At 33.6% G+C, this 60,948-nt stretch overlaps 3 protein-coding genes across 4 annotated transcripts; 1 reads left to right on the top strand and 2 right to left on the bottom strand.

Annotated features, from left to right (window-relative positions):
• The first annotated feature begins 5,686 nt into the window (after nt 1-5,686).
• LOC115723339 (ISWI chromatin-remodeling complex ATPase CHR11) lies at nt 5,687-12,993 on the top strand. Its single transcript, XM_030652782.2, has 25 exons — nt 5,687-6,029; nt 6,493-6,624; nt 6,714-6,820; nt 7,394-7,506; nt 7,643-7,740; nt 7,865-8,044; nt 8,136-8,357; nt 8,450-8,584; nt 8,715-8,997; nt 9,072-9,145; nt 9,281-9,501; nt 9,575-9,662; nt 9,748-9,841; nt 9,929-10,117; nt 10,247-10,278; nt 10,402-10,478; nt 10,589-10,678; nt 10,993-11,062; nt 11,171-11,225; nt 11,309-11,367; nt 11,470-11,635; nt 11,770-11,948; nt 12,042-12,257; nt 12,359-12,463; nt 12,549-12,993. Exons 1-25 carry the CDS (start codon nt 5,793-5,795, stop codon nt 12,564-12,566), a joined length of 3,240 nt encoding a protein of 1,079 aa, XP_030508642.2. The 5' UTR covers nt 5,687-5,792; the 3' UTR covers nt 12,567-12,993.
• A 1,963-nt stretch (nt 12,994-14,956) lies between these two features.
• On the bottom strand, nt 14,957-20,094 carry LOC115724104 (serine/threonine-protein kinase PBL27). 2 transcript variants are annotated; one of them, XM_030653564.2, is made up of 6 exons: nt 19,463-19,602; nt 19,201-19,257; nt 18,300-18,499; nt 17,924-18,113; nt 16,324-16,715; nt 14,957-16,207 (listed from the first exon to the last, which is right to left on the bottom strand). In XM_030653564.2, exons 4-6 carry the CDS (start codon nt 18,042-18,044, stop codon nt 15,584-15,586), a joined length of 1,137 nt encoding a protein of 378 aa, XP_030509424.1. In that variant the 5' UTR covers nt 18,045-18,113; nt 18,300-18,499; nt 19,201-19,257; nt 19,463-19,602; the 3' UTR covers nt 14,957-15,583. The 2 variants fall into 2 exon arrangements, with proteins under 2 accessions (XP_030509424.1, XP_030509423.2); XM_030653563.2 differs by lacking the exon at nt 19,201-19,257 and having other exon boundaries at nt 19,463-20,094.
• Nucleotides 20,095-49,475: 29,381 nt separating this feature from the next.
• LOC115723046 (monothiol glutaredoxin-S10) lies at nt 49,476-50,181 on the bottom strand. Its single transcript, XM_030652449.2, has one exon. It carries the CDS (start codon nt 50,001-50,003, stop codon nt 49,692-49,694), a length of 312 nt encoding a protein of 103 aa, XP_030508309.1. The 5' UTR covers nt 50,004-50,181; the 3' UTR covers nt 49,476-49,691.
• Nucleotides 50,182-60,948: the final 10,767 nt, after the last annotated feature.

The following is a 60,948-nucleotide window of genomic DNA, read 5'->3' as shown; positions in this document are numbered from 1 at the left end:
GACGGATGCCTCTAGTAGGAATTATTGGACCCATCTTCTGCCCACTATTAATCACATGATATCGAACCGAATTGACACAGCCAAGGATGAGGCCAATCCATCGTTCGCAAAATCCCATCACACGAAGAATGGCTTCCAAAAAACCCCACTCAACACGATCATAGGCTTTGCTCATATCCAATTTGAGAGCCATGTATCCTTTTCTTCCATTTGTTTTCCTCTTTAAATAGTGCATAACTTCAAAAGCCACCATAACATTGTCTGAAATCAATCTTCCTGAAACAAAAGCACTCTGAGTGTCCGAGATAGCATAGTCCAAGATTCCTTTCATTCGATTAGCCACAACCTTAGAGGCAATTTTATATAAAACATTGCAAAGCAATATCGGCCTCATGTCGCTCACTTGAGACGGGTTTTTCTTCTTGGGAATTAAGACAATGTGAGTATCATTAATATCAGTCGGGAAGCTACCATTATTGAAGAAATCCCGAACAAAGTTGACCACATCCGAACCAACTATGCTCCAATGCTTTTGGAAGAATGCCGGGGTCATGCCGTCAGGTCCCGGAGATTTTTCCGGATGCATTTGGAATAATGCATTTCGGACTTCATCCTCTGCAATAGGCATCAAAAGCTGTGCATTTTGTTCACTGGAGACAGTCGGCCGAACACCATTTAGGATAGTACCCAAGTCAATGTTTGATGAATGAAACAGATCACTAAAATAGCTTGTAATGACTGCCTCTAACCCCGATCCCCAATTCACCCATCAGCCACTTTCATCTTTAAGTTGCCCAATCCCACTATTCCTCTTCCTAGTACTTGCAACAGAATGAAAATATTTTGTATTTTTATCACCAGAGTTTAGCTAAAATTGCTTCGATCTTTGTTTCCAAAAGACTTCTCGCTGAGCCAAAACCTCAGAAAGATTGGCTTTCGCTTCCTGGTGTTGATGAATTGAGCTCTGGTCTCTTCCCCATTTAGTGTTTCTAATATGCTTCTTGCATTTATCAATGCGATTTCTGAAGTCCCCAGTGATATCCCTTCCCCACTTCCCCAACACCTCCCCACATCTTTTTATTTTCTCTTGGATGTTGCTAGAACCCGAACCCTCCCAACACCCTTGTACTAACTGCTTGCATAATGGCTCTCTAATCCAGGCATTTTCAAAGCGAAAAGAATTAAAAGAACCAGGAGGAGACACACCTTTAAACACCAAGAGAATGGTGCAGTGGTCCGATGTTGAAACTTCCAGGTTGTAAAGGGTCGGCTGTGGAAATAAGGACAGCCATGTGTGCGTCACTAACGCCTTGTCGAGTCTTTCTTCAACCCAGTTATCACCATTCCTTCCTTTCTCCCAAGTAAAAGGGTAACCCACCAGAGGCAATTCGGTTAAGTTGCACTCGTCCAAAGCTTCTATAAATCCATCAATGAGTCGGTCCGGGTATGGCCTGCCTCCTCTTTTTTCATCATGAGAACTTAAGTTGTTCATGTCTCCCATGAGACACCAAGGGAGAGTGCTTGCATCTTTAATAGAACGAAAGAGATTCCAAGTGTTAGACCGAAGCTCTCTTCTAGGCTCCCCATAAACCCCTGTAAATCTCCATTGAACACAGTGTTGCAATTGGACAGTAGCATCAATATGATTAAAGGAATACCCTTGAATTGCCACATCACTAGACTCATTCCATAACAAAGCCAAACCACCACTATGTCCACGGGCCTCAACTACAAAACAACTATCAAAGCCCAAATGGACTCTAATAAACTCCATACTTGTCTTATTACACAAAGTCTCACAAAGAAATAACAAATTAAGCTTCTTTTGGAACACAAGGTCCGCTAAGAATTGTTTGGCCCGCGGGTTCCCAAGCCCACGGCAATTCCAGCTTAAGCAACTCATGGCTCTGGGCGGGCCTGGAAACCAGAGCCAGCCAAAGATCCATTTTTTGGAAATTCTCCAATGTCATGGTCCATAACATCCATAGCATTATTAACTTGCTTTTCCAGGGAGCCCACGTGTCCCATAATGCTATCAGGTCTTCTTCTTTTAGAATCAATTACGTTGGTGATGGAGGAATCAAAAAAGTTTCCTTTATTAGTAACATTCAAGGTTGAATCTTCTCCATTTACTTCCATATTCTCCTTGATATTACCATATCCCTCATTTTGTGGCTGATTATGAGTAATTGTAGAGCCTTGAAATTTGCCAACTAATTCCCCCATTACCTTCGAATTTCTAGGAATTAGAATCGTTGGAGGATCAACTTTGCTAGGTTGGCCTTCACGTCGTGCTTCATCTCGTATCGCTGCTTCCGACCGGAGCCACTGCGCCCCAAAGGTCGAATGTCTTTGTTGTGTTGATGCCTTTAATTCCAAGCTGTAAGGCTTTTCATGAAGGTGTAGCGACTTCAAGAACAACCGCGGGCAAAACTTTTCCGAATGTCCTATAATGCCGCATATGAAGCAGAAAGTAGGCAGCCTCTCTTACTTAAAATTCACCTAGTACCACGAAGAGTCCTCATTGATAATCTTCATACGACGCTTGATTGGTTTGATAACATCTATCCGAACCCGGACACGTAAATAGTCCCTCTAAACACCCACAAAGTTATTTGGATCCGATTCGACAAACGATCCAATATAGTTTCTGTTGGGTTTTATGCCCTAAATAAAACTCTATTTCAATGTAATCCAGATTATTCAATATCAATAAAGTAACAGAAGTATTTTTCATTCATTTGTGTATGTTTTGGTTCACTTAATCAATTGTTTGTCTATTTGATTTATAAATTCATCCAAACCCCTTTCACATACTTGATCATGTTTATTGTGTTGTCAACACAATGGAAAGTAAACATGACTATGTGAATAAAGGATTCCTAGATTTATCAGAACACTGGGTTTTACTGATATGACAATCTACAACAGAGTTTACTTGCATTTGGAGAAATGCTATGTTCTTTCCAGAACATTGGTTAAAGTAAAGCTCAGGTTGGATGCATGGAGTATGCATTGGAGTGGACCGATATTGAAGTTTGAAATAGATTTATAAAACTTACCGTAAATATCTATTCAATTCAATATCACTAAGTTGATCCTAGATCACATGATCGAAATCCTGATATGGTTAGGCTCAATCTCAAGAGTGTTATTCGTGTTCTTTGATTTGTTAGTTAAGCCTACTTTTGGGTCAGGGTGATACGTACATTTTGGGAACACGGTAGTGCGATTGAGTGGGAGCGCTAACATAAATATGGAATCTATAGCTTCTATCTGGCGAATAGTAAGCAAAGGGTGATTTCCTTCGAGCTTAACCAAACGAGATAAATGATGGAGTACTCATTTCACTTAGTTGAAATATCATTTATACATGGTTAAGTGTTTTAAGGATAAAATACATTGTAGGGTGTTACGGTAATTAAGTCCCTTTACAGTGTAAATCATTCATATAGAGGATCATTGATCACATTAGGATTATAACAATGGATAACTAATGATGTGTCTATATGGTGGAACATATAGAGCATTCTATATACTGAGAGTGCAATTCTAAGTTCTATATGTGGATTCAACGAAGAATTAATAAGTCAGTGAATTTAAGTAGTAAATTCTAGATTTGCTTATTGGAAGCTCGGATATATAGACCCATGGTCCCCCCACTAGTTGAGATAATATTACTTGTAAGACTCATTTAATTGATTTTAATTAATCAATTATAATTCTCAAGATAGACCGTGTCTATTTGAGAATTTATCACTTATTAAGGGCAAAACAGTAAATAGATATTTTGAAGGGCATATTTATTAATTAGGAAACTTTAATTAGTTTTATTATTAATAAAATAAATGACAATAAATTATTTGATAATTAATTTTAATTATTAAATAATTAGATTTGACATTTATGTGGTTGAACAATGGAATTGGCAGTTTTTGACAAAACAGGAAACTATCAATGTAGGAAAAGGAAAGTGGGAAAAGTGGTAAACCTTGTTTCCACAATGCCTAGGCCGGCCACTTAAGCTTCCCTTTTCTCATTGATTTTTCAATTTTAAATGTCAATTAATTCAACCATAGCCCTGGGTGGTCTTCTATAAATAGAAGACAAAGGCTTCAGTTTTGAATACACATTATTCTGACAGAATTTTCTCACTCAAAACTCTCTCTGAGCCGCCACCCTCTCTCTCTCTATTCCTTCACTGTTTCGAAATCTATAAGTGTTAGAGTAGTGCCCACACACATCAAGTAATACCTCAATCATAGTGAGGAAGGCTATGTAGAATTTAGAAACAACAAAGAAGGACTATCGGGCTCAGATCTTGATTATACTCTGCGACAGAAAGGAATCAAGGGTTAGAGATCTGAGTGGGAGGAGACATATATTCCGCTGCACTCAATGTAAGATTTCTGATACTTTTATGTGTTTAATTTTCCATCGTTTTATAAGTTTATATTTAGGTTGTTAAATCAACATACTTGTGAGTAGATCTAAGTTCTTGGTAAAATAACTTCCAACAATTTCCTAGGGGCGTAACAACACTGAGTGTCATATTTCCAGATTGTAAATTATGAAGTTGAACCCACATATCAACATGGTTGATTTCCACAAGCCTAGGGTTCTCTCCCTCCTTTAATCTTGTAAAGATAAATGGTTTCCTATCATAAGTCCACGGGCTTCAATCGATGACTCTTTGTATATCAACTTCATGATAGAATTGAAAAAGAAATAGATTAGGATTAAGTTCCTTGACATACATTCCCATTCCCAGTTGCCATAGAAAAGCCATCATGTTCTGAAAAACATTAAAATCCGAAACACGACCAGTTAGTAGTTTGCCCACCAAACACCATCTTGTGTCTATCGCTACCTCTTCAGCCCTGCCTACTGGCACACGTAAAACTTCATTATCTTCTTCCTCCAGAATAACAACATCTCCCATTACCCTTCCTTCATTACTGCTAGACGCCATGACAGCCACCACACGAACAAAAACTCACACCACAACACTCAACCCAGAGCGACAACCAAACGTATCAGAGGATACGACTTTAATTCCTCTAATGCCTGTTAATGCTTCAAAATTTCTGCATTTTCTAAGAGAAAGTTGTTATCACTAATATTTGACTTAAGCATGAAATTCATATTGAAATTTTCATGCCACAAGATATGAGGCAAGTTGCAATTCTGCAAGGTGTAATCTGCTCCCCACCACCATTTCTTGTATGCCTCAAGTGTTAAGAAGAAAAGAACAAAAGCAATTACATTTTCAGTTATTAATATTTTAGGAATTACATAGTAATTTTAAATATTTTCTAATTAAAAGCAAAATTAAAAAGCCCCTTAAAAAAATATTTTAGGGATTACATAGTAATTTTAAATATTTTTAAAACTTCTGATTTACTAATTTGAGAACCTTTTACTTAGGTCTAACATGCTTTAGCCAATAGCCAACCCTACTCACACCTGGTTCGGCACAAGTGGCACCATTGGTTCGAGCCAAGGCGTTAGTCTCGAGCCATGGCTAACCCAATCTAACAGAGGCGGGAAACCACATTTCAGTATTTCACTATTATTGGCGGGAAATCCTAAATATTTTTGGACTAAAACCGCTCAATCAACCGTGCATATTACTTTTCCAAATCACACGGCTATAAATACTTCAACCCTTCTCTTATAACAACCTTTTATCATTTTATTTACAACACTGCCCGACTGCCAAGTGCCCTTTTACAAATCGTTTTCTTTATTTCTCCCTCTCTACCAACGAAACCCTCGATCTGAGAGATTCCATGGCGAAGCTCTCCAAACCGCAGGTCTCTTCTGACGAAGCGTTCTCTAACTCTTCTAATTCGTCGGAGGAGGAGCAGATTAACCAGCAGAGCAACGGCGAGGAGGAAGATGAGGAGGAACTTGAGGCTGTAACGCGCTCTGCTGCCTCCGATGACGATGAGCCTGCCTTGGCTATCTCTCCTGGTTCCGACGATGACGACGCCGCCGCTGAGAACGGCGACGAAGACGAGGAAGAGGTAGAGCTGTATTTTCTACGTTTATGAGGTCTTTTATGTGGTTTGCGATATCTTATTGTGGTGGATCTAGGGCGTCGGTAGTTTTACATGCTAGGGTTTTCTTTGCTTCTTATTTGTATTTGAAAATATTGTGAAATTAAGAAAGAGTTGGGTAATGGGCATTTTGGCTTACTGGTTTTGTTGATTTAAAATAAAATTGTTAGCTAAGGAAGTGTTTTTTAGTTCAGTCTTGGTGACAGTCTTTCAGCATTGGCTATAATTAATGGTAGTTGCATACTGCCATGTTTCATGTAGCGAAAGTAGAGAATTGGAAGTGCTTATAAGCATGTAATGTTGGTGGTCTGTTTTTCAGTGGCTTTTAAAGTAGTGCTGCAATAATTTGTTATTGATTATACAACAATTTTGATTCAAGGTTATTTGATCTTAATGTTTGTTTGCACTTAATTTAATTTGAATTATGCAGGATGGAGATGATGGTACTAATGCTGAAGTTAGCAAGCGTGAGAAAGCTAGACTCAAAGAAATGCAGAAAGTAAAGAAACAAAAAGTTCAGGAGATATTGGATGCTCAGAATGCTGCCATTGAAGCTGACATGGTGTGTCTCTAGTTTTGGAGGAGTCATTACTTGTAACTGCTCAGTCATTAATGTCAGTTAAATTTACCAGTTTGTTTATCTGTTTTCAGAACAATAGGGGTAAAGGACGCTTGAATTATCTTCTCCAACAAACAGAGTTATTTGCTCATTTTGCTAAAGGTGACCAATCTTCTTCTGTAAAGAAGACCAAGGGAAGGTACGTGTTAGGCTATGTCTTTTATGTGTTGTTGTTCTCCTTGTAACTCTGTATAGTGATTTATGGCTACCTCTAGTTTTATGCATTTAGAGGTGACACAATTTTTTTGGTTTCTGTCTTAATTTTTTTGCTAAAAGGTTTCTGTCTCAATTATGAAGTGCTTTTTCATTGTCTCAAATTTTTAGTTGATTATTGGGATGACATAATTTATGGGTTTTATCCTAACAAGGCTGTACTTTTGTGCAGAAAAATTGTTACTTTGCTGTATCATCTCTTATTAACATTATTTTATCTTATTCATTGTATACAATTTTAAATACAAAATTTTATTCCTTTTCCCACTTTTAAATGTGACAGCAGAAGGTGTTTCAGTTACATTTGATTTTTGTTTAGTTTGTAGGTATTTGAACTATTAGTGGTACTACATTAATGTATTTATTGAGTGGTTTGCCTTTAGTTTTAAGTTTTTGAATGCATGAACACTGCCAGTGTGCTTTGAATTATTATTATTATTTTTTATAAAGTTTTTACTTAGTTTTTGCTGAAATTCTTTTAAATGAATACATGACTTAGGGGTCGTCATGCATCAAAAATAACTGAAGAGGAAGAGGATGAAGAATGTCTCAAGGAAGAAGAAGATGGTTTAGTTGGTGCAGGAACTACAAGGCTTTTGACACAACCTTCTTGTAGGCGCTTTATCATTACCAAGTTGACTGTACTTTTTGTTTGTATTTACTTTAGTTGCTGTTCCAGATATGTTTCTCCCATCAGTTAATTTGTAGTTTAAATTTTAAAAGACTGGTTGTCTTTTTTGGTTTGCAGGTATACAGGGAAAAATGAGAGACTATCAACTTGCTGGATTAAACTGGCTTATACGACTCTATGAGAATGGTATAAATGGAATCCTTGCAGATGAAATGGTTAGTGCCCATACTTTGATGTTTTCTTTGTGTTATGCTTTTCCAAAGAAAGAATTTACTATCTATTAATTATTTTAAGTTTCAACTAAGATTTGAATTCATTGTTCTTTTTCTTTTATGTCAGGGTCTTGGTAAAACACTTCAGACCATTTCTCTGATGGGCTATCTGCATGAGTTTAGGGGAATTACTGGTCCTCATATGGTAGTTGCTCCAAAATCTACTCTTGGAAACTGGATGAATGAAATTCGGCGTTTCTGCCCAACTCTGCGGGCTGTGAAGTTTCTTGGAAATCCTGATGAAAGGGTAACTCTTTTTCTGGCCTGACTCCAATATTGAGATGTTTTATTAGTAAAAGAAAAGATTCTTACTGTAACATTTACCATAATCTGTGCAGAAACATATCCGAGAGGACTTGCTTGTTGCTGGGAAGTTTGATGTATGTGTAACAAGTTTTGAGATGGCTATTAAGGAGAAGACTACCTTACGTCGGTTCAGCTGGCGCTATATAATAATTGATGAAGCTCATCGAATCAAGAATGAAAATTCTCTTCTTTCGAAAACTATGAGGCTTTATAATACAAATTACCGACTTTTAATTACAGGAACACCACTTCAGGTATAACTTATGATCTTAATTATTTGCTTGATAAAAATGAATGTGTGCTTGTTGTGACTGATGATTAACTGGCTTTGTTTTTTTGCTTGCAGAACAACCTTCATGAATTATGGTCTCTCTTGAACTTTCTTCTGCCTGAGATTTTTAGTTCAGCTGAAACATTTGACGAGTGGTTCCAGATTTCTGGTGAAAATGACCAACAAGAGGTTGTTCAACAGCTTCACAAGGTAATCCTTAAAACATTTACTATTCAATTTTAAGCTTTAATGCACTCATTGCATGTTGCTACTGAGATCCTTACAAAATATTTATATGCTTTCTTTAGTTTGATACTGACTGTCTTTTTCTTTTAAACAGGTTCTCCGACCATTTCTTCTTCGAAGACTGAAGTCGGATGTAGAGAAAGGTTTGCCCCCCAAAAAGGAGACTATTCTTAAAGTTGGCATGTCACAGATGCAGAAACAGTACTACAAGGCTTTACTGCAGAAAGATCTTGAAGTTGTTAATGCTGGTGGAGAACGCAAGCGCCTTCTGAATATAGCAATGCAGCTGCGTAAATGCTGTAATCATCCGTATCTTTTTCAAGGTGCTGAACCTGGCCCTCCATACACAACAGGAGATCATCTCATTACAAATGCTGGTAAGCTTAAGTTTTCATATGATATTAACTAATAAGTTTTGCTAGTAAACACTAATCTTGATATTTAACTCCAGGTAAAATGGTTCTCTTGGATAAGTTGCTCCCAAAGCTAAAAGAGCGTGATTCAAGGGTCTTAATATTTTCACAGGTCAGTGACAGTTGTAGGTTACTTTGATTGGTTGAAATGTCCATATGGTTTTCTCAACTGTTAATTTGCATGATCAGGTGTGTATTCTTTTTTAGTGTCTAATCTAACTGGGATTGAATCTGATTTTAAACTTAGATGACAAGGCTCCTGGACATTCTGGAAGATTACTTGATGTTTCGTGGATACCTGTATTGTCGTATTGATGGGAATACAGGTGGGGAGGACCGTGATGCTTCCATCGATGCTTTCAACAAGCCAGGAAGTGAGAAATTTGTCTTTTTGCTATCAACGCGAGCTGGAGGTCTTGGTATTAATCTCGCCACAGCAGATGTTGTCATTCTTTATGACAGTGATTGGTGCGAGTCCTTTATCTCTTTCTTTCCTGGCTGTCATTACATTTCATATGCTAATGCTTGAAATTCATTGCAGGAATCCACAAGTAGATTTGCAAGCTCAGGATCGTGCTCACAGGATTGGTCAAAAGAAAGAAGTTCAAGTGTTTCGATTCTGCACAGAGGTTTCTTTATTTATATGGATATTTTAGTGAAATTGTGTTGGTTTGCTTCAAGGTACTCATTTTGATTCATTTTGATTCATTTTAGTATACTATTGAGGAGAAAGTTATTGAGAGGGCTTACAAGAAGCTTGCACTGGATGCTTTGGTTATCCAACAGGGACGGCTAGCAGAGCAAAAAAGTTAGTATTCTGATTTCTCCTGGTGAGCTGTTCAATAATATTTTTTAAAGCTTAAGATTAATAATAGGATTCCTCCATATGATGCAGCTGTGAACAAGGATGAGCTGCTTCAAATGGTGAGGTTCGGTGCTGAAATGGTTTTCAGTTCCAAGGATAGCACAATTACAGATGAAGACATAGACAGGATTATTGCAAAAGGAGAAGAGGCAACAGCTGAGCTTGATGCAAAGATGAAGAAATTTACTGAGGATGCAATCAAGTTTAAAATGGACGATAGTATGTTAATTCGTGACTCACTGGTCTTACTAATTTTATCATTTATAATTGTATTTTTTTACAGCTTTATCTTTAACAATTAATGTTAAATATAATTCAAAATTTATGATGTTAAGTTATTATTTGCAGCTGCTGAATTGTACGATTTTGATGATGAGAAGGTAGGATCTTGCTCTTATGTATACATAGCTTGATGAATCCCTTTGTGTCTAGGTTTTATATGGCTCTGTTTAGAATTTTCATTTCTTACTAATGTGTTTTTTTTCGCTTTCTATTTTATCTAGGATGAGAACAAGTTAGACTTCAAAAAAATTGTTAGTGACAATTGGATTGAGCCACCAAAAAGAGAGCGGAAGCGCAAGTAACTATCTTTCTTTTTTTTTTTTTTGCAATTTTGATTGTTTTATCTTTCATTATCATACTATTAGTTAGTTTGATTTTGAGATTTTGATTTTTTGTGCCTTTTGCTAGCTACTCGGAGTCCGAGTATTTCAAGCAAACAATGCGTCAAGGTGGTCCTACCAAACCAAAAGAGCCTAGGATTCCCCGAATGCCTCAATTGTAAGCACCTTTCAAATTAATCTGTTTTTATATTTGTGTTTTTTTCCTGTTCCTTTTAATTGATGTTTTTAATTGAAAGATTGGGTGCACAAATCGAGAAATGGTCCAAAATTTTTAAAATTGAAAGATTGGGTATACATCCAAATTATACGCTTTTTATTCACAATGATGTGTAATTAATCTCAACTATCCAATTAAAAGGGATATGGTCTCTACTTAAAAATATAAATTGCTAATATTTAATGCACATCATTGTGTGCAATTTGAGTGTGTATTTAGCATTACTCTTATTAATTTTCTTTCCCTTTATCTAGGCATGATTTTCAGTTTTTTAACACTCAAAGATTGAGCGAGCTATATGAAAAAGAAGTACGATTCCTTATGGTGAGTTTTAATGTGACAATGCCTCTTATTTGCTTTATTCCTCTTGGTGTAGTGAGGATTTGGGGATAGTGATAACTTTTGTAATTACTTTTTTTTTACCACTTTCAGCAAACACATCAAAAGAATCAGATAAAAGATACAATTGATGTTGAAGAACCCGAAGGTAATTTGCTATTTTTGTTTAAATCTGCTGTTCTTTCTAACTTATTTGTTGTCCCCAATGACTGACTGGACATTGAATTTCAGAGGTGGGAGATCCATTGACTGCTGAAGAGCTTGAGGAAAAGGAAAGACTTCTAGAAGATGTAAGTGGATTATGTAACTCTGATGAGGTTTCCATGTAGCCTTTTGCATTCAAACTTTTTTATTTTTTGCTGAAATTGCATTTAAACTTAATTTGTGTGTAGGGCTTTTCTTCTTGGAGTAGGAGAGATTTCAATACTTTCATTAGGGCTTGTGAGAAGTATGGTCGAAATGACATAAAAAGTATTGCTTTGGAAATGGAGGGAAAAACAGAAGTAGAGGTTGAACGATATGCAAAAGTTTTCAAGGACAGATACAAGGAGTTGAATGGTAAGTGATTTGACAGTTTATTGTTGGTTTTGATTATATCAGAGCTTAGCATTATCCCTGTAGTAGACTATCATCTAGCCATTCCTTTTTATGGGGGTTTGAAATTAGAATTAATGTCTTATAATGACTTGTAGATTATGATCGTATCATAAAGAATATTGAAAGAGGTGAAGCTAGGATATCTCGTAAAGACGAGATTATGAAAGCTATTGGGAAGAAGCTGGATCGCTACAAAAATCCATGGTTGGAACTGAAAATACAATATGGTCAGAACAAGGGGAAGTTGTACAATGAAGAATGTGACCGATTCATGGTATGAACTGAAAATGCATTTTGTTTGTGTATCATATTTTTATAATTTTCCTCTTTCAAAGAAATGCTTAATTGAGTTTATACTTGAATTCAGATCTGTATGATTCACAAACTTGGGTATGGGAACTGGGATGAGTTGAAGGCAGCGTTTCGCACTTCACCTTTGTTTCGTTTTGATTGGTTTGTCAAGTCTCGCACAACACAGGAGCTTGCAAGGAGGTGTGATACATTGATTCGATTAGTTGAGAAAGAAAACCAAGAATATGATGAGAGGGAGCGGCAAGCACGCAAAGAGAAGAAGCATGCTAAGGTTCACTCTACCCAACTTGTGCATGGATTCTATACTCATGATTTTTGTTGGTTTTCTGTATTTTGGGGATGCTAATTGTGCTATTGTATTCCAATTTTCAGAACTTGACCCCATCTAAGCGAGGCCTGTCTAGGCAGGCCACTGAGAGCAGCCCTAGCTCATTGAAGAAGAGGAAGCAGTTATCCATGGATGATTATGTTAGCTCGGTACGTATTTCTTAATTCGACAGAAGTGGAGGATTTTCAATGTTGATAACAGCAATGTGTTTATTTATTTATTTCTACTTTGCAGGGAAAGAGAAGGAAATGATATAACAGTAAAAGTAAAAGTTAGGATTATTTTAGGGGTTTTGTAGCCTCGAATATATTTAAGTTATCAGTAGACATGACATGCCTGTGGTAAGGAGATCCTGAGTTTGCATTGCAGGATAGTAAATGTCAGCTGGTATTCGAATCATCGACTTAATTAGGAATTCACAATTTGGTATTATAATCTCATTCATGGAGAATATCGTACAATGTATGTTTTGGAAAGCTGTATAAATGAATCTTCTACTATCTAGATACTTCTGAACTACCCCATTTTGTTCTTTTAGATCGATAACAATATATTAGTGAAATTAACTACTTGAGTCTTGTGAGACAAGTCCTAGTTCGTTGCCAGAGCTCCAAGAAGTTTTTATTTGATCAAATGCCTCCACACACATATTTATTAATGTCATGAGAAGTTTCTAATATATACACGTCCGTGGCTTTATATTTAATCATTTTTTTTTAATAAATTATGTTTAATCGTTGCTAATCAATTAAATTGCATGCAAGAATTTTTTTTGGGGTTTGTTGGGTATATTATGACACTGTAATATATGGTATTATATATAATGTAGTTATATATTGGAGATTAGATTTTGTAATTTGATTTTACATGTATTGGATGTTGGATTAATTCAATTTTATTTTATTTATATGTATTTTATGTATATTTATTAGTTTTATTTAGATTTATTTAATATTTTAAATTTAGTATTTTTTGGATTGAATTGGATTAGATCTATCTAATTTAAAAAATGAAAAATTTTAATGTATAATTAAATATATTATGTATAATAATATAAAATTTAATTATAAATTTAAAATAAATGAAAATAATAATTAGATCGATATGTTGAATGTATTAAATTTGTAGATATTATCTAATATTTAATTCGATTTAATTGAATATTTAAAAATAATATCAAACTTGATCTAATTATAATTAGATATTTAATGTTAACGGTAGTTATTATTAGATTAGATACATTTTTGAAACTAAAGGAAGTTCCATACAATGCGATTTAATATGGTGAAAGCAAATTTTATTCTAATGCATTTTGTGAAGTGACAAAGACTAACTGCCACTAGGGATGGCAATTATACCCGCGGGTTCGGGTACCCGTAGGCAGGTACGGGGGTAGACTTTCGGGGGCGGGTATGGGTTTAAAGATTCATGCCCGAGTTGGAAACGGGGTAGGGGTGGGGGAATAGATACCCGTCCCGATATGATATATGTATATATTTAAATTTTAAAATCATAACTACTACAATTAAAATAACTTCATATTTTAGGCTTTTTATTGATTATATATATATATTTTTTTTACTATACACACTATTTCACTTAAGTTTATTGTTTTAGTAAATTTTTTTGATTATTTTTTTTAATTCTCTTTAAGACATCATTTTTTTTTTCAAAAATATATATGTAATGGGTACCCGATGAGGATCCTTCCCCTTGTCGGGTAATACCCGCCCCTCCCCCCGCTTTAATTTAAACGGGTATTGGGACGGGTATGAGGTGAATTTAAGAAGCGGGTACGGGAGTGGGGGAGCGATCCCCGCACCTGCCCCGCCCCGTTTACATCCCTAACTGCCAGTCTGCGATGATAGTGAAAGTGGTATATTTCCGCTGGGTTTTAACCTAAGAATTTAATACTACATTAGTAACAAATCAAGAGCTTTAGTTATGAGATGTAAAAATCAATCAATTCAATATCGTCATCCATATGTGAAATGAATGCCAGTGCGTCTGCTTTGTAAGTAATAGGTGGTTTGGATTTTTTCTGCAACATACACGAGTGTAGTTGTTTTCGTGTAATGAATGAGCTGTTGGCATATTGGTTAGTCGATATTCATAGGCCAGTGTTCGATAATTTGCATGGTAGTTGGTAGTCCGTACAAAGTGATAGGGATCCTTTGGTCCCCATTTTAGACTTTATTTAGCTTAGCTGCATTGCATCCTTGATGGCCTAGAATTTGATGTTGATCTTAGACGAAAGTGGTCCTACACTCCTGCTAATACTATGTCACAAGAAGAGGGCATTCAAGATTAGATCCTTCCAAGTTTAGAAAGATAGCTTTACTAGAATAATACAACAATTGAAAAGTTATTAGTTCGCCTGTATTGTGTTTTTGATGAATAATACAATTAAGCTACTTTGCTTAATTCAACTACAAAATAAAAAAACAAAAGGGGGCTTCTTTAATCTTTATTGGTTGAAATTTTAGTGAGCCAGGTCAATTATAATCCAGGCAAGAGAAAAGTAATTTCGATGGTCTTTATCAGTTGATTGAATTGTAATGTTATGCTGGCTTTCTATCATCATAATATTTGATTGTAAAGTAGAATAATGAACAGTATGAAATCTATAAAGAAAGTTAAAATGATTGAACTGGTGGATTAGAAAGAGAGAGGGCCTCAATTCATTTGATCAAACATTTTTTTTTTTGTATAAGCCGAAAACATTGACCCAAGAAATCCATACACAATAACTATAAGAGAAAAACAAGATGTAACATCCAAATCAAACCTCATCAAGTTCCTCCCATGTAGAAACACTAATATATATGTGCGCAAAAATTACTTATCGTCCTGAAACTCCCCTGTAACATGAGCTTTCAGAAAGCCCTAAATACATAAATGAACATGTTGCAGGAAGCCATTCCGCTGGTGGGGCTTACCGGTAAATGCCCTCGAATCATAATGCTACCCCTTCCCTCAAAACCCCTTTCTCTAAGTCTGTTTTTCCCTTTTACCATAAATACTGAAGCATTCAGTTCCATACTCAACTACAAGAATGAAATAGGATAAGCAACAATAGTCAATGTTGGAGAATACAGACCACTTATTCCCTAGCTGGACAGGCAACCAAGGCAGTAAAGGATGGTGGACGTTATGCAGATTTCTCTTTCTTCAATGATGTTGACCCTCCAAATGCATGACATTGTTTCTTTTCCCCCCAAGAAAATAGTAGCAAAATGACTTGGCAAGTTTGACATTCGGTGCCCAGTTTACTCGTTTGTACTATCAAAGCTACCACCCACTGCATTTGCTCGCTTTTTTTCTCGCCAGTTTTCACCCCATACTTTTGCTGCTGCCACTTCACGTTCTCTATCAAGATCACGATTTCTTGGGGTTTCCCGTGCTCTTCCAGCACTTGCAGGACTGTCCCTCTGGGATTCTGGTCGTTCTAAATCATCCAACCCCCACTTTCTACCAGACCCACCACCAGTTTCAATCCTGCCCAATTCTGAACCAGCACTTACGTCCCTTGCAAGGTCTCTCTTTCTGAAATCAGGTGAATTTCTATGGGTGGAAGGAGACCCATTTCGCCCTCCACGTCTGTGTTCATCTGGGCTATCCAGCCCTTCTCCCATGCTTCTGCGATCATCCCTATTCCTGGGAGTAGATGAACCAACTCTATTACTCACTGCATTAGGGTCATAAGTTTGGGAGGCCAAGTATGTGAGAGCAGTCACCACATCTCCTATCAGAGGCCTTGTAGCAGCTTGTTCCTGCAAACACATGGCTGCAACTGCAAGAGCTTGGTAGAGTCCACGCATTGGGTAATGACCTTGAAGTAGCGGGTCAGCCATTTTGGGGAACTTTCTTCGATCTTTGAAAAGTGGTCGCGCCTGCATTTACATCCCAGAAAAGAAGACAATAATAATAGTTTCTTTATAATCTAAAGGATAAGTGCATAAATCTTCAACAGGTAAAATATAATATATAGTAAATGAGGAAACTTTACCCATGCAACGAGATTATGTTCTCCTTGAGCTCGAGTGTTATCAATGGCCTTTCGTCCAGTAATAAGCTCAAGAAAGACGACTCCAAAACTATAGACATCAGATTTTAGAGTGAGTTGGCCTGTCATAGCATACTCTGGCGCACAATATCCATAAGTTCCCATCACACGAGTGGAGACATGTGTCTTATCGCCAACAGGACCCAATTTTGCAAGCCCAAAATCAGATAATTTAGGGTGAAAGCCCTCATCAAGAAGGATATTAGATGACTTCAAGTCTCGGTATATAACAGGAGGATTTGCTTTGTCATGCAAATACTCCAATCCTTTTGCAGCACCTGCCGCAATCTTCATTCTTGTATTCCAGTCCAAAGGCTCCTTGTCTGGTGGAAGATCTGAAATTTACAAGCGGAAAGGGGGTTGGTCAGTTGTGGAAGGTCTTCATTGTTAAAGAAATGACCACTAAAGATGGGATTGAGGGACAACTAAGGTGCTGAAGGAAAGCAGATGCTATTTGGCAAGTCAACCAAGAATATCATCCTAACACCGATATGTATGTGACAGTTCATGTCTATTCTGTAAACCTTGACCTATGTTGAGCTAATTTCATGTTGCATGACTCAGACGTCAGTAAGTTAGTTCCAGAAAAAAATTGAACAACTACATTGACATTCTAGTATCACCAAAACAGAAGAAAATGATACAATTTGCAATCCTTATTCCATAATAAGTGCATATTGTATCCAAACCCACCCAAAGATAAATGGGTGTGGCATCAGTAAATGAAGCATTTGTCTTAGGTCCATGACTTCATATTTTCTTGTTAACCAAAGTTTTAGTGATCAAATATGAAAAATAAAATGGTTTGTGGTTCTAAGTACTACGGTAGTACTAACCAAAGGTAATCGAATGAATAGTATGTAAGTAACCATAAGTATTGAGACCTTAGACCATGGATTAGTACTTCTAACAACTTCTTTTGTTGACCATGATGTTAATCACTAAGTTAACATGTGAAGAAAAACAATATAACACCAAAACATGCATAAAGCAAGTCAGTTACTTGTACTTACTCCACCACAGTTCATTAAATTACTACCAGAAAACAAAAGACATCATTAATGTCAAGTACCCAAAGCAAAAACCTGGTTTTTGAAACATGATTTGCTCTAATTGTCTACTTCTCAGAATTTGGACAAAATATTAGAATCTCATTCACAGCTTAGTATCAGATTATTATTCCATTTCCATCCTTTTATTTACTCCGTTTGCTCAATCCACATTTTCTCAAGTTTCTTGAAATTTCATATTCTCTTATACATATGATAGCACTATGTTGGTTTCTTACAAATTAAGTCTGAATTACTTATTATTGGATATCAATTAAACCTAGTTTGCCTAATTAACTGCAAGTTAAACAGTGTTTTCTGAATTTTTTACTAGGGTACAATCCAGCAGTGTAGCAATGACTTTGACCTACTGTGTTCAACAAGCATTATAAAGAAAAAATATAACCATGATAATTGATTATCATCCAATTTCTACAGGCCCCAATAAATGGCAAAAGCATAGAAGATTTATCACTACTTAAGTTAAAACGTACCATGTAAATGATCCTCCAAGGAACCTAAGGGCATAAACTCATAAACAAGAAGGCGCTGGTCCCCGTCAGCACAATAACCAATAAGGTTGACAAGGTTTGGGTGATGTAAGAGGCTAAGCATTAGAACCTCTACTAAAAACTCTCGGTTCCCTTGCAAGCCATTCCTGTCAAGTTGTTTTACAGCAACTACCTAGAAACAAAAAAGTATGTCCAACATAAAATCATTAAATAGATTAGGACATGGATAGTGATAATAAAATTTGATTCTACAAGTGGTTTCTAAATATTATAGATTGCGAAAAGGAAAGGCCACTGCAAATTAGATCATGCTCCATTATGATATTGGTATCTATCAACTTTAATTAAGCATTATTACCTGGTTTGTGCTCTCCAAGCGACCTTTGTAAACACGCCCAAAACCCCCTTCACCCAGTAAACTCTCCGGTCTAAAATTCTTTGTGGCAGCAGCCAGTTCCCGAAATGTGAATGTTTGTGCAGCAATGTTTGTTGTTGGTCCATCTTTCGGAATTACTGATTCTTTCTTAGGATCAGAACCACTTCGCGATTTTGATTTGTCTGCAAAATTATTAAATGAGATGTATTGTGGGTGCAATCTATAAAACACAAAACGAATACTGTTAAGATTCTTAATGAAAAAGTTGTCCAAGTTTTCTTATGTTTGTGTAAAGGATGCAGCTAACAATGTGTTCTTTCCCTTGGGATTGTTACAGAACAACACAACTATAGGAGGGAAAACTCCTACCAAGAAAAACAAAACTAAATAAAACAAAAGGACAATAGACAATTAGAGAGATTCATTATGAATTTCCTATTTTCAAGATCCTTTTTGGGGATGAATCGAGTCAACCATTGTACTTCTTTCTAAGCCAGTTAAGTGACGCGAGCTAATAATGTTTCTTTAAGAAATGGCCACTACAGGTTCCAGTGACCTTGCGAATATCAAGCTTGACCTCTCTCATTTGATAGTACATTCTACATTGCATTAACAGGTGAAGAACATGCCTTCAAAAACAGTACTTTAATCGTGTGTCCATACCATAAAAAAAGCTATTGCAACCAACTCCTTAGCATCAATATCTACCTCACATTTGACAACTTGAACAAAGCCTCAAATTTCATCAGCACAAAGCAAAATAAAGAAAATTCCAATATAAATCACCGATCTCCAAGAATGTTTCAAATGCAACTCCATCAAATTAACTCCAAACTACCCCCTTCTCAAAAAAAAGTAGAAAAAAGAAAAGCAATTGACATACCTGCCAAAGCATAAAAAACCCCCAATTCAGTAGACCAACCAAGTCACCCAAACAACCCTACACGTATCAGATCAAAAGTAACAAAACAATCCTAGCGAAAGCCCGAACTTGGGTTGACAAATGACCACAAAAAACACATAATTCAACAAACCCAGCAACCAAAATAGCTAAAAACATAAACCCAATTGAATCTCCCCCTACAAAATAACAACATATATTCAGATAAACTAAAGATTAATTTTTTTTTCTTTCATTTTTAAACCTGAGCTAACTCTGGTGACATGGTGGTGAGACTGAGTAGTTGAGCCCTCTTTAACTGAATCCTTCTTCACTTCTTTCACAACCTTCCCCTCTTTATTTGACGATCCAAAGCAGGGAAAACACCCACCCATATCAAAATCCAAGCAAATCAACACCACCCCACCAAGCCCAATTCAGAGAAACTCATATAACTCAACCCCAAAAAGCTCTTCCAATCACTCTCTTATCATATTCTCTCAAACTCCCCCCAATCGAAATTATCTCTCTTTCTCTCTCTACCTCACTCTTTCTCTCTCTGCTTAAGATCCTCAGTGCCCATTAAAGAGAAAGATCGAGACCAACATGTCCCCAAAGCAGATCAACAAATCGAAGAAACTGATGTGGTTTGAAGAGAAGGTAAAGAAAAAAAAAACAAAGAAAAAAAAGGTTAAGACAGAAATAACCAATTAATATACATTTTTTAATTAAATATTATTTTGTGGTTTACTTATTAAAAATAATAACTTTTTTTCTTTCTCTTTTTTCTTACAAAAACTTTATTCTATTATATTTAATTAATTTCCTTAATTAATCAAAATTTAAATAAGCTAATTTTTCATTTACACGTAATCTCCCTCAATTTTGAAACTATATATATAGGAAATTAGGAATAATACCAATATATTCCATAAATACTTTTTTTTTCACTTTTTACCCCTCGATTTGAGAAATAATTACAGGTAAGGGACAGTAATAATGATCATCACGGTCGGATAATTATAGTAAAATATAAATAAAATGGGTCCCACTACAAAGGGATGTGCTTCCACACTAGTGATGGACATTCTAAAACACATGTTTTTATACTATTTTTATTTATTTTATTTATTTATATAAATAAATATTAGTGGGATGGGAATAATAATAAGGACATGGGGATTGTAATCTCCTACGGGAGAGACTATTTTAATTTCCTACGATTGAGGGGTTGAGAGCCGTTGGATTTGTTTGAGTGTTTGTGACCTAAAAAGGTTTGACGTCACGTTGTTTGATCCAACCTTACGGGAAACTCACTAAAATCCAATAATTAAAACAAAAATCTTAATACATAATTTATTATACTTGACCAATATTATTTTTCTTTTTCATTTTTTTCTGAACAAATGTGATAGATTTATTCTTACTTAACCTTTTATTGTCAGAAAATAAATTATTATAATTATATTTCCAAGGTGGTGTAGTGTTGTTACTTGTTGTAATTAAAAGAATTGCATATATTTAATTATTTATTATTTGGGTGCGTAAACGGGTAAGTACTAAGTACTATACATAAACTTTGATTTCTGACATAGCACACTACCATTTATGTGATAAATACAATAAATAGGTTAAAATATGAGGAAAAAAATAATAATTACTCAAGGTGGTAAAACGGGTTTTGATAGCGGCACTACACAAATATAATACAAATTTTACGAATTAGGTCAGATTAATTAGGTGTGTGTCGAATCGACTCATATAAACGGGTATGTTGAAAGATACTTCTTTTATTAATCAATTAATTAAATTTACCTGTAATTTTTATTTAATTGAAACATACCTCTTTTTATATGTAATACTCTAATATAATGGAGTCACATAGAGAATATCATGAAGTAACAGGGACAAAATTAGTACAATGTGTAAAAAAAGAGATAAAAAAGATAGACTTTAAAAAAGAGAGTAAAAATAAAAAAGATCAATATAAAAAGGGTATAAAGTCTAATTTCCTCTTCATATGAATGTAAGGTCGGCCCTTACTATTAACGGGCCCACAAATTTTATGAGTAAAAATTAGAGAAAATTAGGTGTGGGTCGAAAGTAGATCGACACGACTCATATTTCCATAAAACTGGTAGCTGAGTGAGAGAGACCTGCAGTTCATTCAAAAGGAAAGTAATCCAACAAAGTTCAACAGCTGCATTTTCTAGAGCCTAAAATTCTCTTTCAATGCTTGAACAAGCAACAACTTGTTGCTTTTTGGCAGAACAAGAGACAAGATTGTTGCCTAAAAACATCACATATCCCCCTATAGATCTTTTATCATTATACAACTGGCCCAGTCATCATCACTGTAGCCTTGTAAATTCATAATATCTGATGCTCAAAGCTTCAAACCATCAGATAAGGTACCCTTGAGATATCTAAGCAATCTCTTGCAAGCCTCCCAATGTGTTGTGGTTGGAGAATGAATGAAGTGACTTAGTTTATTGATAATGAAAATAACATTAGGTCTTGTGAGACTCAAATACTATAATGCTTCGAGTGTGCTTTCGTAAAGAGCAACATCTTCAAAAGGTTCTCCATCTTGCTGACTTAATTTGGATGTTGAGCTAGTAGGATTAGGATAACTCTTAGCTCCTTCCACATATGCAGCTTAGTGAGAAGGTCAGTAATGTATTTACTTTGACTTAAATACATTCATGTGGCATCTCTGTATACTTCCATTTCCAAAAAATTAATGGATAGGACCTAAGTTTTCCAAGGAGAATATTGTGTTCAGGTTATGTGTAAACTGAGCAATAAGTGTAGAACTAGGTCCTGTTAAAAGTATTTCATCAACATACACCAAGAGATACACCAATGAGTCCCCTTTACCATGAATGAACAAAAAAGTGTCAAACTCGGAAGCTTAGAAACCCCACTGAAATAATGTAGCTTTGAGCTTTTCATTCCAAGTTGCGGGTCCCTACTTTAATCCATATAAAGCTTTCTGAAGCAGACAGACATGATCTAGTTTGTGGGGATCAATAAAACCTTCAGGTTGCTTCATGTATACAGTTTCTTGTAAAGTTTCATTAAGAAATGCATTGCTCACATCAAGTTGTGTAACTGGCCAGTTTTTTAAAACTGCCATGTTGAGAATAATTCTCACTGTAACTGGTTTAACAACAGGGCTAAAAGTGTCCTTCCTTAACGAGATTTTTGAAAATCAAGTATTTAGAACTTAAGAAAGAAATAATAGAATAAATAGAAAATGTGACGTGGTTCAGGCGTTAGCTATTCTTAGTCCATGAATCCATTTTATTAGGCTCTTCGGCCGGTAAATATGAGTGCGAATACATATACAATGGACTGGAACTCTTTCTTCCTCTCGTTCCTCTTGAAAAAGAAGAAGCTTCATAGGAATTTTCGTGTGGAGTGATATATTATAGTATTATTTCTCTTACATTTTCTCTTTTTTGAAAAGTACCCTTATCCCATGGAGCGAAGGGGTATTTATAGGTCAGTTTCCCTCCATGTGCCAGCTTGAATTGATCATCCTTGGGCAAGATCTGACCGTTGGCTTGGTAGGTGGCTATTTTCCCATATGGCATTTAAGGGTGTCAGATTATACAGACTGGGCATCATACACGTGCCGCCCCAAGGCCTTCCCTTTTGAATTTCTCTTATTAATGGTTGTTGGGTCATTCGGGTTGGTACAATTAGATGCGCATGCTCTGTATTATGGCATATTGTGGGAGACAAACTCTGACACCGTACCTGAAAAAGCCTGGGACTTGAATACGTAGTTTGACATGTACGGGCAGGGCCTTCGCGAGGGGGGAGTATAGCTCAGCTAAACGCATTTCAAGACATCTTCGGGCTTTCAGCGAAAAGTCCATACCCTTTGCGGGAGCACTTGACTTCAACTATGTGGGAGTAAGTGGCTTTAGCTTTTGGGACTAGGAGTGGCTCCTAATCTCGGATATCTCCTGCATCGTTTCCTCGCAGGGGAGTTCTTATCACATAGACCCTTTTCGCAAACCAGGGCCCCTATTTTCCTGGAGTGGTGGTCCATGGAGCTGACCGGCTAATTATCCCTTAACCCCTCCTGATTAGGATTCATGTGTCAAGCACGCAAAAATCCAGATAACAATCCTAGTCAATGCCAGGTATTTTTAGATACACTTTGGCTACTAATTTAGATTCAAACTTGTCCAAGGAACCATCAACCTTCAATTTGATGATACGGACCCACTCATTGTCAATTACATGCATATATCTTTATTATAAAGTACAAGTGTCCAAGTACCTTGCTTGATCAGGGCTAGAAATTCTTGAATCATAGAGGCAAGCCAATGAGGACTCTTAGGGGTAGCCTAAGTAGACTTGGGCTCACTAGGCAGTAATGCTTCGGGAAGAGGGTGCTTTGTGGCCACGTAGGATTTACGCTTGAGAATATCATTCTGGGATCTTTGTCCTCATGGAATGTGATCTGCTGGATGGGAGAATGGATGAATCTGCTATAGCTGATATGGAGCTAAAATTTGATGTAACATGGTGGACAGATGAAGCTGAAACTTGTTGAAGAATATGCTCAAAAATGGGTATTGGGGTTGGGGAGGGAATTATCTATGGTTCAGTAGGCTGATGTTCTAGTACTGGTGTGGGAAGGAAAATTGTGTGAGGATTAGGAGGATGGGGAGGAGATATTTATGGTTCAATAGGCTGAGTTTATGGTACTAGTATGGGAATTGGGGTTGGAATTATAGGTGATGGAGGAATAGGAGTAGCAACTTCAGTGTTAGTGGTAATAGGGGTAACATTTGCGCATGCATTAGCATGATGAAAACTAGGTATGGTTGAAAAAGTAGTAACTAAAAAGGGGTAAGGGATAGAATGAGATACATGCAGTGAAGAAGAGGCGTATGAGAGGGAACTAGTTTGGAAGGATAACATTCTTCATTAAATACCACATTCCTTGCAATGTAAATTCTCCCTTCTGGACTCTCATAAATATATCCTTTATGGTGAGAGGAGTAGACAAGAATCAGACACTGATGTGTCCTGAAATCTATTTTGTGCATGTTGTATGGTCTTTAGTGTGGGAAGCATGCATAACCAAAACTTTTAAGGATGTTGTAGTCTGGTTTGGTAAGAAATAGAACCTCATAGGGTGATGTGAAATCTAACACCCATGTTAGTAGTCTGTTGATAGTGAAGACAATACAACTGAATGCATGCCACTAGTAATTGAGATCAAGGCTAGCTTGAGCTAATAAAGTGAGTCAAATTTCATTGATATGTCTGTATTTTTCGTATTGCTCTTCTATTTTGGTCATGATTATGAGGACAAAGACTTTGGAAATGTATGCCTTAATCTAGTAAAAATCTTTTTGAATGACCTATATTCCCCACCCCAATTTGCTGGGACAACTTTGAGTGGCAAGTTAAACTATTTTTCCACAAAACTTTTCCATTTAATGAAGATTTCAAAGACTTGAGGTTTTACAGTTTGGGGGACTATCCAAGTATACCTACTGTAATCATTAAGAAAATGGACATAATATTTGTATCCTTCTGTGGAGTGCTCTTGAGAAGGTCCCCACAAGTCAGTGTGAATAAGTGCCAAAGGTTGAGAGGCTCGACTAGTGGAGATAGGGAATGGCTTTTTCCTTGTTGACAAGCAGTACAAAATTTAAGGTCTTTCATTGAGCTAGTGTGGGGAATGTGAGGTAACAACTTTTGTAAAGTGTTTGAGGCCCAATGGTCAAGCGTGTAGTGCCAATTATTGAAGTTATTGCTAGTAAATGAATGAAATAGAGGAGGAGAATACTCAAAACAGGAAGATATTTTACATATCAAGATTAGTATAAGAATTGTCTACATCATCTTGTTTAGGAACACAATAGTAGGGGAAACAATTAGAAATTAAACTATTGTGAGACGCAAAGGCAAGATTGCACTATAGAGCTGTAGGTGATGATGTAGAAGAGCCATTTTAGAGCAGGTTTAATCCATTCTTAACTGTCCCCTTGAGCAAAACTTGTCTGAAATCCTTGTCCTTAACTAAACAACATTGTTTGTGAAACTCAAGGAAGACATCATTGTCTTCAGTTACTTTGGACACACTGACCAAATTCTTATTAATATAAGGGACTTCAAGAACATAATGTAAATTCAAAGGAGCAGAACTAGATGAAGGTAAACAAGCTGAGCCAACATGAGAGATGAGAAGTTTCTTACCATCCCCAATAGATAATGTCTCAGTGCCAGTATAGATCATATCAGAATCGAGGTTGTCTACTGAGTTAGTGACATGATTAATGGCTCCTGCGTCAGCAAACCATCCTGAGTCATCACCAAAGTAGGAAGAACCTAGGGAGAATAGCCTTTACTTTCTTAACCAGATTCTTGTTTAGTGAGAAAGGCTCAAGGAGTATTTGGTCCAAATTTTAGAGTAACCCAATTTTTATCAAAGCGGTAGTGACACACTGCAGCTGTGTGACCCATCTTAAGAAACACTTTACAAATCAATCCAGAATGTGAAGTGTAACCTCGACCAAAACCACGACTAGTAGAGTTCCCACAATTAGCATACTAAGGGGGTTTGGAGCTGTTACCTCAGGAGTTGCCAAAGGTGCATTTTCATAGTTAGATCAATGAGCGCATTATGATGTTCCATACGACTTTCGTGAGCCATGAGAAGAGCCTGAACTTCATCAATACTCAAGAGATCATTTCTTGAAGTGATTCCAAACACCACAGAGTCGTATTCAAGCCATTGAAAAGTTGTAATATGAAATCTTGCTCATTAATAGTGGATCCAGCGATGGTGATTGCATCAAAAAGACTCTAAACTTTATCAGTGTTATCCAAGATTGTCAAGTAACATTTTTGAATGTGTGAGAACTGACCTTTGAGCTGAAGAAGATGTGCTCAAGATTGGCTCAAAAAACGTTGTTCCAAGGCTTTCAAGACTGAGTAAGATCGTGAAATTAGCAACAGATCCAAGAACACCCTCATACATTGAAGACCAGAGCCAGGAGAGAATCAATTGATCTTGGCACTTCCATTTTTGATATTGGGGGTTTGGTTCGCTAGTAACAAGAATCTGCGGTGGAGGAACGTCTGTGAACAAGATCTCACAAGATCATCCAATTATAGTAGGGACGACTTAAGACTTCCATGCAACGAACTTAGTGCGATCAAGTTTCACAATTAGTGAAGATGTGAGAGAATTTAAGAATGGATTCCATAGCATCGGAGGACCAGGAGGTTGAGCCATGGCGAGAGCTGTAGTAGCGAGAGTCGTGGGATTTTCAGGATCAAGTTGAACACTGGAGCTAGAAGTTTCATCCATCGATGCCCATCAGGGACAGAGGTCAGTGTCGATTGATACCATGTAAGGCTTAACAATGGCAGAGAGTTTAGAAAATGCAGAGCATAGAGAGAATAAGCAGAGCTTTTAGAGAGAGAAGAGAAATGCTAAAGAAACTTAACCAATCGATTTAGTCTTAATCTTATTTATACTGATTGAATAGTTCATAATAGCAAAACAAAAAAGTTAAAAGAAAATAACAAACTATTAACTAATAACTTTTGATTACTACTAAACAAACTAGCAAACACTTAGGTACGTGGCGTTTGGTTGGGAGGAATAAAAACGTAGGAATAAGAATGAGAATGAGAACGAGAATAAAAATAGAAATAGAATGGAATAAAATTTAAAATGGATAAAAAAATTGGTAAAAAAAATAATTAAATTTTTTCTCATATTACATTAGAATTAATGATCTTTTCTTCTATTTTAAAATAGAATAATTGTTACGAAAATTATAAATTACTACGCAAGTGCACGCAATCAAGTAGTATTCTCACGCAAGTGAGGTCAAACCACAGGGAATTGGATTAATTACTACTAAATTATACTTATAATTCTATTTGGCAAAATCAATAGTTTTTATGATTCAAAAGAATGAAAGTAATTCAGAAAACTTAAATAACACAAGTGAAAGTTGAGCAAGATGAGATAATAGGGAGGATAATCCTGTTGTTTGTTTACCCAATTACTAATGCCTAATTGTTATCCTTTTCTTGAAGTGAATGACAGATTATAAATTAACCTAACTCTTTTCAGATCTTTTAAGTTCTAAATCACATGTTCTCTAATTAATCTCTTAATTAAACTTACATGAAATCAACATTAAGCAATAATCTACTTGTCACATAAGTCATGTGAATACTCTTGTTTCACATAGAACATCGATTATCCAATTTTAGCATTCTCAATTCTCACTTTTCAGATTTTGAATTGAGATTGTAGAACATGCACAAGGTGATCAAGCTTACACATGGAATTAAATACAAATAAAGATAATTTCACAATCAAGAATGGAAGAATGACAATTATACATTAACTAGACAAAAATATTAAACAACAATCATCATCCTCCCTATATGTGAAATTTAGTTTATAATTAAATCCATAACCATTCCTATAACAATATTCAGCATAAATAAATTAAAAAGGATAAAGAAAGAAACTGTTAGTGGAATGACTCTGGATCTTCACTTTGATTTCCTCTGCTCTTCCTGCCGCTTTTTGCTGTGTTTTAGGGTTTCCAAATCATCTCCTCTGATTTCCAATCAGAGTTTTCTATTTATATCTGATTTTTAGGGTTCGTCGGACGAAAATACCCCTTACCGTACGGACGCTCGCCGTGGCCACAGGATATCTCGCCGCGGCCAGAAGTGCATCAAAAAACCACGTTTCTGTTTTCGAGTTATGACCGCGGCCATGGTGATCTCGCCGCGGCCACTGGACCCAATTTTTCTGCTTTGATCTCTTTCAGTAAAATGGGCATAATTTTCTCATACGAACTCCAAATGGGATGATTCAAGATGCGTTGGAAAGATAAAAAAGAGATCTAAAACTTTTATGTTTTGAATTCTTCCAAAATATTACCAGAGCATAGTAGAATTTAGGCTTTAAGTTTCAACTTTATTTTCTTTCAAAATTTACTCTATTTTATAGATCACTGTTTTCCGAAATTTGTCCAATTTATGCATTCCAAGTGTCGAAACCTGAAATTAAAGAAAACAAGCGTAATTCTATTCCAAAAATAATAATAAAGAAGAAAAACAACTATAAAATGTGACCCAAAACTTAAGCTAAAAATAGCCTAACAATAATCATTCCTCCAAAATTGTAGAAAGGACATTCTATTATAATAATATTCTAATAGTTAAAAATACAACTAGACAAAGGAATAAAATGAATTTTTTTTTCATTCTATTTACGCTACCTTAGTGTTATTAGTTTACAATATTGATTGAAATTTTTTTTTGGAAGTTAAAAATGTGAAAAAAGTAGCATTTTAGAAGCTAGTAGTTAAGTTACGGCTTGACTATATTGGGTTTGGTCACAGCTTGCCTTGGAGGCTGAAACTTTCTTTGGTTTGGTAACGAAGCAAAAGTAAAAATTTTTAATGAAGCAATATATATTGCAAAAATCATCAATGTATATATATATATGGACTGACAGTGTAACAAACATGTACATGTTATACATAATTATATAACGTATATAAATATATATATTTAGATATATATGTGGTATATATAGACATGCATGTACTATATATATTCTTCGTTAATATTTAATAAAATAATTTATTAAACATGTACGTGATTACATATATAAGAGATAGTCACCACACGTTTAAAGCAAACCATTTTAAAAATATTATACCTTTAGCCCAGCAATTTACTATTAGTTAAGATAATTAAGTTTATTTAATTATATTTTTACTCTCAATAATTATATGCATATATATATAGATCATGTTAATCTCTCTATCGTTATATATGGAATATAGTTATTTATATATATGTTGTATGACAATCCAACTATAGAGACATCTTCAACAATATTCTTTAACTGTAAAAAAATATGCTTTGCTTTTGAGAGGTAATGCTTACTCCATTTCCCCTTAATTATTTTATATAAAAGTAATATTTTTTTCATAAATAATTAATAATATTCACATTAAAATACTTAAAATGACGTAAAGTACATGCACCGACTCTTTTAGTTGTTCACACATTATAATCTTAATTCTAAATTATCCATTTCGATCAATCTCTTTTATATAATATACATAGTAGAAATAATAGTACACACCACAAATATTAAATTATATTATTATGACGATTTACTTTCTTTGTTTTTTTTCGTTATAATCATGTTAATAAAAGATCAATCTCACCATGCACCATCCCCTATATCCATTCCATATGTATGAATATAAAATAATGAATAAAAAATTCCAAAATTTATTTAAACAATAATATATAAAAAGTAATTTAGAATTTTATATCTTGAACTTTAATGTATATCAAATCATATTCTTTAAATTTTTTTATGTCATTAAAAATTTTCTTTAAACTATTAAGATTATTAAATTTAATAATTTTTATTTAATTTTATTCAATTTTGTTAATATGTCGATTGTCCATATACTAAATCGTGCCCTCGAATTTTGATACTTTCAACTCCCTGAAATTTAACATATAGCTCTAAAATTTTCATTCATAATAGACTTTTTTTTTAATAAAAGTAGATAAAAATTCTTAAATCTAACAACCTCAATAACTTAAAAAAAAAATTTAACAACTTAATAAGAAAAATATAATTTATTACATATAAATCTAAATTAGCATATTATTATTATTATTATTATTATTATTATAATGAAGACCAAATGTTAAGTCAGCAGTCAAACAATAGGAATCTAATCCAAGATTTTATGGTCATATCATAACTTTGTAGTTTGTTATAAGAAGCATAGAGTGGCGGTTAAGTTTATCCACAACTAGCTATTATATGCTGCGGCCACCTCTATTTTTGTTCCCGTGCACCTTTCCGAAAATCCGGCCCATTCGAAGCCCAAGACCAAGTCCAACGCCGACACAAAACACAGCCCCAAAAGTCCATACATAGGTAACTACGCATTATTATTTATATAAATATTTAAAGTAAAAATCTTTTTAATATTTAATTCAGTGGTTGAACTAATTTATGAAAATTTTATCTAAAAGGTGTTTGAAAATTTAGATTAATTTGATTCTTTTGACTTAAAAGGAACATTAGTGATTCTGTGATTTTCTATGATTTTCCTTTTCTTTTCTTTTTTTTGAAAAATCTAGAAACAATGGAAAATTAGAAATTAAAATAACATATCAACCACTATTTTCCATACAAAATTTATGTGCATTTTGTGGTTAACCGTTAAGCTTTATAAGTAGTATTTATAGAGAAATATTAAGAAATATTAGTGTTGTCTAGTACTCTTATATGTGTTAGTATTGTTATTGGTCTAATTAAGCATGTAGTTCTATATAGTTTTATATAAGAGAAATACTAAAAGACACCAGTGGTGCCAAACACCCTCTTACGTGTCAATATCGCTATTGGTCTAATTAAGTATCGAGTCCCATATAGTTTAATATAATAAATTTTAAGGAGTATCGCTAGTCAATCGCAAGACGACACGTCTTAAGGGTACTAGGCACCATTGGTGCCCAATAGCAATGCTCTATATTTAAGAAGTATCGCTAGCCAATCACAAGACGATATATTTAAAAGTGTTAGGCACTAAGTACTACTAGTACCCAATAATAATAGAAATTGATGCTTATTTGTGTCAAACACTTCAATTTTATACTTATGCACACATTGACAAATTTATTGAAAAATTGTTAGCTCACATATTTTTCAGTTTTAAATAACACAACTTTTTTTAAAGGAAAAATTATAGGCCCATTTCTCTATTTCTAAAGAAGGAAAAAGAATCTTTCGTATCGAAAAAAATGAGGATAATATAAAAAATCTTTTTCTTAAACAATATATGGAACATGTTATAGGAATAGACGGTTCATTGACCACCGTCTTATAATTTGGTCAACGACCAACTAACTAGTTTGCTTTTTTTCTCCCAACTTTTAAGGTCAAAACTCAAATCCATATTGTTCTAGTTTATAAATAAATCCATAATGTTCTATGTTTTTTTTTTGAGAAAATATTGTTCTATGTTTATCATCACTATTTCTAAAAATAATAGTTTATTTAACAAGAAATTACCATCAATACTCTTTTGGAGCACTCCTAATATATGCTCTAACTTAGTTTTTCTCTAAAATAGATAATAAAATATATAAATTTATCAAAAATATAAAAATATAGCATTCTGATCTACATGTGGAGCAACTTTCTAAACTTACTTTATTAGTTTTAAATTATTTATTGTGTAAGTATGTTTGTATTTATTAATAGAGGAATTGTTTTATATACTTTTTTTTAAAATTTACGGTTTGAGTTTCTATTGTAGTTGCAGCCTTAGTTGTAATAGGAGTTCCTATACGATTTTTTATTGCAATTAAGGTTGCAACGCTAGTTGAAATAGGGGTTTCTATATAAAATTCCGTAAAAATGTAAAAAAAAAAAAAAAAAAAAAAACTATTTTGAAGTGTAAAAATAAAAAAATCCATATTAATATTATATATTTAAAATGAATAAAATATAGAATATAAAGAAAGACATAAAGAAGTTGGATAATATAATGTAAAAATTTACTGTAAAATAGATAAAGTAGAATTTTAATATTATATTTTAAAGAATAAGGAAGAGAAGCTATTGTTAATGCTCTTAGTTAAACTATTAAATAACCACCATCTACTACGCAGTATTGTTGTAAATACATTATGTGCCATAAATATGGGTCGTATTGTGCCTTGCAATAAAAAAAATATAAGTTGTGTCGTGTTGTGTTATGTTATGTCGTGTCATAAAAAATTATGGGTTGTATCTGTTGGGATTTTATGCCGTTAATAAAACTTATTTCAATCTAATCTGATTTGTTATCAATAAAAGATTAGAAATTATTTATGTTTACATGTAGTTTTCATGTTTATGGTTTAATATGCACAAAATCTGTTAATTTCAGAACATATAGCTATTCACAATTACAGTGATGTCAACACAGTAGAATGTGATTGTGATTATATGCTTCAAAAGATAATGTCCCTGATTCATCAATACACTGAATTTACACTGATGTGATAATCAGCGATAAAGTATACTTACACCTCAGATAAGTGTTATGTTCTTTTCAGAACATTGGCAAAGTATGCTAGTTTCGAATGTATGGAGTATACATTGGACTGGGACCGATATTGATCTTGGTAAAGATATTATAATCTTACCGTTGTATCTTACTAAGTCAATATCACTAGTTGATCTTAGATCAAAAGATCTTAATCCTGACATGCTTAGGTTCAATCTCAGGAGTGTTATATTCATGTTCTTTGATTTGTTAGTTAAGCCTACTTTCTGGTCAGGGTGATACGTACATTTTGGGAACATGATAGTACAATTGAGTGGGAACGCTAAACATAGATATGGAATCTATAGCTTCTATCTGAACATAGAAGTGAAACGATGATTTCCTTCGAGCTTGGCTTAATAGAAATAAATGGAAGAGCTCTTGTTTCAGTGATTATATTAGCTCACTGAAATATCATTTATAGGAAGCTAAGTGTTTTAAGGATAAAATACATTGAGGAGTGAAACGGTAAATTTATCCCTACTTGGTGTAAATCATCTATAGAGGATCTTTGATTATTGAGATTAGAACGATGGTTAAATGTTTATAGCGTATCTATATCGTGGAACATATAGAGCGTTCTATATGACTGAGAGTGCAATTCCAAGTTCTATGGTGGATGCAATAAGGAATTAATAAGTGAGGGAATTTACTTGGTAAATTTTAGATCTGCTTATTGGAAGCTCGGTTGTATAGGCCCATGGTCCCCATACTAGTTGAGACCATACTGCTTGTAAGACTGAGTTAATTGATTTTAATTAATTAATTATAATTTTAAAATTAGACTATGTCTAGTTTATGAATTTTCACTAAGCAATGGATTAAATGTGAAGAAAAGAGATTCTAGGTCTTATTTATTAATTAAGAGACTTTATTAAGTCTAATTAATAAATATATTAAATGACAATTTTATTTGATAATTAATTTTAATTATTAAATAAATAGTTTTGGCATTCAAGTGGTTAAATTGGAAAAATAGCATTTTTGAGAGAATAAGGAAAAATTGTTCAAAAATGGTAAAATTCCAAAGTAGGGCCCACATCCTATGGCCGACCACTTACTAGGGATTTACCATTTAATTTTTTCCAATATTTTAATGCCTAATAATTCTAACCTAAACCTAGGTGGTTGCCTATAAATAGATAGTGATGGCTCACACTTAAAGATGATGAAATTCAAGCCTTCAGTCAAAATTTCGTGAGCCATCTCTCTTGCTATTTTCGAACCACTCTCTTCTCTTTCTCTCTTCATATTTTCATACCCTTTAGTGATAGAGTAAGTGCCCACACACATCTAGTGGTACTCAATCATAGCGTGTAAGGCTGTGAAGAATCCAGTTTCAAGAGAAGGAGATTCAGACTCAGATCTTGGTGATACTATGCTACAGACAGGATACAAGGGTTAGAGATCTGAGTGGGAGGAGTCATTATTATTCCACTGCACCCACTGTAAGGTTTCTGAAACTTTATACGTGTTTATTTACATTATTTTAGAGATTCATATTTAGGATGTTAAATAGCATACATGGTAGTAAATCTAGATCCTTGTAAAATATATTCCAACAGTATCATGTCGTGCTAAATTTTTTGAAGGGTAGGCCCGACATGACTCATACACCCAAAATTGTTGTGTCGTGCTTTACTCGGGTCATCACATTTTCTTATACATGCTCAAATGTTTTAATTTTTTACATTTTATTTTTACAATTAATGAGATAATTACTAAACTATATGTATTTTTTGTAACTTTAATTTATTTTGTATAATTTTTCAACAATATTTAATAGAAAAATCATATAAAAAATATTAGAATTATTGAAATTTAAATATTTATTATTAATAAATATTCAAATTATTATTATTACTATTATCAAATTATAAGATTTTTAACGTATCGTGCTTTTGGGCTAGACTATTCATGCATACATACCGTGCTTTTTAAGCTTATCGCGTCGTATTATGCTTAATTAAGTCCATATTATTTTTCAAGATCAAGTTGAGTGTTGTTGATTTTAGTATGAAAAAATCTTTCAAGAAAGGTATTAAATTGACAGAAAATTGTGGTGACTTCAGATTTAGTGTTCATAGGAAATAACCATACAAACTTGGTGAAATCATCAACAAAACTCACATAATACTTGTATTGCGGAACTGAATTTAAACGAGTAAACGAATATTATTTGATAACAATTTGAATTGTACAATGAGAACCAAAACAGCTATATATAGTATAGTAGAGCCGGTTAAGTGACTAACCAACTTAACTAAATAAACTAATAGAAAAGGAAAGATCCAACCAAACTTACCAACTTGTCCTAACAAAATGAAAAACAGTTAAGAACTATAACTACTCTGATAGTCTATTAGTAGACAATAATACACTATAACTTGTTACCCCCTCAAGATGGACGGTATAGGTCATAGACAGACATGTTATTTATATGTGTAGTTAGAACTGTGGAGATCATCAGTTTGGTGAAAGCATTTGCTAACTGGAGGTTGCTGGGAACTGGGATCAATCGTATGGCCGAGTTGTTAATTTTGTCACGAAAAAAGTCGCAATCTAATTCGATATGTTTGGTTCTTTCATGAAAGGTTAGATTGTTAGCGATATGAATAGCTGATTGGTTATCACAGTATATAAAAGCTTGTTTTGTTTGAGGGATTCTGAGGTCAGTGAGTAGGTATTGAAGCCAAGTTATCTCACTGGTAGTTGCAGCAAGCGCTCTATATTCTGCTTCTACTGAACTACGGGAGACAATAGGTTGTTTCTTAGTTTTGTAAGAAACTAAGCAGTCTCTAATGAAGATGCAGAATCTTGTAGTTGAGCATCTAGTAATGGGGCAGGAAGCCCAATAAAAGTCAGAAAAACCACGGGAGAGAAAAATTTGGTGAGTACAATAGGCCTTGTTCAGGGTGGCCTTTGATGTACCTAAGCAGGTGGTGAAGAGCTTGCAAACGTGTGTTGCGGGGGTTGCTCATGAACTGGCTAAGACAGTTGACAGCGTAGGTGATGTCAGGTCTGGACAGAATGAGGTAGAGCAATTTTCCAACAATTTGTCTATAGGAAAATGGATTTGTTAGTGCTTCCCCTTGTTGATCATCTAACTTCGTTCTTGGATCCATGAGAGCTTTTACAGGTTTGCTACCTGCATATCCTGTCTCTTCAAGAAGCTCAATGGCATATTTGCGTTGAGATAAAAATAGGTCATCTTTGCTTTTGGCAATCTCAAAGCCAAGGAAGTAACGTAGCGATCCAAGGGCCTTGAGTTTGAACCGTGAGTGTAGAGATTGTTGAAGCTGACGTAGGATAGCTAAGTTGGGTCTAATGATGATGATATCATCCCCGTAGACAAGTAAGGCTATGAAATCAGCCTCATTTCCTCGAGTGAATGGGTATAGTTTGCTTGAGCTTACTTGAATCCTTCTTGGATAAATGCATCGAATAGCTTCTTGTACCACTACCTGGACGATTGCTTTAATCCATATATTGACTTGTGAAGTTTGCAGACGAGATTAGTTTCTGCAGACAAAGAACTAGGTGGGGTAAGTCTAGGAGGTAAATGCATATATAGATTGACAATATTGTTATTTCTAATCTTATCATTATACAAAGCAGGTTCATTAAGAGAGGGTTTAGAAATCGAACCATCCAAGAACCTGAGTTTGTTCTTCACAAAAATGGCCAACTGCATTGCCCTACTCCAGGACATATAATTGTCTTGTTCGGTGAGTAATTGAGAGACCAAGACATTTCCTGGATTATCAACATGATGGAGATAGTAAGGATTAAAAGGATCTTCCAGTGGATTCCTTTGCTGAATCGTAAGATTGATGGCTTCCATGATTACAGTATGGTTCGAGTTGTCTCCAATTGCAACAGGATTTGTCTGATCATTGTTCGACATTTTTTAGAGGAAAGAAGATCAAACAAAGAGTTTGATCTGAGAAAAATAGGGGAAGAGAAACACAGAGTAATCGAAGAAACCAACTCTGGGAACAGGCACGCCATGGAAGAAGAAGACACCTCGGTCAAAATCAAGATCGAGGGAAAACTTCTCTTTCCCGCTCTGATACCATATTGTGGAATTGAATTAAAACCAGTAAACGAATATTATTTGATAACAATCTGAACTGTACAACGAGAACTAATACATCTATATATAGTATAGTAGAGTCAGTTAAGTGACTAACTAACTTAACTAAATAAGCTAATAGAAAATGAAACATCAAACCGAACTAACCAACTTGTCCTAACAAACATAAAAACAGTTAAGAACTATAACTACTCTGATAGTCCATCTGTAGACAAGAATACACAATAACTTGTTAAGTATCCATCATTGAATGTGTAAAAGGAAGGGCCCCACACATCAGGCAAAATTAATTCAAATGGCATGGTGATTTTATTACTAGTAGTTTTGAAGCTGAAATGATAGAGTTTGCCGATTTGGTAAGCATTACAAAAATCAAGCTGAGTACATTTATGATTAGGTACAACAGTAGACAACACTTTATTTAGGATAGGTTTGGAGGGATGACCCAACTTATGATGTCAATCAGTAGCAAGATGTTGGCTGTCAGGCACAGGGTTGTAGTGAACTTAAAGGTTTGAGGAGTGGTTGAATCAGCAGATTTGGTGGAGAGATCCTTGGATATGGATGAGGGGACATGTAGCTTGTAGAGTCCTTCACACATGTTTCCCGAAGAAGTACTTGCTTGGTTTTCTTGTCCTTTATAAGACAACAAATATCATCAAATTCAAGAATGACTTGGTTATCTTTTATGAATTGAGAAATGCTAAGTAAATTTTTGGTAACACTTGGCACATGAAGAATATCTTGTAATACTAAAGAGTGTGTTGGTGAATTAGCATGAATTAAACTAGAACCTGCATGCAAGATAAGGAGAGAGGATCCATTACCTATAACAACCTTATCCTTGCCTTTGTAGTCTGCAGAAGTGGTGAGATTTTGAATCATTAGTCATGTGGTAAGTGGCTCCACTGTCCAAATACCAGGCATGAGAGTGATCTGTAGTGTTGTTGGTTTCAGTCATGAGTAGGGTTTGTGGGGAATCATCACTGTTCTGGGTGGGTGGGGAGTTGGATTGAGGGCCAGTGAAGTTTATGTCAAATCGAAGAAAGCACTTCACCACAGTGTGTCCTGTCCTGCCACACAATTGACAAACAAGCTTATTTTCTCCTCTTCTTCCACCTCTATAAGAGCCTCTACCACCTCTAGTTGATCCACGATTACCACGATTATAAGAAGTTCCTCGACCTCCATTGTTGATGCTTGTGCTGGCAAGATTTGCTTGAATGTTGGTCAAGGTATCAGATAAAAGTTGTTGAATTCTTATTTCTTGACTTTGTAACATGAATTAAACTTCTTGAAGGTTTAATGGTTCAGATCTGGACGTGAGATTCACCACAATTGCTTCATATTCTGATCCTAATCCTTCAAGAATGTATAACACAAGATCATCATTGGACAGAGGTTGGCCAGTTGGAGCAAGACTATCTGCATATTGCTTCATTTTTCAGCATGTATTCTTCGATTGATTGTGCTCCTTTCTTTGTTGACTGAAGGAGTCCTCTGAGTTGGAGTAATCTTGATCTGGATCTTGTAGCAAAAAGTTGAGAGAATGTATTCCAGATCTTAGTAGAGGTTTGCCAATTGATCACATGGCCCAACATGTTGTGAGAATTAGAGTTCATCAACCAGTGCATGATAAATTAGTCAAATCGTATCCATTGTTGATATACAGGGTTTACCTGTAAGATTTTCTAGAGGTGCAGGTCTTGTTCCATGAACATATCCATCAAGATCGTAAGCTCGAATGGCTACCAGAGCAAGAGATCTCCAAATCGTGTAGTTAGTTCGATCTAGTCTCAGATTTAGGGGTAGCAGGTTGTTGTTTGGCAGAGCAAGTGGTGCATTCCTTTGGTTTTGTTGTTGAGCACGCTCTTGCTCAGGTGGATCCACTCGACATTCACCATTATTGAGATAGCTCTGATACCATGTAAGAACTTTGAAAAATAGAGTAATGGAGCAGAGAGAGAGAGAAAAAGGGAAGAAGAAAAAGGATGAACGAATAGAATGCTTAATCAGAACTGATTGGCTTTACTGTTATTTATATTGAAATAGGAATTACATAACAGAGTTCGTTAGTAATAAAGAAAGAATGAAAATACTCTAACTAACTTTCTATTAAAGACCAGTTTACCAAACTAACTTACTAAGGTTAACTCACTAATCTGTTATATAATTCTAACAATATCTCAAAAAAATTATTTAGCCAATGCTTATGCATACATATAATAAAATTATACATAAATAAATGCATAAATCGCATAACATAAATAAATGCATTGAAGCTAAAAAATGCACGGGCAAAATTATTGAAAGGAAAATTAAATTCTAAGTTTTAGAAAATCCAAATTTAATAAACAAAATCATCAAATCTTCAATTAATTCAACAAATATGGCTCTGGTACCAATTATTAAAATTTGAAAAACATTCCAAAAATACACAGATTTAATTATATTTCTAAAAGTGCTTTAATATAGAAACCATAAATCATATTTTATAGAACCTTTGCTAAATTAAAAAAGAAGAATATGAATACAATGGAAGTACTAACCTGAAGCAATTGTTGGAGAATGTATAAAAAATTATGATCTTCTAAGAATACATTATTTCCTTTATGTATTTTGCTCTAATGGGGAATTAGAGAATACAAGAATCCTAGTATTTTTTAGAGACCACTATAGACTCATTATAAAATGAGTTTTAAGTATTTATAATTTGATCCCTCAATAAATTATAAATTAATTTATAATATTTACACATTATTTTCATTATAATTTTTTTTTTTTGACAAAGTGATTAGAATCACTCATGAATTTACGACGCCCACGTCCGCCACCGGCGCTGGAACCTCCTCGAACCGGGATAGCTCATTGTCTAACCGCAGAGCATGCTTTGCCAAGCCATGGGCCGCTAAATTCTCAGAGCGAACCACATGGGACAAAACTGCCCTCGGAAATTTAGACAATAAAGCTATAACTAGGGGTGAGCATGGGTTGGAAATGGGCCGACCAACCCGGCCAACCCAACCCGAAATGGGCCGAAACATGGTCACATTTAGTGGGCCGAACCTTACATGGGTTGAAAAGAGCCCAACCCGCACCAAATGGGTTGATAATCGGGCTGATGGTTTTTCAACCCAATCAACCCAAACTGGGCCGACCAGCCCAACCCAACTAAAAATAATTAAAAAAGAAAAAATATATGTATAATATTTTTAAAAGGCAAACCCTAAACCTAATACAACAACATAACTCATTCATCTCTCTTTAACAACAAACCCAGCCGTCATCACTCTCACTCAACCTTCTTTTCTTTCTTTTTTTTCGAAAAAAAAAAACTCAGACCTCCATAGCTCTCTTCCCTCACACTCATCTCCTGCCCAGCAGTGTTCTCCCACCCTAGTCGCACCTGCACCACCGTTCAGATCTCCATCCACGCCAGCCACCCGCACCTGGAACCACCACCGTCCAGCTCTCCACACGCCAGCCGCACCATTGAAGTTTTTAACTTGTAAGATTTTTTTTCTTTTCTTCTCTAATCTTTTTCATTTATTTTTCTGTGTTAGAAGGAACTAGAGCTTTATTTTTTTTTTCTGTTTCGTAAGCATCTTGACGGTCAGCCAAAGACTGGAGTTCATTGTTCTCGAGTGCTGGAGTTCGTTGATCTCGGTGACAATAAACTCAAGTCTTGATCTTACTTTTTTTGAGCTTATTTTTTTCTGATAAATGTAATATTTGTTTGTGTATATGAAATTTTAATTTTAATTTTGTTACTGTTTTCATATTTATTTTATATATATATATATTTAATTTGGTTATTTTTTTTCACTATGTTTTTACTATGATCTTTGAATAGTATGTTGATTATAATTTAAATAAAAATAAATTTAAATATAAACTAATTCTTAGCTACTGTTGTTTTGAATATTAATTTTGGCTAATGTAATTTGGTACTATAATAATATATATAGCCTATGTTTTACTCTCCATATTATGATTTTCATATTATGATTTTATTTAGTTACTAACACTATTTACTAATGCTTCTTTGATTTGAGTGATAAAATAAAACTGTATCATATGTTGTGATACATATGTTTGTTTATAGATACAGTATGTAATAATGCTAGTTACTTTGTGTCATTTTAATCTCTGTGGTTGCTTTGTTGTTGGTTTTGTTTATAGATACATAAGTTTTGGTATATTTATAGATGTAATGAATATGTATGTTGAAGAAGGGATAATTTTTTTTTTTATAATGATTGTTTGAGTAATTTTATTTTTGAATTGTAGGCAATAAAGTAAAGGTCAAAGCATCAACAAAAATGAAGACTATTGACACTGTTAATTGAAGGATATTGATTTTATTTTAAGTTGGTAATTATTTTAGACAATTTAACTAATTTTAATACTTATTTTGAATTTGGATGACTGTAATAATTTATTTTTGATGTTTGAATTTTTTATGACTTTGCCTGAATTTTATATTTATTTAATTCAACTCATTTTTATTTAATTGGAAAATTTTAATTGTAAAAAATTAAGGGTTGTAACCCAACCCAACCAAACCCGACCCGATCAATAATGGGTTGGTTTGGGTTGGGTTATAATTAAAACTTGATATGAATGGGTTAGAATTTAATAGGCCGATCTCATTGGGTTGGCCCACTAAAATAACATCAACCCGGCCAACCCAACCCATGCACAGTCCTAGCTATAACATCTTCAAACAACGCTCCTAACTTGTTGAAATACATCTCCCTATTGCTGATAGTCGTCACCAAAGCTAACGAATATGAATAAACTGAAAACAAATCAAAAAACCAAAAAATTTTATTAGAAAATAATCAATCCGATCAAAACACTCAAAACTCAAAAATTGAAAAACTAGATCCCCATATAAAATACTATAACTAGCCAAAGGGAGACCCTTTGGCTAGTAGCAACTTAACTCTTGTATTTTACTTCATCATCATCTTAGGATTACTATCCCTTACTAAGACCCTAAAACCTAAAATTTTTGATATGTAATCTAGTAATAACAAAAATCCTGCAATGCTCCAATCCATAGGATATCAAAAGTTTACTTTGAAAATTATTGCAATAATAAAGTAAGCAACGAATGATGTACTTCAATAACCTTGATTATCAATGATTAGTGTAATTCAATACAATGAAACAAAATAACCTTGATTATTAAGCATTAATGACCTATTAATTCCATAATCCTACCCAAAATAGACACAATCAACTATATTAATTCATTATTAATGTCCCCATTTCTAAAATATTACAAATTCTTTTATTGTACTTATCCCAAAAGAGCAATTTTTATACATATTTATTTATGGTGAAATTTTATTATAATTGTTATAAATATTAATAATTATGTGAATATCCAAATCTTTTATTTATTACCATTAATTGTAATCAATATTCCTCTTTTTCTTAGTTTCCCTTTTTCTTAGTTTCTTAATATCTCACTCTTGTATTTGTATAAATAGGGGTTCACCCCATTGGAATAAACAACTCAGAAATTCTCATTCACTTTCTCTTTCTCTCTTCATCTTCTTCTTCTTTCTTCTCATCTACTTTATATAATTTTATATTATTTTATAACACGTTATCAGCACGAGTCTCTGCCCAAGCTTCAAGCATGAGTCTCTGCCCAAGTCCCAATGTAAGTATTTTGTTAAAGTTCTTGAATTGTTTCAAAGTCACGATACACTAAATATATATTTATATATATACTTATCTGACTGAAACAATTTCAAGAATCCCTTTTCTTTTATCTATATATCTATATATTATATATGTATGTATATGTTTTTATATATTTACTATTGATTTCATATATATATATACATATTATATTCTTATCATTCATAATATTTACAATGTATGTTTGCCTATGATATTATAGAGAAAATCTATATAAATTATACATATATCCTGAAGATTATGTATCCTCGATAAAATATTGCATATATCTTAAAGATTATGCATCATCGATAAAATATTGCATATATCCTGAAGATTATGCATCCTCGATAAAATATTGCATATATCCTGATGATTATGCGTCCTCAATAAAATCTTGCATATATCCTGAAGATTATGCAAACGTAATATTCATTATATAGTTGATGGATATATAATGAAAGAGATGAATACATATTTATATATATGTTCTTGTATTCTTTGAGGACAATGAAAAGTAATCTAATATCGATATAGATTTTGACAAACATTTCCTGAAGTAAATGTTTTATATTTGTCAAAAAAAAAAAATGATTGTATTTATGTGAATACAACTAAAGAATCATTAAAAATGATTATTATTGATGCAATTTTATAGTGGGTTTTGAATACCTAAACAGAATGTTAAGAAAATTGCATTGAAACATCAAAGTATAAGAATAACAATGAGCATGACTAATGTTATTTAAATACATGAGGCGTGTATTTATTGTTCATCATTCCCTGCAGAGAATGATACGAATTGAATTCAACTACTTTTAAAGATTGTTTGTATTAGTCATGTTACTATACATTGTTATTACTTGCAATGTTGGAAATTATTGCATGTGACATATATTAAAGATCAAATTTTGCATACATCTTGGAGATTATGCAAAAATTGTATTCATATATTCTTTGAAATATTGTTAAAGAAATTGTTGAGTAATTTCTTTTTATATATGAACAAGTAATAAATTTTTAAGAAATTTATAATAACGTTCTACTTGTTCAACGTCATTCCCCGAAGTGAATGTAATGATTTTAAACAATCGATGGCATTATTTACTCAAATATTTCCAGAAGAAAGTGGAAACAACCAAAAGATGAGATACCACACACAATCAAAGTGTATAAAATCTATATATCATGTGTGGAATTGAATAATAGTGGTTGCGTACCTGTAGTACGGACACAGTTATAATCAAGATAAAAGTATACTTGATTATTTAATAGAATGTGAATTGTACAAACTTATTGTACATTTAGAATATTTAAATATCATTACCTTAAGAGAATGAATAGGCATGAAATTTTATTTCAAAGAATATAGATTTCACATATATTGGTAATGCCATAAGCAAATTAATATATACATATTTTATTATTTCTTGAAATCAATAGTTTCAAACTATTGTTGGTACATGATATGTAAATATATAGTTACTATATAATTCAGTTTGTATATTCCCAAAAGTGGATATATAATTTGCTAATATTTGTTAGTGATCCAATATAATCAAAGTGATAAAGAATCACAAAATGATTAGTTGAAAAGCTTCCTGAAGAAGTCTTACATACAATTGCTACTTTGAGTAGTAAAATGTCTTTGTATGTACCTAGATGTGTAACTTTTATCTAGTTATGAAAGTGATAATAAATAACTTATTATATGTACTTGTTGTACATTTAAATATATAATATATCAAGTCATGATAATTAGACTGATGAATAGTCTATTAATAAATTAGACGACTTGTTAAAAAGATATCAGGAAAAATGAATGATATATTATGGTTATATCTATTTGAAAATTACAATAACATGATGAAGTTGTCATGTATCTTTTAAATTATACACATCATTGAATTGATGATAGTGATTCCTGAAGAGTGTATATGTTTTGGAGAATAATATAATTATATTATTCGTGTATATAAAAATGAAACTTGTAATGATTATGTTGTAATGAATTTACATTACATTTTGAAAGTTTCATTGAAATACAAATTATAGTGAACCTGAAGTTCATGAATTGAATTTTTTTGACATGATCAATCATATGCAATAAATTGTCAAAGAATTTGACTAAATTTTGTTGAAGAACTAGAAGATTCTTCTCATTGTTAATTTATAAGGCTCAAAAGAAGAATGTGCATATATTTGCACATAGAAAATATTTAAATTATATTTCCTTAACAATCTTGAGCTATTGTTAGATTTTTTATTGCATAGTTTCTTATCGATGTGATAAGATTATATAATCATGCATTTACAAAATGTGTAAATTTATGTATTTCTAATTATACACGTATGACTCATTCTTAGAAATGAATTAAGTTCATAAGGATTGAACTTGAAACTGAAGTTTATTGAACCTGAAGTTCAATGTCATATAGTATATATGAGTTTAAACAAATATTGATTCATTGTGATATACTGAAATCCCTACAGGTATATTAATATTATTAGATATCACAATTTTTGAAAATTCTCTCGATCAGGGGGAGAGAAGCAGTTGGGATCGATGATAATTTTTGAAAAATGATCCTTGCACAAAGTATATAAGAACGATATAGTTCAAAATGATATATACCAACTGCAAATCAATATTACTCAAAGTTGAGATAGAATGAGTTGAAAACGCCTGAAGCGTAAATGAACAATATAGAAATTATTATTAAATGTTCATTTGATTTGCCCTGAAGTTGTTAAATCTAGAGGTACTCATGGAGATACCTTAATGTTATAAAGTATTAAAATGATAACCGTGATGAAAACGGTACTCGAAGAGACTCCCAAGAGAAGTTAGACATAACACATTTAATCATAATTGAATCCCTGAAATAATTCGTTATAGGTACCTATAAATGATAAACATATTTGAAAATATGTAATTTAAAGAGATCTCTATAAGTTATGTCAATATGGGAGGAAATTATCATTTATTGAAATTTTTGTCGACAATAAATATTGAATGTGTGCATATGCAATAAACTAACATGAGATAGCAAGGATCATTGTATTAGATGTGTCGAGAATTATCGACATACATTTTGTTTTTGGCCAAAATATTATGACGCAGTCCAGGCAAATTTACTCACATAAAGTGAAGTAAGACCTGTAGGGTGTGCAAATAAATATTTCTAATGAGAAATTTGCATATATGTATTTGTACATAATGAATTGTTGTACAAAGTTTGCATAGACATGAGATTGATTGAAGTAAGGCTTAAATATTGAGAAAATATAATCATAATTTGATTATAGCCTGGAATATATATTATGAGGATTTACAAGCGTCACATAAATGTTGCAACAAAAGGTTATTTATTTGGAGCTCCTAATATAGTGAGAATTTGAAATAAGCCTTATCTAAAAATTCTAGAAGAATTTAATACATGTCTTAAGTGATATAAATTCAAAGTCGCGCGCACTATATGACAAAGATCTTTGTATGAAATAAAGACATGTAAGTAAATTATTATTTGAAAAATACCTATGGTTGTCTATGCAATATAAATACGTAAATTATACGTTGTGATAGACTCTTGAAGAGTTTTTGATTAATTGAATAACAAACTTTTATTTCTTTTGTATTTCGAAAAATATTAATGTATAAAGTTTGTTCATTAGTATTGAAGTCCTGAAGTACTTCATATGTATCAAGAATTATAGATATATGATCTTTTGATATGGAAATTAAGATCATACAACAAGATGGAACAAATATATGGTCTTGGAATACCATCATTGTTACAAACAAAAATTTATATTATCATTAATGTGTTATGTTCATATCTACTTGAAATGTTAAATTTTAGTATGAACAAGATTGTATATACACATGAATGATACAATTAGTTGGATAAAGATTAATGTTCCACGAACCCCTCATCTATAATTTAGAAGTCCATACATACTCTGGAAAAGTCATAGAAAATATATGATCAAAGATTATATATGGTGATATTTTAAAAGTGATAACAATAATCTCATGAGATCTATTATCACCAAAAGAATTATGGATCATATGTGCATGAGGGGGAGACATATTTATGTTGCACTCTTTTTCCCTTAGTTCAGGTTTTGTCCCACTGGGTTTTCCTGGCAAGGTTTTTAATGAGGCAACTTACAAATAGTTATGAATATGAAATATATATTGTACTCTTTTCCCTAGCTCAGATTTTGTCCCACTGGGTTTTTCTGGCAAGGTTTTTAACGAGGCAACTATAAATCATGTTAACATACTTGCATTTTATGAAGCAAGTAGAGAATGTGTGTGAGTGAGATCATTGACATAGCATATTCGGGAAACATATGGATTGCACTCAATAAAGAAGTATCAACCCAAGCAATTCTCTATGGATAATACTGCTTGCATCGCTCAACTAAAAGGATGGTACATTGAGGGAGATAGAGTTAGAACACATTTCACCAAATTCTTCTTTATACGCTTCAAGAAAATACATATTGGTGTTCAACATATTCAATCAAGTGTCAATCTTACAAACTTATTCACAAAGTTATTACCAACATCAACATTTGAGAAGACGGCAGATAAGATCGAAATTCGTCGATTAGAAGATCTCCACAAATGCCTAAATGAGGGGGAGTTAGTTTACACTATACTCTTTTTCCTTTGATCAAGTTTTCAGCAAGATTTTTAATAAGGCAGTTATTATGGACATCCAAGGGGGAGTGTTATAAATATTAATAATTATGTGAATATCCAAATCTTTTATTTATTACCATTAATTGTAATCAATATTCCTCTTTTTCTTAGTTTCCCTTTTTCTTAGTTTCTTAATATCTCACTCTTGTATTTGTATAAATAGGGGTTCACCCCATTGGAATAAACAACTCAGAAATTCTCATTCACTTTCTCTTTCTCTCTTCATCTTCTTCTTCTTTCTTCTCATCTACTTTATATAATTTTATATTATTTTATAACAATAATCAATATATTGAATTAAAATTACTTAAAATAATCCAATTTAGCTATTATGACATAATTATTCCTATTTTAATTTCCAAAAGACAACTTGTGAAACTTCCAAAAATTGTATCCTTTTAAGTTACCATAAAAACATTTATAATGATACCTTCCTATACCACATAGATTACAAACCAAATTTCATAAAATTTGACTTCCCAAATATATCTGAACACAATAAATTCGCATTTGACAAGATACCTCCTTTTATTACAATATCTTCGTATTTATTATTCTTTAAATTACTTGGTTAATTTTAAATAATAATATTAGAATCTGAATATTAAATTCCACCATTTTCCCTTTTTGCTAATAATTCTTAAAAATATGAACCAACTATAGCTAAAAGCTATTATCGTTTAAACTTAATCCTCCTTAAACCTTATTTCACTTGAAAATATTTTTAAAATATCATTTTAAAATTTTCTTTACACCATACCTTAACTTAAATAACCCTTATATTCCAACTAGTAAAATATGTCTAGTGCATAACTTGTTTATTTTGTAATTTTATTGTGCCAACATTTTATTATACTTTCAATACAAGAAGCCGTGAAAATTTTAAACAAACTACCCTAAATAATTAGGGGACAGCCATATAATAGGCGCTATAGCCTTGTAAGGCGCCAAAGCCATAAAAATGGCGCAAATATCGAACAAACCAATAACAAACATATTACAATATATCCCATTATAACAATTCAACTTTACAGAAACAAGAAATTTTCGGACAATAAATTCTTTGAAGAAAACTTCATAGTTTCATCCGTACTCTTTCCTCTTACAACAATCAAAACAAGATTATACAAGAAAATAATAAAAATAAAAACAGAATATACAAAATTTAAAATGCAAAAGAAAAAATTGATGGTACATCTTATAAGAAAACAACACCATATAAAACTTTAAAGATTTTCTTCATATATTTTGACATTGATTAGAACAGAACAAACTTACACTATTTCATTGATGAAAAAATAACAAAAAGACTAAAGAGAACTTAACTCTAATCTTATTAAAGAGAGAACAAAATAAAAGAATGCCCGTTTTAACCTTACCTCTGGTACTGAGAAGAAGATATCTGTCCTAGTATTTTATATATTTTGATAGAATTGAGAATTAAAACATCACCAATTTAAAACAGGACAACAATTTATTTTATAACTGGCACTGCCATACCTATTGGAAATATACTTGAGGCAATCCCATATGGCCTGACCACCCATGGAAAATCCCATCACATAAAATTTGGATCCAAGTGCCAACTGATCAACAAGATTTTCTACATCTAAAGCCAGACTCTTTACTGTGCGATTAGGATCCGGGTCACTTTCTCCATAGCCTGGCCTGTCAAATCCCACCACATAAATCTGTAGCCCTTCAATCCACCCTAATATATATTTATATATACTGAAAACTAAAATCTTCTTGTAATTGTTTTTGATTTCTCTTATTAGAGAAATAGAAAGAAAACAAAACTAACAATCTAAAAATAATAAAAATGGATATTTGAGAGATTTGAGGTGAAAAAATATTTATTTTCATTATAATTTAGTAGTTAATCACTTAATCTTTTTATCATACTTTACAATAATATACATGCCCATAGGATTTTAATCCAACAAAGTACTACTACTAGTGTATGCAATATTATGTGATTTATGTGTAAAAGTTTCATGTTAGGTTTTTGAGCTCCACAAGTACCCCAAAGGGCAAAGGCCATGAATACAAAAATATATGGAGTGATGGAACAACACTATAAATGAGAATATATGTATCAAATTATATATGTACATAAATATAGCTCTTCGATAAAAATTTGATCCCACTTCTTTGCCTCATCAAGAATATATCCATTTTTATTGAGGTGACCTTTGAAAATATAGAGCATATATATGACACGTAGTAGTTGCAGAATTTTCAGCCATTTATTCCAAAACGTTATGTGATTGCATACGTACGTACCTTAGAATCTTCACAAAGGTCCCTCAATATATATATATTGTGGATATATATATAGATATATATATATATAACTTTGTTTAATTATCAATACATATGTCACAACTTTATGTCAAAATATTAAACTACTTTTTGGTGCACCACCCAAAAATAATACTTTTAAAATTTAATAATATTTACATGCACTTTCTCTAAGTATTAATTTATTGAATTATACCATAACACTTTGTTATTTTGGAGCTTATAATTAATTATAACAATGCCAACACAAGTTTATATATGAGTAATACTAGTATATATATTTATAGCTAGCATACGTACATAAAATATATATACATTTTTAGACTCTTATATAAATATATATATTCATTTCTGCACAAAATGTAGTGACATGTCCTAATTAAAGCCGCCTTTCTTCGATCACAAAAATGAAGAAGATCATCAAAAAGATGATGAAATCAAGATTGAAGATCAAAGTTAATTAATCTAATAAACTACAAGCCTTATTACATTAACATAACACATATAAATATATAATTAATTATATATATAATCAAAGCCAAATAGCACCAGCGTCCTTGAGCAACTTCTTGAGAGAGCCATTGAGGTGAAGGGTCATGACGGTGTTGGCTGAGCCGACGAACTTGCCGCCGATGAAGACGGCTGGGACGGAGGGATTGCAGCCGAGGCGCATGAGGGCCCACTCCATGTCCTTGCCTCTCGAATAGTCCTCGTCAAGCTCGTATATTGCTGGGCTCACTCCTTGCTCGTAGAACAATCTCTTTATTGCATGGGACATGCAACACGAGCTCTTGCTGAATATCACTACTGCCTTCTGCGATGCCAATTTCCCCACTAGATCCATATATATTATAATATAATGCTTTTGTTTATATTAATAAGCCAAAAAGTGGTGAAAGAGATATATAATGTAGTAGAGAGGAAGCTAGTTTTGCTATATGGGGAAATTAGTAATATTATAGTGATTTTGGTTTTGGTTGTTGAGATGAAATTGGACTTGTTATGAGATTTATATATATAGAGAGGATGAAAGGATAAACATTATATATTATAATATATGTATATCTTTTTGTTTTGTTTTCTTCATTTCTTTGTTAATAAAAATAAGAATAAAAGGAATGGATTGGAAAAGTTGAAAGGTTCGTTTAGATTGATTCCCAAAAATGCCCTAATTGATTTTGGAGGTGTGGAGCTTATGCTATAGGAAGCAAGCTTTAGATTTTATTTTATTACTTTTTTCTTTGTGCTATCATATGAGTCATATAGAGAATCTCTTATGTATGAGAAGAGAGTAGATAAGGCCCCAAAACGTATTTTTGCCGAAAGTTGGATTGTACTATCTAAGTATGGAAAAAGAAAAAGAGTAAGAGAAATTAGAGAGAAAAAAAGGGTAAGGTACGGTACTAAACACTTTTTTTAGGAGGACGAAAATGCCCCTGGTGAATGTGGAGGGAGAATGTCAACTTTGGATATATAGAAATAGCAGAGAGAGAATTAATGATAACATGGGAATAGAGAAGGTGATAGATTCAGAGACGCCCTTGCATCACAAATTTATGCATGTAATTAATTGTCCTTTGAATTGTGGGTATCTCACTAGCTTGTTCTTTTAATTATTCTTTATTTATTTCTTTTCAAAAAATTAATAAATGCATGTATATTATATTGGATGTAGGAATACACATTTCTCATATGGGATAGTTCCTTAGGGACTACCCTTAATGGGACAGGGATTCTCCATTTAAATAAGAAAGCGGGGATTATTTTTTGTCCCCGAAGGTTAAACGGGACGGGGATGGATCACACTCCCCACCCCGACGGAGACTCGTTTAATATTTTATTTTATATTTCTAGTAATATTTTATATTTTATAATTTATGTTTATATTTTTAGTATATTAGTATTCTTTTTTATGAATTTTAAGTTGTGTTTTGAATAATAATTTGTTTATTGAATAATAATTAATGTGTAATATTTTAATTTTTTATATAGTGTAATATTTTTATATATTTAAATTTTTATTATAAACTTTATTTTTTATTAGGAAATTCTCTGTCCCGTCCCCGCCCCATTAGGGGATTCCATGCCCCATCCTCGATAGGAAGATACCCTAGTTTGGTGAGACATGGTATCCCTCACCCGAGACGTCACCAAAATAACCTGGGAAGAATTTCAAGAGCTATTTTATGCAAAGTATTATAATGAGGCAGTCCGTAGTGCCAAGAGAAAATAATTCACGCACTTGACTTAGAAGAAAAATATGACAGTCACAGAATATACCATAGAGTTCGATAGATTGGCTAAGTTAGCTTCGGGAATTGTGCCAACTAACTTTAGTAAGAAAAAAAAGTATCTGGATGGGTTGAATTCTAAGATTAAATAGGACCTGTTGATTACAACGGATGATGCCACTACTTATGATGATATGGTAGGAAAAACACTCCTAGCTGAGGCACAGTTGAGTGTATTCAAGAGTCCCAAGGGACTCAGATTATTGGTGGAGCCACTGCTCCTCCTGCCTCTAGTTATGGTAGGGGTGGTAATGACTCAACCACTAAACAAAAGAGAAAAGTTTCATCTGCGTGTAGTGGCTTGAGCCAGAACAATAGGTTCTGAGGGAACTAAGGTCGTGTTAACCGTCAGGGAGGGTCTGAAAGCCGATACACTTACCAAAATGCCCCAACTATAAGAAGCATCATTTGGGCAAGTGTAGAGGTCGAGGATGTTTCTAGTGTGGTGTAATTAGACATTATAAAAGAGACTGCCCACAACTAAAGAAGGAAGAGCAGAAGACAGAGGCGAAGCCCGCTCCAGTATGGGTGCTTACTCTTACTTAGGCTGATGTTGAAGCTAGCCCTTCAGTTATTATAGGTCAGCTCTCAGTCGATAACTCTTATTAATCTGTTTTATTTAACTCTAAGACCACTTATTCTTATGTGGCAGACAGAGTAATTGATAAAGTAGGTAGGCCATGTGATAATTATGATAAAAGGTTTGAAACCCTAATGCCTGACAGAGAATTAGTTATCTCCAAGAGGTGGGTTAGGTATATGTCGATTAGGATTGAGGATAGGGAGTTGAGCGTGGATGTAGTGGAATTGGTTTAAACAAATTTTGATATTATATTGGGAATGGACTTCTTATGCAAATATCCTGCTAGCATTGATTGTAAGCGGAAGATGGTGATCTTTCAACCTGAGGGTGAAGAACTGTCCGTGTTTGTGGGATCACTTTAGGGTTCTCAAATTCTAGTGATCTCAGTATTGAAAGCCATAGTTTTGTTACAAGAAGGGTCCTTATAGGGTTTCTAGCAGTAGTTTTAGATACCACTAGGCCTGAGTCAGTTTGACTTGAGGATATTAAAGTATTTCAAGAATTATTGGATGTTTTTCCTGAAGAACTTCTAGGTTTACCACCGCAACGAGAAATAGACTTTGCGATTGACTTAGCCCCTAGAGGGGAGCCAGTTTCTAAGGCACCTTATAGAATGGCTCCTATGGAACTCAAAGAAAGCTTCATCATTAGGGGATGCTTGATTTAGGATTTTCTCGACCTAGTGTGTCACCCTGGGGAGCTTCAGTACTATTTGTTAAAAAGATAGATGGATCACTTCGTATGTGTATTGACTACTGGGAATTAAATAAGTTGACAATAAAAAATATATACACTTTACCTAGGATCGACGATTTATTTGATTAGCTTCAAGAAAAGACAGTCTTCTCTAAGATTGACCTCCGATCAGGCTATCATCAATTGAGAATTTGAGAGGAGGACATTCCATATACTGCCTTTTGTACTAGGTATGGCCATTATGAATTCTTGGTTATGTCCTTTGGACTACAGTGCTCCAACAACTTTTATGAACATGATGAATAAGGTATTTAAAGATCTCGTCGATATATGTGTTATAGTATTTATCGATGACATCCTTGTGTACACTCAGTCAACAATGGAGCATGAGCAGCATTTATGAATGGTTTTACAACGACTAAGAGAACACAAGCTCTATGCCAAGTTTAAGAAATATGAATTCTGGCTATCTCAAGTGTCATTCTTAGGGCACATTGTTAGTACGGATGGGATCATGGTTAATTCGAAAAAGATTGAATCCGTCAAGGATTGGCTGAGACCAAAGAGAATCACTGAAGCCAGAAGTTTTCTAGGTTCAGCTGGTTACTACCACCAGTTTGTTGAGGGATTTTCCAAGATTCGAACGCCTTAAACAGAATTAACTAAAAAGAATTAGTAGTTTTTATGAACAGACAATTGTGAAGCAAGTTTTCAAGAGTTGAAGCAGCGATTGATCATAGCTTTAGTACTAGCATTACTGTCAGATCGGAAAAAGTTCATGGTTTACTGTGATGCATCCATACAAGGTTTGGAGTGTGTTTTGATGCAAGCCAGTAAGGTTATCACTTATGCTTCATGTCAGCTGAAAGAGTATGAGCAGAGATACCCAATTCATGACATAGAGTTTGCTGCAGTGGTGTTTGCATTGAAGATGTGGCGACACTATCTCTATGGGGAAAAGTGTGAGATATACACCGATCACAAGAGCCTTAAATATTTCTTTACTCAGAAAGATTTAAATATGAGACAGAGGCAGTGGTTGGAGTTAGTTAAAGATTATGATTGCGAAATTCTCTATCATTATATGAAGGTCAATGTAGTGGCAGATGCCCTTAGTAGAAAAGGTTTCGGATAGGTATTTAGCACAATTATGATGTCACCTCAGTTGGAAAATGACATGGTCAGATTGGGTATTAAGTTTGTAGCAAGAAAACTTAATAATTTAACATTGCAATCAGGTTTGTTAGACAGAGTTAGAGCTGCTCAGTTAGTAGATCCAAAGTTAACAAAGACCTGAGAAATCTCAAGAGTGTGTGGATAAAAATACAGTAAAGGATTTCTAGGTAAAATCTTAATCGAGACTTATGAACATAGGACTCATGAGAGACTCTATATTCGTAAATCTCATCAAAGTTGGTGGTTGTAAGGTTCTTGGGAACAATAAACCAATAAAGTAGAAAATGGGATGTGTCAGTGGTGTTTGAGGTCTTGGTTTCAGCTAAGTACGGTGGACTCAAAGAGAAAGATGAAGGAATAGGTATGGTGTTCTTGGCTGCCATCAAGTAAGTCCAAAAGAGAAGATCCAGAAGAAGATCCGTAGTTTAGCCTCTTACTCTCATTATATAGGTTGTAGGGTTTGTTAGTGATCCCCACATGTCGGGGTGTCTCACTAACAAATCCCGTATATCATCTTTTTTAATGAATAAAAAATTACAAGAAAAAAAATATACAAAAATCTCATTGTTTCTAGGCCAAAATCCCACAAATATTGGAAAAATAGTTATTTTAGGCTAAGGATGCACTAATTTGAAATGGAGTGACAATGGATGTCACCACTCGGTTTGGAATTCATGACATTGGTGATAGGTGTTAAAACATATGTTTTGGGGTGCCACTATTTGCATAAAATGCCACATGGGCGGTGGCAGTGTCCTCCAACACCCCTCACTTAATTACAATACTCGATTCTCGAGTAAAGTGTACTAGTCTACCTTGTGAGGGAATTTTGGACTTGATAACTTCCGAATTGAGCCATGGTTATGCTATACACTTAGATCTGTCTTGAAATTATATTTCCAATGCAAGTTGAACCACGTCATTTCGATAAAAATTGAGAGAGTTATGCCCATTTTACTAAGGGCAGTTTGTTCTGTTTTGTTTTAGTTGCGAGCATTGACATGGCCAAATGGTCAGTGCTCAGCCATGCATGTTCTTTGACCTCTCGAAGTGTGTTTTGACTTTTTTTTTTTATGGTGAGTCATATTTTGGGAGTCTTAGGACTCCAAAACCTCATTTTGATGTCCAAAATCCTAACGGGAAACCACTGCCACCAGTTGGAGCCGAAAAATGGCAGTGGTTGGCCATGGCTTATGGAAAGCCATGGATGGTGTTTCTTGTTTATTTCAGTCATATGGATGCTAGAAAACTAATTTGATCACATTAGTTCTTGGCCAATTGCTTAGGAGAGCACTACCACCATTTTTGCCAAAAAAATGGTAGTGGTCGCGTAAGGGGTTTATGAAGTCTTGGGATGACTTTTCTCACTTGTATTTGATATATATGCACTACTACAATGTAAGTCTTTAGCTTCCCTTTTTTCAACCCAATTTATAAAAAGGGAAGCTAAAGGGGGTGAAAATATCTGCATTGACATTTAGAGGCGGTTTTTTGGTAAAAATCGTAGGTATAGAATGTATATATATCTATGTCGTCGGTTGGGGGTTGGGGAAAATCAGGGTTTTGTTATTAACCCTATGGCGTCGGTTATTGGGTATTAACCGACGCCATAGGTGCCACCTTTATTCGACACGTGGCACCTATGGCGTCGGTTAATACCCAATAACCGACGCCATAGGGTTATATATCAGACCCTTTGTGCTTCGTCTTCCTCACTTCCTCATTTCACACCTTGCTAAACACGAAGAACAACCACCCACAGCAGCTCCAAACCCACGAAAAAACCCTCGCCGACCACCACTAAAACAACATCATTCTCCCTCATTTCTTAACTATTTTACCCCATTTTTGTCTTAAAATCTTCTATTTTCTATACCTAAACCTATACTGTAAAAAAGTTTAGTTTTTTTCCCCTCTATATACCAAACCGAACCTATTATAAAGAAAGGTGGTGGGTATAACTCCGGCCACCGATTTTAGCGGAGAAAATGTTGAGTCTCAACGTCCATTAAGGTATAAATATGCTTTCTGTTCATTTTATTTATGTACATTGGTATTATTTCATTTTTGTAAATTTTTTTAGAATTTTTTATTTTATTAATATTATATTGTGTGTGTTCTAGAGGTGGTCGGATTTCTGTAGCATTTTATCGCCGGATTGCGTTTATAAGGTAAATATTTATTAACTTGATATATAATATATATGTATATATTTTGTGTTTTATTATTGAATATGTGTTTATATATATGTTGTGTGTATATACTATTTGTGTATTTTGTGTATTTGTATTGTATATATATTTGTTGTGAATGAGAATGAGAGGTAGTAGGAATTTAATTAGTTTAGAGATAAAGTTTTTAAAATAATGGTAGTGTGAATATATAATTGATTATATATGTATATAAATTTATATGTTATTTTTAAAAAAATTAACTATGGAAATTAGTAACTAGCTAGTAACTTGTTACTTTGTTTAATAACTAGTAAGTAATTTAATAATTAAAATTTTAATTTGGTTGTATATTGCATTATGTTATAGGTTGTGTGTTAATATTTGAGGGTCGACATATTTCGGTGTTGATCGGATTTGCAATAGGTATATCCACCCGCTAACCTTTTGTTAGTATAATTAATTATCAATGCATCCTTAGTTGAGTTTGAATATCTTAAATATTCATTCGTAGTGAAGTAAATTTTGCGAATACATGTACTGCGGTCGGATGGGTGGATAAATTTTCTATTGTTTATGTTAGTTTCTTTGTTCTCTATTGTTATATTTGTTTTGTTTGTTACTTTAGGCACTTTTAAAATTTTTGGGAACGTCCAATTACAGCCGTTATGCTGCCAAAATTTCGGTAGAATTTGGATCAAATTTTATTATAAAAAACATAAATGTCAAAGGAAAAGTACATAACATAAATAACTAGGTTATTACTCGCTAGTTGTAAGAAATTAGGTGACATAACACATTCATATTTGACTCAAAACATGTTCGTGTTAGTAGGTCTTTATATTTGACTCAAAGCATGTTCGTGAAATTAGGTGACATTTGTTTTGTTTGTTACTTTAGGCACTTGTCTTGTATAATCTAATTGATGTGTCCATGCATTTATTATACTTAGTAGGTCTTTATATTTGACTCAAAACATATTCGTGTTAGTAGCATGATTATCAATGTCAAAGTTCATATTTGAAAGGTTCTCAAATTTTGTTTATTAATGGTGTTAGGAAAATGTTATTAATAGGTTTAATTTTTTTGAAAACGTTCAATTATAGCCGTTATGCTACCGAAATTTTGGTAGAATTAGGATAATATTTGATTTTAGTTTCTTTTAAACTTAGTTGTTAGGATTTTATCGGAAGTGACTTTATCGGAAGTTAAGTACATAATTTTTGGTATAAGGTATGTTTTCTTTAACTTACTTTTATAAGAATATTTTTTATATATATTTAGATAATCCTTAAATACTTAGAGTAATTTTCGAATAATATTAATACATAGGATAGATATTGTTGAGTGTTATGTTAGACTTTTATTTGGGCTTACATTATATTTTATTGGTTTTATTAAAACTTGGGTTGATTGGATAGTTCTTTGCTGTATTAGCCCATGTTGTTGGTGATCAATTGTTAATGGGCTTAGCATCTGTGAGTAAAGTCTAGGTGAAGCAGAAGTGTGGGCTTTTCTAGTTGACTGAAGCCTTTGATGAGCGAGCCCGGCCAACTAGGGTTTTGTAGCTAAGTCCCCTCCCTAACTCTATAAATACATATTGTCTCATCGCAATTGTATACCTTTTGATAATCAGATAAAATAAACTGCTTCTGATTTAGAGATCTAGGGAGGAAGACTTAGTTGATAGTATTGCACTATCGAATTGGAGTAACTGCTGTGGATCAATCAGAGATAATTGCTATGGATCAATCAGGTACACATACCTAATTATTATATCTTATTATTGTGTTCTATGTTATATACAAATAGATCTTGGGTTAAATGTTAATTTATCTAACATGTGGTATCAGATTGCCTATTGTATATGATTTAGAACCTATAATTAGTATAATTAATTTGCATATGTTAATTATCCATAATTACATATGAATTTCGTTATTATTTTATGTGCAATTTTTTGTTTATTAATCTTAAAACTTTAGGGGTTTTATTGATCGTTAAATTCTCTTTCAATTGATATATTATATGCATGAAATCATTGTGTATATTAAGAGAATTTTAAATTTAAAGTTTTAGGGTTTATATGATTATAATATGAAATTATAATTTGTGTTTTTTAATTTTATAGTTTTTGATCTAAAATTGATAATAGATTTCTCATTCTTAATTGTTTAAGAATGTTCCTACATAATTAATTTCGGATTTAACTAAGGTTAGCATTACAATTTTTTTTTCTTTTGTGTTCTTCAATTTTGGGATTGTTTTTAGCCATAGATCTATCCATTTAGTCTTTAATTCCCAAAATTAGTAGCATAGATCAATTAGAAATTCAATCCAGAGCAAAACCCATCCAAATTCCGGTGTTTTCGTCGAGTTTTTGGCCGGAAAACACCGCCAGACCCGACTGGGCCGAACCGGGTCACGTGACCCGTATTGCAGGACCGGCTGGAGGAAGATGAAGGTCCCAGCCGCGAAGCCCACTCGCGCAGGCGGCGCGTGGGGGCGCGTGGGGCCGGCTGGGAGGTCCGTTTTCGACGATTTTTTTTTTCAGCGTTATTAGAATTTAATTTCTGATTTTTCTATGATTTTTAATTAATTTTTTGACTCCGTTTAATAATTATTATTATTTTAATGATAATTATGTAGTTAAAAAATTATTAAAAATATTTTTTGATAATTTTTCGAAATTTGTCAATCATAGAAAATTTTTTGAGTTTCTTCTCGTTCCATAAAACATAGTCACTCTCTTATTTAATTTGTTTTGACTATGTAGTCTCCACCAATTTTCTTATATTCACATCTTTTAATTATTTGTTGTTCTAAAATTATAAAACTTGGTTGTTTGATCCAAAAATAATGTGTTATGGTGGACACTTTATTTTTTGCTTATCAATATAATAAAAGCAATTATATATCTCTTTTGGAAATTTGGTTGAAAATTATTAATTTTCAATGATTGTTTTATCACCAAATTTCACATGTTGAAGAAAATATTATATTTTTGGTTGACTATATGTGTAATTACTTGCCCAAAGGTAGTATTTACATATATTAGTTCACATTCCATGAAGTGAGTTAATATTAAATGTATATATTTTAATTATTTGCCCAAAGGTAATAATTTAAATATATAAATTTATTATTATTTTTTGCTTGAATTAATACATATTTTTAAGAAATTTATTTGCCCAAAGGTAATAAAATTCTTAAATGATATGTATTTTTTCTTTGTTGTTAACTTCATGAAGGTAGATCATGTGTGTGTTATATTCTCACCCCAAAGGGGAGTTTATAATGACCAGTTGATTCTACAATATTTTCTAATACATTGCTCATATTGCTTATTCAAGTTTTAATTTTTGAATTTTTCAGTCTCCTTTTCTGTGAACAACAATAATGCTTCCATCCATATTTTGAATGCTTCCAACTACAAGACATGGAAACGAGATGTGGAATTTACTTTAGGCATAATGGATATGGACTTGTGCCTACGAGAAGAAAAACCTGCTGAACTTACTGACTCCAGTACAGCTGCCGAGAGAACTCATCATGCACAATGGGAAAAGTCAAGTCGTCTCAGTCTTCTTACTATGAAAAGATCCATTCCTGAACATCTATTGAGTGGTTTGCCAGACACTACAAATGCCAAAGAGTTTTTCAATGCTGTAGAAAAATTATACGACACTGGTGAAAACGCTGAAAATTTGGACATCTTATGGATGAAATGACAACCATTAAGTATGATGAATTAAAAGGAGTGCGAGATTTTATTCTGAAATTGGTGAACGTTCAGTCCAAGTTGAAAGATCATAATATTCCTCTTCCTGACTCTTTCATTATTCATCGAGCTCTTCATGCTCTTCCTGCCTCTTTCAGCCTTATCAAGACAGCCTACAACACTTACAATCAAACATGGACTATCAGCGACCTAATTTCTCAGTGTGTAGCTGAAGAAATTAAAAGGGAGAAGAATGAATCTGCTAACTATGTTTCTCACCTCAAGCCCAACAAAGGAAAAGGAAAATTCAAGAATAAAAATGATGGTGCTACAAAACAGAATGGTAATGGTAAGGAGCATAAGAATAAACAGAAGAATAACAATGGAAAGTCCAAATACTCTAATGTGAAGTGTTACTTTTGTGAAAAATTGGGGCATCGGAGAACGGACTGTCACAAATTTAAGACTTGGTTAGAAAAGAAGCAAGCACAATCAGGTAATCCATTGGCATGTGTTTGTTTTGAATCTAATCTAGTTGATGTTCCTATTGATTCTTGGTGGTTAGACAGTGGTGCTACTGTTCATGTTTCTGCTTCCTTACAGGGGCTAAAGGATCTCAGGAAGCCAAGTGAGAGGGAGTCCAAGCTTAAAGTGGGCAATGATATTGGAGTTGACGTTATCTATGTTGGAACATTTATTCTTGAATTACAGTCTCGTGATAAGATTATTCTGAACAATACTTTTTATGTTCCTACTTTTAAAAGGAATTTAGTTTCGCTTCCGCTTTTGGTTAAACAAGGATATTCTTTTCATTTTGCAAATGATAATGTTGACATTATGCTTGACTCTCGAATTATTGGAAATTGCTTTTATTCTGATGGTCTTTACAAGTTGTCATTGGCTCCTTTAGATTCCTCTTTTAATGTTGTGAATACTGTGGGTAAAAGACCTCATATTAAGGAAACATCCTTATTGTTATGGCACAAAAGATTGGGTCATATTTCCGGAGAAAGGGTTGATCGTTTAATTAAATGCGAAATACTTCCTCCTCTTGATGCTTCGATTGGGATACTTGTGTTGATTGTACTCGTGGAAAATTGACTAAAACAAGAAAGAAGGCGCAAACCGCAATCAATCTTTATTGGAAATTA

The sequence above is a fragment of the Cannabis sativa genome, chromosome 9, assembly GCF_029168945.1.
Source record: "Cannabis sativa cultivar Pink pepper isolate KNU-18-1 chromosome 9, ASM2916894v1, whole genome shotgun sequence".
Classification (NCBI taxonomy): Eukaryota; Viridiplantae; Streptophyta; class Magnoliopsida; order Rosales; family Cannabaceae; genus Cannabis; species Cannabis sativa.
This window is presented reverse-complemented; position numbering and strand designations above follow the sequence as displayed.

Excerpts from the sequence above, each read along its gene's own strand:
- LOC115723339 (XM_030652782.2), top strand. The coding sequence starts at position 5,793 with ATGGCGAAGCTCTCCAAACCGCAGGTCTCTTCTGACGAAGCGTTCTCT. Across the intron at positions 8,358-8,449 it reads TTACAGGAACACCACTTCAG|AACAACCTTCATGAATTATG; the intron begins GTATAACTTATG and ends TTTTGCTTGCAG. Across the intron at positions 11,063-11,170 it reads AAGAAGTACGATTCCTTATG|CAAACACATCAAAAGAATCA; the intron begins GTGAGTTTTAAT and ends TACCACTTTCAG.
- LOC115724104 (XM_030653563.2), bottom strand. The coding sequence starts at position 19,592 with ATGGGTGGGTGTTTTCCCTGCTTTGGATCGTCAAATAAAGAGGGGAAG. Across the intron at positions 18,114-18,299 it reads GCTTGGAGAGCACAAACCAG|GTAGTTGCTGTAAAACAACT; the intron begins GTAATAATGCTT and ends TTTTGTTTCTAG. Across the intron at positions 16,716-17,923 it reads CTTGGAGGATCATTTACATG|ATCTTCCACCAGACAAGGAG; the intron begins GTACGTTTTAAC and ends TGTAAATTTCAG.
- LOC115723046 (XM_030652449.2), bottom strand. The coding sequence starts at position 50,003 with ATGGATCTAGTGGGGAAATTGGCATCGCAGAAGGCAGTAGTGATATTC.